The 72,089-nt window shown below is 35.7% G+C and overlaps 1 protein-coding gene and 1 long non-coding RNA gene across 13 annotated transcripts; both read left to right on the top strand.

Annotated features, from left to right (window-relative positions):
• The first annotated feature begins 24,561 nt into the window (after window positions 1–24,561).
• Window positions 24,562–25,981, top strand: LOC148780963 (uncharacterized). Its single transcript, XR_016060097.1, has 3 exons — window positions 24,562–24,884; window positions 24,971–25,046; window positions 25,136–25,981. It is a non-coding gene; the product is annotated as an uncharacterized LOC148780963 (long non-coding RNA).
• A 5,348-nt stretch (window positions 25,982–31,329) lies between these two features.
• Window positions 31,330–46,597, top strand: LOC18427373 (MLO-like protein 3). 12 transcript variants are annotated; one of them, XR_016061183.1, is made up of 15 exons: window positions 31,330–31,538; window positions 31,618–31,675; window positions 31,902–32,155; window positions 41,411–41,527; window positions 41,632–41,692; window positions 44,108–44,196; window positions 44,323–44,397; window positions 44,636–44,716; window positions 44,906–44,955; window positions 45,064–45,104; window positions 45,188–45,361; window positions 45,519–45,554; window positions 45,659–45,726; window positions 45,834–45,894; window positions 46,121–46,597. XR_016061183.1 is itself a non-coding variant. In XM_006836425.4 (15 exons), the coding sequence occupies exons 1-15, from the start codon at window positions 31,407–31,409 to the stop codon at window positions 46,460–46,462; spliced, it is 1,650 nt and encodes a 549-aa protein (XP_006836488.1). In that variant the 5' UTR covers window positions 31,330–31,406; the 3' UTR covers window positions 46,463–46,597. The 12 variants fall into 12 exon arrangements, 2 of the variants coding, with proteins under 2 accessions (XP_006836488.1, XP_020518732.1); XR_016061184.1 differs by having other exon boundaries at window positions 45,659–45,739; XR_016061181.1 differs by having other exon boundaries at window positions 44,636–44,727; window positions 45,659–45,739.
• Window positions 46,598–72,089: the final 25,492 nt, after the last annotated feature.

The raw sequence follows: 72,089 nt of genomic DNA, 5'->3' as shown, positions 1-72,089 counted from the left end.
TACTCTTTCAAGAATAGCATTAGATGAGTAAGGGACTGCCCCCATACTAAAAAACGTGACATATTCTGGAGTCATGTTCTCTAATGCCAGGCTTACCTTCACAGCTTCAGTGGAGTGGAGTTTTAATAACCCTCATAGCGACCTCTCTAAATCTGGTTATAAACAAGGAATGAGACTCACCTGACTTCTATTTGGTGGAAGTTAACTTACCAATGGTGACGGGTCTTGGTCTTCCTCCACTATAGTGGGAGGAAAATTGCCTGAACATTTTGTCAAGAGTTACTTGAGGGTCTTCCTTCATGAATCTTTGGTGCCACATGAAGGGTTTTTCTGACAAGCTATGCGAGAACATGACCTTAAGTTGGTTAGGACGGTCTTGCAGTGTGTGGACCATCAATAAGTAGGCGTTGATGTGTGCCTCAGGATCCTCTTTCCATAAAAATTTGTTTTTGAACTGTGGCATCACAAATCCCATTAGTAGATCTTCTAGGTATCCTAAAATTTCTTGTACATAAGCTTTAGGAGTTGAGAAATCTCATATTCTCATTTTCTCTAAAGTGTCTTGAAGGTGTCTCATATGAGTGAATTGAGCCGTCGTTATAGCTATAGGCTGGCTCGATTGTATGGTCTGTTGAACCTGACTTTGTGGTATTTGGCTCGTATAAACTGGTTGTTGGGCATATGTAGCGGGTTTCCCCAAGGACTGAGCCTGAGGTTGAACTTGAAGCGCCGATTGTTGGCTTGTAGATCACCCCAGCTGAGTTGGGTCAGAGCATACTCATTACTCGGAGGTTGCACAACTTGGCCACGCAAGGATGCCTGCGGGATAGGATCACTACTTAACTGGGATGGACGACTCAAGCTGCTATGATGACTAAACCTCTGACCTCGGGTGGCTAGGTCTACTTAACTCTGACCTTGGTTGGATGATCTATCCCTAGGGTTAGGGTATTCTCTTGCCTTAGCATTGGACTGAAAGAGTGAAGGAATGCCATAGCTACTGCCAGATGGAGTTTGCCCTCTAGGTACTCTTAGGCTCGAGTGATGATTAGAACTAGACCTCTGGCCTGTAGTGGATTGGATTGCCAGGCTAACAGCCTTAGGATTATCCTGGTTTGAGCCAAAATGTTGGACTTGACCTATGGCTTGAGCTTCTGACCTGACTTTCATGGATTGAGTGTGCTAGATGGTATATCCTCTATTGAGCAGGTCTTGAAACCATGCACTTTAGGATTGTCTTTATATTGAGTTAGGTCAAAACCCTGATCTCCACTAATGGTGGGTTGCTTGGGTAGACGTTCCCTAGTTGTATGTGAACCCATTCGTCTACTAACTGGTTGATTGCCAAGATGGAATGTTGGGCTGCTAATTGACTATCAGGGTTCACACGGATGAGATCGGCTGACTCAGAGATTTGGGTCGGGGCCTTATTCTTGTTGTGCTGACTGGATTTGAGGTTAGGATTGCCCCCGGCCTGACCCCTTGACTATTCAGGGTTTTACGAACCTTATCAACCTATTGGCTTGTGACTTCTAAAGGGCGGCCTTGAAGGTGGCTTAGACGGCTAGGTTTGGTTCTATGTTGGTTGAGAGTCGGCTCACTGACACGAGTGCCGTGGATGATTTGTGAGGGAGCATTGTGAAGGTGCCTCTCGGACTCACTAGGTTCTCTGGATCTAGACTGAGCTTGGGCCATAGGGTTGGACCTTACTCTGCTATGATCTTGGGTCATGATTCCTAAACTTGGTGAGATCTAGACTCAATGCCTCAGGGTAGACCTAGTCTAACTCTAGGGGCAAAAACCCTAACTAAGACTAGATTGGAACCTAGACTCAATGGATTTTGGTTCAGACTATGAACTAGGGTAAGCCTATTCTAGCTCTAGAGGCAACTCTATTGTTAGACCTATGCTAAAACCTAGACTAAGATCTAGACTAGATGGTGCACAAGTCGCAGCTCGGACCAAGGGTGGGTCTAGGTTTGGAGGGGTAAACAGCCCTAATGTATTTTTTTTTTTTATCTTTTAATTTTGATGAAACACAGTTAAACTAAGCATGGTAAAAGCAGGGAAAATATGATTCAGTCAAACTAACAAACTAAAATAAAATCAAAAGGGGAGAAACAGAACATATCTGTCTAAAGTAAAATAATCTTTTTATATTTTTAAAAATTTTATTTTAAGCAAAACATTTGGTCAACAGGGAGCCAAAAGTCCTTGGAATGGTCCTGTGAGGTCCCAGAATTTTTTTGGGACACTTGCAGTTGGGCGACATGGGTGGTGTTGCCCAGGCAGCACTATTGGTGTCACCCTTGTAGGGTGGGCGACACGGCTGGTGTCTCCCAAAAACATTATTACTATTATTATTATTATTATTATTATTATTATTATTATTATTATTATTATTATTATTATTATTATTATTATTATTATTATTATTAATTTTATCTTGTTAATACTGATGAAATAAGACTACTTTAACCTTGGAATAAGTAGGAAATAAAAATATTTATGATGAAATAAATTAAAATAAAGTAAAAACAAAAAGCCTATATTATATTAAAAAATTATTTTTTTGTATTTTTAAACTTTTATTTTGATCTGAATTTTTTTGTACAGTCACAAAAGAGACCCTAGAACAGATCCACAAAGTTTCAGAGGTTTCAAAGACCTTGAATTTGGGCGACACTGGTAGTGTCACCCAGAATAAGCAGCACCGAAACCCTGGATTCTGGTCATACGACTTTTTAGGATATTTTGTGATGGAAAACAGTGAAAAAAAATGAATAAAAATTGCATTTTGATGCTTGATCAAGCTTGAAATAACCCCACGGTGGGCGCCAAACTATTTACGATGAAAATCTGACAGATCTTCTGATGAAGATCTCTCGAATTTTAACACCTTAAACTAATAAAATAGATGTAAATAAAGTGGTAGAGAAAGTGAGACTGATCTACTCTCAAATTTGTAGTAGAGCTAGCATGATCCAAAGCATTAAAATATAATTTTAAGGCTAAGTTAACATATCAAAATAAATAAAAACATAAATAAAGCAATAAAAGAATAAAAAGAGAGAGGAAGAAACAATACCAAACTGGGCCGGATGGTCTGGGGTTCCCGAACCTTCGATGGCTCGACCTTATCAGAACCAGTCCTCTTTGCCTCTTTGATTTGGATGTTGATCAGTAGATCTCTGGTCTAGAAGGGTTGGATCTAGGGTTGTTGTGCCCAAAGTCTAGTATTAATCTAAGGTTGTTGTGCCCTAGGTCTAGGTTTTCTAAAGCTTGAGGGTTAGGGTCTTCAAGAGGCTAGGGTTTTTATTTTCTCTAGGGTTTTTAATCTAAAGATTTTTCTAAAAATGTCAGTCTTTCTGGAGTCTGGAGGAGAATTTCTTTAGTTTTCTAATCGTTTTATGATATCCAAAGCTTGAATATGAATTTTGAGATTTTCTCTAATTTTTTGGAATTTTTTGGGATTTTTCCTAATTTTTTAAGAATTTTCTAAGGGTTTTTCCTATCTTTTATATTTTTGGGTAATTTTTCTAATTTCTGGAATTTCTAAGTTTTTTGGTCTCTTTTTTCTCTTTCATTTTGGGTTAGGGAGAGGGGGTATTTATAAGATTCAGTTGGTGATTATTTCTAAATTTTTTGGAGTTTTTTTCGGAATTTTTTGGATTTATCTTGAAGTTTTACCCTTATTTAATTAAAAAAACACATTTATCTTGAAGTTTTTGGATGCATTGAATGCATTATCAGTCCATGTCTAAGCCTGTCGGGTCTATTACAGCCCGGCCCGTGGCCCGACAGTTGTGTCTCACAGGGACTAATTTGTCATTTATTATATCTTTTTATTTGTAGGTCCGATTCAGGGGATTCTTGGACCGTCGAAAAACTCTTGGGCTCTACTTCAAATTGATATAGGATTTGGATAGTTTTGGGGTAATTAAATTGGGTCTACTAGAATAATGTGGCCCTAAGGGTTAAAAAAACCATAAAATTTGTCAGATTTAAAATGGGGTGTCTACAAGCCTAGGTTCTAATCAAATTAGAGCCTACCTTCAAATAGCATCGAAAAATGTGGTTTCAATATTGAAAATTTTTGTGAGAGTCTTAAAATATGTTTTCATCTTTATTTATAAATTTTAAAGCTTAAAAAATAGTGTAGATCGACATATGAAAACTTGAAAATTGACGGTCAAAAAATGGGTTATAGCATACACTATTTTCAAAACTTGAAATCCATTTTTTTCTCATGTTCATGCATCTTGATGCCAAGATGATCGATTTGAGAATATTTGGGCATCAAAACAACTTCTTCTAGTGAAATTTTTTAGGTAGGCTCAAATTTGATTGTTTAGAGCCTCGGCTCTATATAAACTTTTCCATATATATATATATATATATATATATATATATATATATATATATGGAATGTATGCCCATGAGCGCACCGTTACAGTAAAAGCCCAATGGTCGAGATCTAATCTGGGCCGATCTGATGGTCACAGTTATCCGAGAGTGTTTTAATTTTAATTTTTTTTCTACAAAGAATCATTTGAAATTTGGAGAGTATGCACATCTTAGAAAGGTGCACCTAATAAACATATAAAAAAATAGTTCGAGAAAAAAAATTGATCAAATTACCCTCGAAACCTTTCGAGGGTATTTTGGTTAATTTGATATTTTTTGATATTTTTCATAGATTGGCCTTATTTTTATAAACACACATTCCAAATTTCAGATAATTCTGATTTGTAAAAAAAGAAAGAAAAATAAAACACTACCAGACATTCGTGATCATCAGATCAGCCCATATTCGATCTAGGCCGTTTGGCGTTTACGGTAGCGATACACAAATCGGCGTACTGTAGCATCTTCATATATATATATATATATATATATATATATATATATATATATATATATATATATATATATATATATATATATATATATATATTCTCCTGATGTCTTCGAATGAAGTGGTGCCGTCTTTTTATAGAGGAAGGAGGGCCTGGATGAATGCCAAGTGGATGGTCGGGATTATTTGGGAATCTTTATTGATGAAAGATGGCTTGATGAGATGTCTGAGACAGGTGGACTCAACTTTGTCGGTGTCTATGGAATCTTTTACATGTGGCATTTGTCTTTTAGCTTCAGTGGACACAGGTGGTATTCGTCGGTGGCTGTCACATCAATTTGCTTTAGGTCGCATCGATTCGCTTTAGTCATGTCTACCTTGCTTTAGTCACATCTGTCTTGCTTTCTGTCACATCTTCTTTTTGTCACATCTGCTTTTTGTCACATCACATCTTTTTTTTGTCACATCACATCTGTTTTTTATCACATCTGCTTTTTTGAAATACTATTGAAAAGGATGAAGGAGAATATTTGGTATGTACATCTGGAATTTGGTAAGTTAATACAGGATATGTTTTTGGGACATTCTATGTCCTGATTGGTCTGGTGTGCCAGGTGGCACTTCTATTTCGGGGGTACTGGGTGTGCCAGATGCGTCATGAATTTGGGCAGTTTCTGTCTTTTCTTCAAATATTTTCATTAATTGTTTTTCTAATTCCTCCTTGGTGGCTCTGGGATATAGCTTTTTCATTATGGTAATCTATTCTGCCAAACTATTTGTGTTGGAGTATGAATGTGAGCCATATGCTAAAGGGATTTGTTTGAGCTGTATATTGTCTGGTTCAATATTATGGTAGACAAAGACGTCCCACCATTTGATGGCAATTTGTTTGCCTAAACATGGCATATATTCAAAATTATTTGTATTATTTGGAGATATCACAAAATTCCATTTGACGATCCATGGTACCTGATACATAGCAATAAAATATAGGTGGTAATCTATATTGGGATAACTCCCATTGAATTCAATAAAACGGTTTTGAGAGAGTTGCAGAGATTCAAGTAGTATTTGGGTTAAAGAACCCCATGTTGCAAACCAATTACGAAACCAGTTTGGAAATGGAGTGTTTACAGGCATTTTAAACTGTAAGAACCAGGTGTGAGAATTATATGGGTTTTGGAGTGTCAGTATTTTACGCGGGGCATCAATGTAATCAGCATGTCTGTAATATTTATTTGGAAAATCCGAGGAATATAATCTCTTGGCTTTGGAAGGGTCTGATCCCCAATCTTCAAAGGATAATACCTTACTTATTTGCAATTTTGAATATGCTATTATTTTCAATTTTTTCTAATTATAATGTATCAAGGAAATGGATTTTGTTTCTAGCAGAATCATTTCATACCAAACTCTTGTTTTTGTACCAATTGATGGACAGAGGTTATTGCATAAGTAATATTTAGCAACATTATTTGGGTTGTCAGTCACATGTTTGGATTCAATGATTGCATTAGCAACAAAATAGGTTTCAAGATATTGTGATTTGCCTGGTAAAGTTGGTTTCTTTGGTGTAGATGTCTGAAAAACTGGAGCTAGAGGATAAGCTGGAGGTTGGCTTGAATAGGCTGGTTAGTTGATATTTGGGGAATAGAAAATAGGACTATTACTGGGTGATCAAGTAAGTTCCATTCTTATTGGTGACTGGATAATATTTGCTGGAATGATATCCAGTGAAGTTTCGATAGGGGTTTTTCCCCTTTGTTCAGAAGTAGAAGTATTATTATTCTTATTCATATATGCATAAAACAGAGTTAGTGAAAAAGATAAAGCTGGTGGATTAAAATGATCAGTGTTGCCCCCCTACAAATATTCACGAGTAAGAAAATCAGGGAGATAGTTAGTAGCACTTTTCAGGTGTTCAATGGAAAAATCAAAAGATGATAAGATCGCCTGCCATCGAGCAAAGATTTGCTTAGAGACAAGGTTTTGCAAATCCTTAGGGAGAATATCAGTGGCGGCTTTGCAATCTGTCCTAATAAGAAAATGAGTATTAAGAATATCATTCTGGAATTTAGTAACACAATGAACAATTGAAAGGATTTCTTCTTTCACAATCGAATAATTTTGTTGAGTAGAGTTACAGTCTTTCGAAGTATAACGTACTAATTGTTCATGAGAATGAATTCGTTGTTTTAGAATACCTCCTAAGCCTAATTCAGATGCATCACATTCGATGATTTTGAAAGCATTGGGATTAGCTAAGTTTAAACAAGGTAATTCTTTAGCTTTGGTTTTTATTTTCTTTACAGCCTGAGTATGTTCATCCGTCCACTCGGGAGGATTCTTTTTTAGCCTTTCATATGAAGGTTTAGCATCTATTGCTAGATTCTCATAAAAGTCTACTATGTAATTTAAACATCTTAAAAATCTTTGTAATTTTGTTTGTCTAAAATAATATCAGGAAATTTATCAGCAAATTGAATAGATTTTTCAATTGGAATAATTATACCATAATGAATATGATGACCTAAAAATCTTACTTTTGTTTGAAAAATATGTATCTTTTTAGTAGATACTACTAGGCTTGCATTTTTTATTGCATGGATAAATGTAGGAACATGTTTAAAATGTTGGTCTATAGTATCAGAAAATACTAAAACATCATCAATATAAACTAATCATAAATTTATAATATGGATTAAATACTTTATTTATTATTTTTTGGAATTTTGATGGAGCATTTTTAAGTCCAAATGGCATTACATTCCATTCGTATTGTCCAAATGGGACAATGAATGCAGTTTTATATTTATCCTCTTCTTTAATTTGTATTTGCCAATAACCAGATTTTAAATCAAGTTTAGAAAAGATTCTAGCAGTAACAAATCTATCTAACAAATTTTTTTATTAGGTATTGGATATCTAATCCATTGTAAAACTTTATTCAGAGGTTTATAGTTTATTACTAACCATGGTACTCCTCTTTCTTTTTCAGCATTTTTATTTACATAAAAAGCAGCACAGCTCCAAGGAGATGCACTTATTCATATTAGATTTTTTCTTTGTAATTCATCAATTTCCTTTTTACAGAATACTAATAAGGTTGTATTCATTTGTACAGGTCTAGCCTTGGTAGGAATATTTGTTTCGTCAAAATCTTTTTCATAAGGTAATCCTACTATATGTTTCTTTCTTTCCCAAAATGCATTGGAAAGATCACTACATATTTCGGTTTCAATCTGGGTCCGAATATTATTAATTTTTGTTATTATTTCGAGTTTTTCCGAATCTGTTTCTGCTTGTTTATATTTTATTTCTATTTTAAGGGAACATAAAAACTTTTCCTTATTATCAATTTTATCTTTGACTCTATTTATTTCTTTGAGTTTTGGTTTTTCTAAAAATTCAAACTTAATTGTTTGTCCTACTCTAGATGTTTCTATCCCTGTTTTATTAATTGTTATGGGATAAAGTAATGTTAGAAATGGGATTCCAAGTATGACTACCTGACTTAAATTTTTTATCATAATAAAAGGTGTTGGAAAACAGTGTCCATTATTGCATACCATGGCATTTGATAATTTGTATTTAATAAATAATCTACTACCATCAGCAGTATTAAGTATTTGAGTGGTTTTATCAAAATATTTGGATGGGACTAAACCTTCATTAATACAATTTAAGTCTGCACCAGAATCTACTAAAGCCAAGGTTTGAAAATTATATTCTTCTTGGATGACAATTTTTACTAATATAAACCATTTTTGTGAAATAATTTTATTTACTAGATTTAAAGATATATTTTCTTCAACTTCTTTTGTTCCTGAAGTTTCGGGTTCTATTTGACTTGGATCTGCTAGTTGGTCAAATTCAATTTCATCTGTATCAGTTATGGTTCCTGATATGTCAATTTGTAATTCCAATATTTTAATTCTGGTCTTTAGTTGTCCTACTTCTGTTTTTATGTCATTTACTTCTTTTTTCAATTCAGATATTGTGGGTTCTCTTTGGAGTATATCTTTTTTATTAATTCGTTTGAGTATTTCAGCAAAATTATAATCTTCTGGAGGTTTGAGTAATGGGACTGGTTTATTTTTTTCTTTTGTTAATGTAATAAATTGGGTAATAATTCTGGATCATTGATTTTTTCTATGAGGTCTAAAATTAATGTATCCTCTTTTGATAACATATTACAAGAACATTCTTCCATGTTTTGTTCAGATTCAAATTGTTCTGTGGAGAACGTAAAATATTCTTCATCTTCTATTTGTCCTACCAAAGAAGTATCAGTGAAAGTTTCAGAAGAGTTATCATCATATATTGGTATTATATCATATAGTTTATTTCTAATGGATTCTTCTAAGATTATTCTATCTATTTTCTTTTTTACTTTGCATTAGCTTTTATAATGGCCAACTTTTCCGCATTTATAACATACAGGTAATTTCCTTTTACCTTTATGATATTTGTATTTTGGAGAGAATCTCTTTATAAATTTTTCTTTTTTATATTTTTTATAAGATTTCTTATCCTTTCTTTCTGACTTATATCTTTTCTTTTTATGAAATTTATCCTTAGAGTTTTCTATATGATATCCGAATTTTTCACAGAAGTCTCCTAATTCTTTTTTACCAGTCGTCTTCTGTTTATCTAATTGTTTCTTTAATTTCATGTCTGTGCATAAGGCTAATCCCTATGCACATATTTCTGCAGATAATTCTCCTAATGTATAGACAGAATATGGTATTATTCTTCCATTCATATTTTTTAATCTAGTTTTTACTTTTTCAGCAAATAAATAAGGTAATCCAGCCACAAATTTTTCTTTCTAATGATCCTGTTGGCTATCCTCTCTGCTTAATAGTCTAGAAAAGAAAACATCTTTGTACCATTTATAATGAGATAGCGTTGGACATCTTAAATTAGATAATAAATCTTCAGATCGAGCTTCAAGTAAGGCTGTACTCCCCTCAAAATGAAGGGTGATGGTGTAAATGAGAGTATTGACAGCATCACTTTCGGAATATAGGACATCTTGATTAGTTTCATTTTTAACAGTCCATTGACGAGTATTATTCAGAATCTGTTGTTTGGTATTTTCAAGTAAGTGAAAATCCCACCAACCTCGAAGCCATCCTGTGAAGCCACAGACAATGGCTTTGGCAACTTCCTGATCATGGTTGCCTACCATTTTGCATGCAAAAGCATACATGGTCATATATTTCATGGTGTCTAATACTTTTTGTTCAGCCAATCCATCTATATTCCAATTTACTATTGATCTTCCGAAATAAGAAATATTTTGGGCTACTAAGTCTTCTTCGAATTGTATATCGACAGGGTCGTTTTATGATGATAAGGTCTAGCTGTTAATGGTTTCCATGATTTTCCATATACTATTCTTTGAATATTATTAGTATCTGGAGTATGACTATTTTCCGTAAAAGCTTCTTCCATATTTTCTATTGTGTCAGCACTTATAGGTGTTTCTTCTTGTAAGGTTAACGTAGATGTTTCAAAGATTTCTGTAGTAATTTTCTCTTTTCCTTTTTCTTGAATTTTTAGAGTTTTCTCTTGTATTTCTAATTTAGATAATTTTGATATTAATTGGTCCATTAGGGTCTGATTATCTTCTCCAAAATTAAATCTTTCTTTGTCAAGTGATGGAGGTGGTTTAAATAAGACATTTTTGGTTTCTTGTATGGGTATAGGTCTTAACATATTTCCAATTATGGATGCTTGTCTTCCTAAAGATTGCATATATAAATTTGTATAGTTATTTTGTTCTATTACATGTGGGATTAATCCAGCTTTATGTACTATTTCTCCTGTGGTCATTTTATATGGTGTAGCTTTTGTTTCTAATTTTAATTCTGGATTTGATCCTTTTATAACAATACTTTTTTCAAGAGGGTGAATACTTGTCATTGTATTTCCATCGGTTGTTCATTATGAAGTATATCGACTTTGTATTGTATTTACTTCAAAATTAGGAATATGTGTTTTCTTTTCTTTAAATATTTCTCTTAACCATACAAAAAATCCTTTATTATATCTTTCTCTTTTTCGCGCCTTATTATATTTTATATGGAATATTTCTACTAATCTGGGTTGAAAATGTTGTTTATACCAAGTTCTTATTGCCCTATTTTCTTCAGATAAATAATCTTGTTCAATAAATTGTTTATTAAGTCGTTCCACTTTTTGAAGAGTTAAGACTTGAAAATCCATTTTTGAGTCTGTTAAATCTGGTTCAGATTTTTGTACTGACCTATATTGTGGGATGACAATATTTTCTCTTGTCCTATATAAGCTTTCTAATTTTGGGTTTATAGAGGAGGTAAAACTTCTTGGTAATTCTATTATAGGTTTAGTAGATGGTTTTATTTCAGAATCATCTTTACTATTAGTTCCTCTACTATTGGTAAATCGAATTTCTATTTTACCATTAGGATTTTCTATAATATTTTCAGGAATATTATGTATTATTGGGGCTTGGTACTGATGGTTTTAATTATATATTGACCAAGATTCAGGTAAGGTAATTTCTAACCATTCTATGGTTTTTGGTATAATAATATTGGATTTCTCGATATTGGTTTGGAAGAATATTGTCTTTCCTCTTGTATCATGTTGTAAAACATTAGGACATAATGTGGTCATGACCTTATAATATATTCTATAAACGATGGCTATATTTTGGGATCCTGGGATCATATCAAAACCTTAGGTTTTTAGGTTTAAGGTTAATACTTTGAGAATATTTGGATCCTTTAGTGATATAGAATAATTAGGGAAGCAATTAAAATATATTGGACTACTACATAGACTAGATTCTACCATACCTAATAGGGAATCATTAAACTTATTATGTCTAGTGTAGTATTGAATTATTAAGTCCTAACCTTGTTAATGGTTTAATGGCTACCTGTATTAAACCTATTTGAAGATAATTGTAACTTTTATCATTATGGGACTGTATTATTTTATTAGTTAATAACTGAAAGTCTTCCTGGGTACTTGTTACAGACAAAGTTTGTTCTACGGTTTTTATAGCATAACCTACTTTGAAGTTGAACGATCATTTCTTATATATATCACTTATAGGGACTCTAGGTTTATTCCAGTTTTGTATTTGTTTTTCGATATTATCAATTACTATTTCTTCTTTATTTTTGATCCTTAGAGTATTACTAGTTTGGGTCATGCTTTATTTGATAGATTCCTAATGAAATTCTCCATTATTAGGTTGCGGATGAGTGCTCTTAGCTATCTCTTACGTGTTTTTGACCTCAGCGGCTCTCTTGGCCTTAACGGTCTCTCGACTGGATGCTTTATGGCCTCAACTCTCGGACCAACTTTCTCAAATGAAGGAATTTAATTAGGTTTCTATCTCCTAAAGTATTACTCTTATTAGTAGTATTCTTTTGGATACTCTTTAAAGAAGAAGATGGTTTGACTCTGATACCAATTCACCGCAAGATCTACCAATGATTTAACCTTTAACTATACGACCTAGAATTAAACTATCAACCTTAAATAACCGAAATAGAGACCTAACATTAAAATGATTATGAGAGATAGAGGAGTAATATCAATAGTAATCCAAGTATTATAAGTAGTCTGATATATCATCATACCAACTCACTCAAACACTTTAAACATTTATAATCATAATCTGTTACAAACAAATCAAGATTCAAACTGTTTACACAAATTTCAAACTTATAGGCCAACTGAAACTAACAAACTGTTACAAACAATCTTAAATAATTGTTACAGACTAAAGCAAACTAAAACAAACTGAATGAAAAGAGAGAGTACTTACAGTACACACAAACAATAACTGCAGAAATCTTTCCACTCAGTGATTTGCATATATATATATATATATAGAGAGAGAGAGAGAATATCTTTGTTATCTAGCATTTCTTAAGTTCCATGCTTGTTCTATTGACGAAACAAAAAGGATCTTATAATTGAAAAACCAGATGGACTTCCCTAACCTTGGAACTACTTACTATTGTTGCAATAGTTAAGTATTGTAACTTTGCTCCATTTGTTTTGAACTAGGAGGAAAAACTTTGGGGCCCGCTAATAATGTGTATACAAAAATAAAATGTATAATTTTTATAATTTTCAATTGTCTTTTATTGTCATTGTATATTTGTGTAGGGATAATGTGGTCTATACTAAATTTGCATTTGTATATAAACCCTTTTAGGGTTTCATTTCTTGTTAATGTGAATTGATCAAGATAGTTTTTCTCTCTAAATTCTTCTTGACCTCTACATCTTCTCTAAATCTAACATGGTATCAGAGCTTCAAAGATCCGATCATCTCTTCTCTATTGCTGCTCATAAAATGCTCTTTTTGTGAAGGTCAGTAATCAAATAAATTTTGATCTCTCAAATTTTTGTATGCAAATTTTCATTGCAAATTTACAACTTTTTCAATGCATCTGCATATTTGAAACCCTTCGTTGCATATCATTGCATAAACTCTTCGCTGCTAATTTGCAGCACTCGCATATGCAAACTTCGTTGCAAATTCGTTGCAAACTTCATTGTTCAATTCATCTCTCCCATTCTTGACACCTAGAGAGAGAAAGTTGTGCAAACTTCATTCTTCATTGCAAACTAGAAAGAGAAAGTTGTTTTATTCACAGGTCAGAGTATCTCTCCTATTCTTGACACCTTTTGATTCATTTTCCCTTATGTGTGCGCCTTTTCCTTGCATATCTCCACTGCAAAGATTTGCTTAGCAAATCTCTTTAATCGTTGATGCTTGCAAAATTTATTATGCAAAATCTCTTTGCAACCCTGGACAATTAATCTCTTTGTGCATACAATTTTTTATTTTCCTGTTGTGCTCTTCCACAACAACAGTCTTCCATTGAAATTATCAATTTCTCTCTCTAGAAAAGATCTGGTCAAAGCAAAAAAAATTTCTTATAGTATCTCAAATTTATTCCCTTTGCTTCCTCTAGTTGATCGCTTTTCCTTTGCTAACTTTTCTAAAGACAAACTGTCTCAAAAAAAAAAATTATCTATGGAGTGTAAAAATAATATAGATAGTGCTACTATTTCTATGCATCTTGATGGTGAAGAACTACTGTTTGTGGTCTTTCCAAATAAAACGTTTTCTCATGGGATGGAAGTTATGGGGTTATCTTGATGGTTCTGTTCTCCAGCTTAAGGATGAAAATGAGCGTAGTGATTGGCTTGCCATAAATAGCTTTATTGTGATATGGATTATGAACTCAGTTGAGCCCACAATTGGGCGTAACCTTACGTATCAATCTAGTGCCAAAGCAATGTGGGATTACTTACAGAAGATTTATTCTCAAGCAAATATTTTCTGTATGTATACCCTTAAACAGGACAGCATGAAGACACGACAAGGGGACTCACCATTTTAAGATTATTTTAATACTCTTTCAGGTATATGGAATGAGATGGCCTTGATGGAAACCAAGTCACCCACTAAAGCTGTTACTAAAGCACGAAATCGGTCTCATTTATTTCACTTCCTTATGGGGTTGCGATCAGAGTTTGAAAGCATGAGAGCATCAATCTTTCATCGTACTCCCACTCCATTATTAGATGATTGCCTCTCAGATCTCCTTGCTGAAAAAACTTGCTTAAGCTCTCTTGGAATTTGCAAATCCATATCATAAGGTGTCACTGATGTGGCCTTAGCCACATCCAAATTCTCTATCACCAATTATGTTCAAGATATTCTAAATATACCATTTTCCCTAACAAAGATATTCTTATTATGTGATATTTATAGATGATTTTGCTAAATATACTTGGATTTATTTTCTCAAACACAAGTCAAGTGTATTTAGTGCTTTTAAGGATTTCCATAATATGATAAAAAAATCAATTTGAGAAAAATATTAAAGTTTTTAGGTCTGATTTTGGGGGGAAGTACCTATGCAATGAATTTCAAGTATATCTTCGTACAAATGGCATTATTCATCAACGTTCATGTCCACATACCCGGGAATAGAATGGAGTTGCTGAAAAAAAACACCGCCATATTCTTGAAACCACTCGTTCTCTTCTTATTATCTCTCATTCCCCAGAGAATATTTGAGCTGAAACGATGTCTATTGTTGTCTATCCTGTTAATCTTCTTCCTACACAGATTTTGCAAAATGTGCCACCATTTCAAAAGCTTTTTCAAAAACCCCCTCATTACTCACATTTACGTATGTTCGAGTGCACATGTTTTGTGCTTTTACCATCTTCTACCCGTGATAAACTCTTACCTAAGTCTGTGAAATGCGTTTTCGTAGGTTATCTAACAAATCAAAAAGGATATTGTTGTTTTGATTCTTCTATTAATTGTGTTAGAATATCCCAACATGTTACTTGTTTCGAGCACATACCATTCCACTAGCACTGCCCACACCCTAATTCAACCACACATGGACCTGAGTTTTCTTTTTTTCCTAGTTTCGATATTCCTCCTTCTCATTATCATGAAAATCAGGGATTACCACATTCAGTAACTAACTCTGATGAGCCATCTTTATCAAGTGTTGATCATGCATCACCTCCAATTGTTGATCCTTCTACCGGTCATGTTTACCTTCGATGGTCACTTCAAAAGCCTGTTCCACCAAATCGTCTTAACTTACCAGTGGTTAGCCCATACCATACTTGATCTACTGCAACCATTACTAATCCATTGTTTCATAAGCGATCTTGTTATTCTCAGGCATCTAACCTCCAATGATGGCGTATAGCTATGAATGAGAAAATTGCAGCTTTAAAAGCAAATCACATTTGGGATTTGGTGTCACTGCCCCAGATAAGCATGTCATTAATAATAAATGGGTTTATAAAGTCAAGTTAAGAGCTGATGACACTTTTAATCAACACAAGGCCTGATTAGGTTCTCAGGGTTATACCCAAGAGCATGGCATCGATTATAATGAAACGTTTGCTCCACATTTATTGCACTCACATCCATTCGTGAGTAGCCCATATGGCAGATGGATATTAAAAATACATTCCGTAATGGTGACCTTCAAGAGGAAGTTTACATGCGTCAACCACCTGAGTTTGTTTCTCAAGATATGTCATTGGTTTGTCGACTTCGTAAACCAATTTACGGTCTCAAACAAGCTCCTCGTGCATGGTTTAAGTATTTACAGGATGTCATTCTTATAACTGGCTTCACTCAAAGTAAACATGATCACTCTATGTTTATTCATACCACAAAGCATGAAATTTGTTTTATTTTATTATACGTTGACGATATTTTTATCTTTGGTAATGATTTCAATTCCATCAAGAATGTGAAGGTACGATTGCAAGAAGAATTTCAAATGAAGGATCTTGGGAAAGTATCTTATTTTGTTGGTCTTGAGATCTCTCGCTCTAAACGTGGTATTTACATCTATCAACAGAAGTATGCACTTGATCTTGTTTCCAGTGCCCGATTGAATGATGCGAAGGTTGTTGATATACCCATGGAACTCAATGTTAAACTTTCTACACATGTTGGAGATCCTCTTCTTAAGCCTACGATGTATCGCAAACTTGTCGGCTCCCTCATCTATCTCACTATGACTCGCCCAAATATTGCATATGTTGTCCACGTTATAAATCAATTTTTTTCAGATCCTCTACGACCACATCTATCAGCAGTTTATCGAATTTTACGTTACGCTCGAGGTACTTCCATTCGTGGATTATTCTTTGACTCCACACCCTCTTTAGATCTAAGTGCATATGAAGATGCAGATTGGGTAGGTGATCTAGACACTTGCCATTCTACTACACGATATTGTGTGTTCCTTGGGTCATCATTAATATCATGGAAGAGCAAGAAACATGACATTGTTTACAAGTCAAGCATTGAAGCTGAGTATTGTGTCATGTCCTTTGTTGCTAGTGAGATTGTTTGGGTTCGTGCTCTTCTCAATGAGTTTGGTATCTTTATTTCAAATCCTACACCTTTATATGCAGATGACCAAAGTGCGATTAAGATTACATCTAATCCAGTATTTCATGTGCGGACCAAGCATATTAACGTAGATTGTCATTATGTTCGTGATCGCTATCTTGATGGTACATTATTTCTCCTTTATGTTTATTCTACTATGCAAACGACTGATATTTTCACCAAATTTGTTACTCGGATCTGTCATGATTTTCTAATGGATAAGCTAATGCTTTACTCATGTCTGCATCAGCTTGAAGGGAGATAATAATGTGTATACAAAAATAAAATGTATAATTTTCATAATTTTTTTATTGTCATTATATATTTCTATAGGGATAATGTGGTCTACACTAAATTTGTATTTGTATATAAACCCTTTTAGGGTTTCATTCCTTGTTAATGTGAATTGATCAAGATAGTTCCTCTTTCTAAATTGTTCTTAAACTCAACATCTTCTCTAAATCTAACACTAGCATCATATTATTTGATGTTATTCGAATACATTAAAAGGCAAGCTTAATTATACTCTTACCCTAATTCAGGGATCCAAAAGTAAAGATTGACAACAATTTAATGAAATTACGGAGAAACCGAATTCATAAAACTCAGAAGATTTGAATTTTGAATGATGGTAGTCTTCAGCAGAAGCTCGAACTCACCTTCTTCATTAAAATGGGTGAGCATGGGATCTTGAAGTCTGTGGATTCCAAACAAGTGCATAAAAAACTCGTTCAAATCAACTAAACTCGTACTTACATAATATGAGCATAATACCAAGAGAAAGTTTAAAATTTAAGCAAATGAAAAGAAAATTATCACTTTAATAAATTCTTTTATGAATTCAATTTAGGAAAAAGTTTATTATAAGCTTGCAATTTTATACTATTAAATTATGGCATGCTTAAACAATCCTCTAGAATAGTGTTCTGAAATAGGAGAATCATTTAATTGTTCATCTCAACCTCGGGATGTGCGGATATTAATTCAAAAGTAATTTTAAATCCTAAACATAATGCATCTGGTAATAAGTTATTTGGACAAATCTATTTTAAAGATTTTTAAGTGTTTTCAGATAAAGAGTGTAGACAATGTGACCATTTACTTTTGATACAAGGTAGTCACAATTACTTACAACCATCCGATGTGAATTTTGATAGTTTGATGTGTCACAAAGTTCGAGAAAATATCTTTTGAAATTTGAGCTTGAGCAATGGAATAATTGCAGCCACCTAATTTCACATTCAACGGTCAAGATTAATGTGACCACCTTGTACAAAAGATAAATGGTCTCTTTTTATACTTTTTTTTTTAGATAATGCTTGATTTGTACTATTTTTAAGATTTTTAAGCATTTTTAGATAATGCTTGATTGTACTATTTTTTATATTTTAAATTTCATTACTAGACAAAATAGATTTCCCGCCATGAAAAAGTCTTTGATACCATAACCACATGTCCAAGCAAATTTTAAAGGTGCACCTTCTATATAGTATAAAGAGGCCACTGTTTACAAATCTGACTCTTTAATCTATTAAAACTTTTAACATTTTTTTTTAGGAAAAGTCTTCCCAACGCCTATAGGCAAAAAATGAACAGTTCATCGTACGGTCACGATTTTTCGGTAGTGTTTCATTTTTCATTTTTTTCTATAAATTGGAATGATATGAAATTTGGAGTGTATGTACATCTAAGTGAATCGTACCTAATAAAAATATGAAAAAAATATTTCGTAAAATATAAATTGACTAAAATACCCCTAAATTTGTCAGAGGTATTTTGATCAATTTATATTTTGTGAATTATTTTGTTTATATTTTTATTAGATTCTCCTATTTTGATGAAAACACGCTCCAAATTTCAAATCATTCTGATTTCTAGAAAAATATGAAAAATGAAATACTAACAAACAATTGTGACCATACGATAAACTTTGGATGGTGATGGACATAAACGAATTTTCAGCTATAGGCATTGCGTAGAGTTTTTTCTTCATTTACCATTAAATATTTTGATTCCTAGTATTATATTCATGTAGAGAAAAAATACGATTTTATCCCTCGTGAGTACCACCTTTTCTCACCGAAAATGTATTTTTTTCTCTAGACTGGAGAGGAACCCATACCCAAACGTTGCATATGACAATCAAATAAGGATGCAGTTTCTGAGACCTAGGCTTTATAAAAATAAAGTAAAGCTCGCCTCGAATCTTCTTCCGAAAAGCATTTTCGGCATCATAAATTTCTACAGTAGCTTTAAAATCAATTTCCAAACATCCATTGTGAAATTTGAAGCTCGAAGAATAGTATAGATCTTACAGATCCGTGAACACTTATTTTTAGGGCGAAATAGACGGTATAGAAAATGTGTTATAATATACATTATTTTTAGGGAACGAAATCTTAATTTATTTTCACAACCATAATGGTTAAGGCCAAGATGATCAATTTAACAGTTTTATGACTCCAAAACTACAATTTTTGGTGAGTTTTGAGTTGAGACTGTACTTACTTTGATAGAGTTGTAGCATTATCGAAACATTTTCCATCAAATAATAAATATACAAAAGCAAATATTCATTTATTCGTATTTGTACCATATTTAAATATGTTAGTTATACTCTTATTCAAATGTATGGAAAATTTATGTGGAGATACACTAGTCCGATATTTACAACATACTAGTGCTTTTTATGTGCATTTTTTTCGGTTTTGTTGAAGTGTACAAAGTGGTCCGATGTTAGAAACATCGGACATGCTAATAATTCATCATTTTTATTAAGTACATGGCTCGATGTTGGAAATATCAAATGAAAATTTTCCGATATCTCGGATATCGGATGTACCCAACATGATGCTTTTCATTCTCTTTATATCCTAGGTGGTTTGCCCGACTAGAAAGGCCCCAGTGTACCACAAATACCTTTAAAAATTTTGGCAAATTTTCTTGAAGCTTAAGAGCTTATATAAACTCGCCATTTGGGAAAAGTAAGAAAGTGTTCATGGGATCAACGAAACCGCAAAGTTTTTTTATCAACTTTTGTGGTCATCAACTTTTGTGGTCCAGCAGACCATTTAGAACAATTGATATTAGTGGAAGTATTACTTGGGTTGTTGGGTAAGTCCGATATTAGAGACGTAAGACCTTCTATTTGCTATTTTTTTGAAAATTTTGGTTTGATATCTCCAACGTCAAACTATGTATGTTAACAAAATTTTGAGGTATTGGCCAGTCCAATATTTGAAACATTGAGCTGTGGAGGAAAATTGAAAAATAAACAAAAAAATAATAATAATAAATAGATGGACTTCTACTTAAAATTATTCACAAATTTGAACCAGTATGTAATTGCCATATTTAGTATGGACTTTTATGGTGGAGGACTGCCAATCTATATATTTTTAAAAAAATTGTTGCGTATTATTATGGACATGACTGCCATACGGCACTTTTATTGCACAAGCTTTAAAGAGGGCAAATACATGTATTGCTTTATCCTAATTTTATAAAGATTAGAAAATGACATGGAGATGGAGTAGGCTATGCGCGTCATTTGGGTATCGTCTTGCCTTGTGTGCAAGCAATATTGTTTGAATGAAAACGTAGTAGCGGGAATTAGGAATTTTTGTTGCAATGCCTTGGCAATTGCCTCATCTTGAAAATATGGCCAAGTGGTTGCAGAGCGTTGTCATGTTGAAAAAAGTCCTTTCCTATTTTCTTATTTTTTCCCACTTTTTTTTCAGGATGAATGTCATTTTTATCATCAGCTATTTGGAAATTTCAAAAGCTTATGTTTTCTCCCCTATCCCTTTTTTAGAGATTGCAGACCATTTATCTTTCCGGCATTCGTACAGGGAGGTTTCTTACATTCGTACAAGCGAAATTGCAGTTAACACATTATTAATTGTGGGTGGTCCATCAACCATATTTTCCGTGAGTCTAACATTGCGGCTGATATTCTTGTAAAATGAATTGCATCTCATTTATAAGCTATTATTTGACGTTTTCGTCCGTCCAATTTTGTTTCTATTTTTATTTCTATGGCTTTATTTTATAATCGGTCACAGGTGACCTCTTTCAAGGTTGTAAAGAAACGAGTTGTAACCTTCTCTTTTTTTAAGGTATTAATTAAAAATGGGTAGGGGCCTTCTTCCCCATTGACTTACCCCATCCCCCCCCAAAATATAGGAGGACAGTTGTGTTTGATCGGCAGCCAGCATAAAATTTTGCTACAACTTTTCATGAATCTTGAATGGTAAAGTATGATTGGTATAGATGACTCCAAATAATTGGGATAAAGCTTTGATGATGATAATAATGAAATTTGTACAAGACAATCAAAATTATTTTCCAAAATAAACAAATTTTCAAGGGAAAAACTTTTTTCCAAGCACAAGCATGCCCATGAGGTATTTTGTTTTCCGTTTTACTATAGACATCCACATGTGGGGGATTCTCAAAATCACCCGATCTAACCGCTAACCGGCTAGTGGCCGGTTCCGGTTTTGGGCGGTAAGGGTGATCAAACGATATTTTTAAAAAAACTTTTAAAAAATATATATAAATTCTCAAAAATAAGGAATTTGACTTGTAATACTCACTTTTATATTTTCCCATCTTTTTTAGAAAATTTTAAAAATGGCACTTGGAAAATATAAAATGGGTTAAAATCTATTTTTTTATTAATTTTCAACTTCATTTGAATGTGTTTTGTTTTAATCGTTCTTTATATGTTTTTCACACTTTAGTAGAAAATTTTGTTTTTTTCACTTTTTGACCACCCAGAACTTTTGACCACCCAGAACTTGTCCGGTTAGAGCACTTGAATCGGCCGGTTTACCCATTAGGCCGGTTAAACCGCTTCCAGGCCCATGTCTGGTTAACCGTTCCTGTTCAATTTTACAAACACTGGTATAGAGTATGGTTCACTCACAAGGCGCACCTTTTTTTTTTTTTTTTTTTGGAGCATTAACTTGGGGGCTTGTATACTATGCTTCCAAGGTAGCAAACTATTCATTTGCTCCCTTGGGTAAAAATTTACTTTAAATGGGTTCAGACTAGGTGGTAAAATAACAGGGTACCAAAAACAGAATTATCATCAAAATTAAGCTTTTGTGTTCCTTCTTGTGGGTATATGTTTCATAGTCAGCAAGTTGGGGAATATCAATATATCAACTCACCATAAAATTAGAAATAAATCATTTTTATTTTAAAAAGGCAGATAAAAAAATTGGGTAAAAAATACGGATCGAAAAAAATACTTTATGTAAAAATATCACAAATATGCCGAACTGGGCTAAAAAAATCGGAGTGAAAAAAATGGTTATTTTTAAAATAAAATTAAGTAGAAATTAAAAAATAAAATGTTAAGTTGATGATAAATATACCATATGAATTTTCTCGTTCAATGTTTTAACAAACATCACACATGCTTAGTACATAACACAAAATGAAGAAGAAGGGGCAATGTGAGATAAGCATCATTGATTTGGGTATATTCATTTTTCTCTCCCTATCCTAACTGTCCCTGTGGGAAGATTATAACCATAGTTAAGCAATGGGAAGATATACACCTTTTTTTTGTTAGCAATTCCATTATCAGATAGGTTTCTTTTCTTATTTAACGTCTTCAAAAACCACTAACGATTTAGAAAACGGGTAGAGGCTTGTTATCTCTACTAAATTATCCAAAAATAATAATAATAAATTAAAAGATATACACTTTTTTGGTTAGCAATAAAAGACGAGTAGCAAACGCAATAGATCAAGAAGAAACACAGAGAATAAAAGACAAGCATTACGCAAAGTGAGAGAGAGAAGCAAACACAAAATCTTCCATAAAGAAGAGAGCATGCACAGGTACTGAAAAACAAGATGGACACAAAATCTCAAAAAAAATGAAGAAGGTGGTGGACATGAACCCGAATCCAAGTTTTCTAATCATGAATTAGGTTTAGGGATTGCGCCATAATTTGGTTTTTTTTAAAGCTTTTGTTTTAGGGATTTAAGATTTCGTATAAATTATGATAATCTGGGTCTTTGAGCCCTAATTTGGATGGATATTTTTGTGAAAAGTTTCCAAGCCTAAATTTGGGGATTTTTATTCAATGATTTTTATAGTATTTTATTCTAATTTGATTGAACATAAACCCTAAGATAAATATTAAGAATACATAAACCTAGTACTTGGGGATAACAATGTTTTTTAGGCAAAAGTTAGTTTATTTATATTTTTTGAAATAATACACTTTTTAGAAATTATGGAGATAGCACTTACATAAAATAGAAAAAAAGTTCAATTCTCAGGAAAAAAAAAAAAAAATTCAAAAATACAAACTTTTTTTGGACCGTTTTTTTTATAAATATCAATAAGGCGCATTTTAAACATTTATGTGAAAAAAACAATGTTTTTTAGCAGTGTTTTAAAAAACGTCGAGTCGAACCGGACTCGCCCGGTTCGACTCGGAAATCGCGAAATGGGGATCGGATAGGCTAAGAAATCGGAAATCGTCCGGTTCTAGAGAGAACCTAACGATTCTGCACAGTGACTCGCCGAGTCACTGTGCATAATCGGCGAGTCTGTGAAGAACACGGGTTGCACAGTGTTTTTCACGGGATTCTTTGAAATTTATCATTTTTTTATCATTTTTCTTGTTTTTTTTGGCATGTGATCTAATTTGCAGGCTGTAAACAGCTTTATTCAGCTTTTTCAAGGATTAAATGGTTGAAAAATTTGGTGTTTTTGGATCATGAAAAATTTAGTGTTTAGGGTTTCCGCCTTTTCTGAAAGTTTCATGCCAAATAGGGCATGAATCTTTCAAAATTTGTAGGCATTTTGATCTTAAAGCTGTGAATCAAAACCTTTTATTACTAATTTGTGATAATCGTTGAGAAAAACAGAGTTTTTTGGAGATTGAAGGCTTCGGTTCACAAAATCAGGTAAGAAGTTTGGGTTTTTTTTTTTTTTTCCGCCATTTGATTTATTTCACGGCATATTTTGAACATAATGAGTTCAATAATTAGGGTTTTTAATCTTTATTGTGTCTAGTATGATTTAAAATTTTCAATTTTACGTAATTTGGTCAATTACAGCATGAAATTTGAGATGAACATTGAGATGTCTGCGGAACCAAAATTCCGCTGTTTTTTTTTTTTTTTTTCCGCCTTTTGATTTTGTTTTCATGATATATTAGAAATAATGTGTTAAAAATTTAGGGTTTTGATTCCTTAGATTGTTGTTTATCAGAAAATATACTCAATTGGATGTAATTTATTCACTTAGAGGTGGATTTTTGAGTTAAAATCGCTCATGTAAAACGGCTCTATGAAGAACAGAAATTTTTTTTTTTTTTTTTTTGTAACCCATGATAGAATTTTTTGTAATCCATGATCGAATTTTTTGTAATCCATGATCGAAATGTTTGTTTTTTTTTCTTGTAATCCATGATCGAATTTTATTTTTTATTTTTTATTTTTGTAACCCATGATAGAATTTTTTGTGATCCGTGATCGAATGTTTTGTAGTCCATGATCGAAATGTTTGTTTTTTTTTTTGTAATCCATGATCGAAATGTTTGTTTTTTATTTGTAATCCATGATCGAATTTTTTGTTTTTTGTTTTTTATGTAACCCATGATAGAGTTTTTTGTAATCCATGATTGAATTTTTTGTAATCCATGATCTAATTGTTTTTTTCTTTTTTTGTAATCCACGATCGAATTTTTTGTTTTTTTTTGTTTTTTTTTTTTGTAATCCATGATTGAATTTTATGTAATCCATGATCGAATTTTTTGTAATCCATGATAGAATTTTCTGTAATCCATGATCGACTTTTTTGTAATCCATGATCGAAATGTTTGTTTTTTTTTTATTGTAATCCATGATCAAATTTTTTGTTTTTTGTTTTTTTTTGTAACCCATGATTGAATTTTTTGTAATCTATGATCGAATTGTTTTTTTCTGTTCTTGTAATCCACGCCCCCACAAGATTATGAAAGGGGTCAGATACATTATTGCAAGGTTGGAGAGAAGCCATCAAAACCAAGTAGCAACAATACAAGAGGTATTATTTAATGTTTGAGTAAGAACTTCATTGAGTTGTTATATTTGTGAGGAATAATGCATTAAAACGTAATATATTTGTTTTAGCTTGCTATGTATAGGGATGCTATAGGATCCTTCGGAACTAGACTTGCCAGAAATTCTCGAACTATGATGGATCCAGGTTATCCCCTCGCTAATATTTTGTTCATTCATATATTTAATCTTATGAATTGTTCTTGCCCTTACAATGCTTTTTACATTTTAATCCAGCTAAATGGTGGGAGATATATGGTACTGATGCACCTCACCTAAAGAGGATAGCAATCAAGGTCCTCTCCCAGACATGTTCTGCTACTGGTTGTGAGCGCAACTGGAGTACATTCCAATGGTTGCACACTACTAGAAGGAATCGACTCGCTTCTGAGAAGCTTCATAAACTAGTCTACGTTCATTATAATTTAAACCTCAGAGAGCGACAAATAAGAAGGAAGCTTGAAGACTATGGGCCGATAGACTTAGACACAATATTTGTCACAGACACAGCAGACTAATGAGTAGTAGAAGAGGAGGAGCCAGTGTTGCACAAGAGAGCGTTCCTTGAGGCTATCGGTGATGAAGATATTGAAGAAAGTGATGAGCAGCATGAAAGAGGAAGCAGCCAGCCAATGTATCCACAATATGTCGGTGATATTGCACCTAATGAGGGAGAGTGAGAAGGGGGTCTAAGAGAAAATGAGAGAGATGATGATTCTGAGGCCACCCTATCCCAGCCATATTATTCACATATCGAGTCCCAACAGCAACAGTGTAGGGATGAGCACGACAGTGTAGGTGAGCATGAATGATGGACAAGCTTCGGGGATTTTGGATTGGGAACACAACAAAACACTAACACTCAAGGATTTGGGAATAGTCAGACGCCCGCTAATATCGATTATTCGTTTTTAGATCGAATCAATGAATTGTCAAACGAATTCAATCAATGGCACCAGCGTGACCAAGAAGAACAACAAAGTCGTCTATCATTTTATTTTTAGATCGTATGTTACTAATTTTATGCTTTATTGTAGTCCATGTATATTGATATACTTATTCCATGATAATTCTATGTTTATCCTTTTGTGTGATGTAAATTAAATGCTAAATGGCGGTTCATGCAGGAAAAGAACATATCAATATTCGCATATTCATTCAAAAACATAAAAATTCTTAATGGAGTACCCTCATTTCTTATTTAATTCCTAAAAAACAATATTTATAATAAATTTTAATAATTTTTTCGGATTTTTTTGAAGCTTTATTCTGACCGATTCACCCGATTCCCGATCCGGATCGCCGATTCACCGATCCGAATCGGCTTTTTGGAAACCCGATCTGGATCACCGATCCGTTTTTTAAACCATTGTATTTTAGGCAATCATTTCAAAAGGTCACAATTTTAAACGTTTTTTTAAAAAAATGCTTTAGTTTTAAAAAAATCGCGTTTTAAACGTGAACTTGCTAACTATGATCTATTTTCTTGCTAACTATGATCTATTTTCAACTTCGGTCGCATCACCCAAATTGTGTAGTATTGGATGTTGTGGAAAGCCTTTGCTGCACTTCCATCTTCACGACTTTTCTTACACAATTTCACCACTTTTCTTTCTGAACGTCATTTTCAAGCATAACAACTTCGTTATTTTCCTAAGCACATCACATCACATCACATAGGTGCATTTGCGTGTGGAAGAGCGAGGCATCATAATGGGTGGAGTGACTTGTCGCTCAAACTCACCACTCACCGGTCCAGGTCGAACTAACTGAGTCGGACTAGTTGGATCGGCCAACCCCGTTAAAACAAAAATGAAGAAAAAACAAAAAAAAAATACAAAACAATAAGAAACAAAGAAATTTATCAACTTGAGAAAAAAACTAATCAATAAGAGAATATCAAAATGCAACAAATCTTTTGAGCTTCTTATTCATGGGATTAGGGGGTTTAATCCAAAATTACCTTAGGAATATCCGAATGTTACAACAAGAAAATGAGATAAAAGTTCATAGAAATCAGATTGAAAACTGGAGAGAAATCTCAAGAATTGTGGATCGGATATCAAGAATGTCAAAAAAGGGAAACCCAAAATTTGATTTGGAAATTTCAAAATTTTGGTGTTTTTATTGGAAAAAATTCTTTAGGATTACCATAGATCAACAAAAACGAACAAATTGCGGCAAATACGAGAGCTTTAGATGAAGAAGTGAAAGAGAAATAATTGATTTTTCATATTTTGTTTCTAGATAAAACTCAGTTCAAGTTTTATGTTTAAAGCTCTACTTCTTTCAATTTAGACGATTCTGATTCAACTCGATAATTTTTAAAATTTGAATTGTTCAATCAAAGTTAAGATGAGATATCTTATCTTTCTAAGGGTAAAGGGGGCACTCGCACCCAACCCGGTCCAACGTGCACCGATGATCTTCCTAAGAGCTGCACCGCACAGCACGTTAGCTTGATGGACCACAACAACATGAGATGCAAGCCGTTGAACATTGCTTGTGGGTTTGGTTATTAAATATATCATGCTTTTAACGAAAATATTTATATAAGGTTGCAACCTTAAAATCTAGAACTACGGATGCCCTTCAAAAATTTATCAGAAAAAGTTATTTTAATGTTGAAAAAGCTTGTGATTGATCATCTCGATATCGAGATGTATGACTATGAAAAATAAAAAGATTTTGAGTCTAAAAAATAGTGCATCTTACAACATATTATCTACACCGTCCATTTTTAAGATTTTCATATGTTTATAGATCTACTTGATTTTAACCATTTTTAAAATTTTAAATTTTATAATTAGATATAAAAATATATTTTGAGGTAATCCTAAGAACATTTGACATCAAAATTATATATTATGATAAAATTTGAATGTCCACCATAGTTGGATTGTTTAAGGTTGCAACCTTATGGAAACCACACCCTTCTTTTATTAATAATATCAACGGGTATTCCACAAATCGAATCCGCGGGTTACTCACGAGCAAACCAGCCTAGCTGGGCAAGTCCCGGCCAGTCAAAAAAGTATTAAAAATATAAAAAATTTTAAAAATGTATTTAAAGTATGATTAAACAAAAAAATCTAAATAAAGTTGAAAAGTAATGAAAATAATCGATTTTAACAAAAGAATTGTATATAATGAAACTATTTACCTTTGATACAAGGTGGTCACAATTACGTACAACCGTCCGATGTGAAATTTGATAGCTTGGGTGTATCATAAAGTTTGGAAATTTTTTTTTTAAAGTTTGAGCTTGGTCAATGGAATAAATGCAGGCCTCTAATTTCACATCCAATTGTCAAGATTAATTGTGATCAACTTGTATCACAAGTAAAAGGTCTCATTGTATGTTTTTTTTTAAAAAAATTGATTTGTGCCTAGGGGTGTTTTTGAAATTTTCAAAAAATGATTGGAAAATATAAAAATAAGTATTCATCACTAAAACACTTTCTAATTTTTGCCAAAATGGAAAAAAAAACATTACAAAAAAATCCCTTATTTTTAAAATTTTTTATACATTTTTGTAATGTTTTTAAAAATATCCGACTTGACCTATCAGTACTAGCCAAAATCAGATTGGCCAGTGCCTGGTTTCGGTTTTGACCGGCCAGTTCTGAGTTATTCAAATTTGGTGAAATAAGGAAGGGACTCCCATATTTCGCAATTTTAGGCTTTAGGAGTGAATTATTGTGGATTTTATTACGGATAGTGCATCTACTTCTTTTAGAATGAATAATTTTTAATATTTTATACTAGATTTTATTTCGGATAGTCCATCTAATTCTTTTAGAATGAATAATTTTTAATATTTTATATTCACCATTCCTTATGATGATGGTGGTGGAAACTCTCTATCTACTCTTAAAATTCTATATTTAAAATCCATTGTTAAGAGGGATTTTTGCTAGGGAAAGCATTTGGATATGACCTCATTTAAACTTTTGACTTGTATGAATCTCCAGGGTCCGGGTCATCTTCTAGTTACGCGTAAATGACTGAATTTTCAGGCCCATTTATGAGGCCACGGGGCTTGAATTTTGAGCCCATTAGTTTGACAGCTGAACCTGTAACCCGTCTTAGTATTAAGGCTTTACAGGCCCTTATCATTGGCAAAATGGGCAGGCCGGGCATGGGCAGGCCGGGCGTAGGCTAGGTTTGGCCCCTTCATAGGGCTGTCCGGCGAGGCAAAAAATTATTGTTCTTGGGCCCGGGTCTAACTAGGCCTAAGACGCTTGCACGCCACCCCACCCCACCCCAAGGTTCGTGCGAAGGCCTGCAAAATGCATATCATGTTAATGTGTTGGACGGTGGCGATTGCACTTGCTATTGTGCGCAAACCATTTATCTCCGCCACTAAAAATTAATAGCCCACAATAGCCCAAAAATGAATTTTTACTGAGAACTATAATTTAAAGCATAAAAAATAGTGCAAATCCATAATATCTAAAAATATTTATCCTTTTTTGTGGGGAAACAATTATATAGAGCCGAGGCTCTAAACAATCAAATTTGAACCTACCTAAAAAAATTTCACTAGAAGAGGTTGTTTTGATGCCCAAATGTCCTTAAATTGATCATCTCAACATCAAGATACATGGACATGAGAAAAAAGTAGATTTCAAGTTTTGAAAATAGTGTATTTTGTAACGCATTTTTTGACCATCAATTTTCAAGACTTTCAAGTTTTCATAGATCTCTTGATCTACACTATTTTTGTAGCTTTAAACTTTATAAATAAAGATAAAAATATATTTTAAAGCTATCACAAAGATTTCCAGTATCAAAACTACATTTCTCGACACTATTTGAAGGTAGGCTCTAATTTGATTGTCTAGAACCTCAGCTCTATGCAAATGTCACCCGTTTTTTTAATGGACGATTATAAGAAGCAATATTTCAAATGTTTGACGTTTCTTTTTTTTTTTTTTCTTTTTTTTTTTTCATATTTATACATTTCGAAATTGAGATCAATTGGAGAGTCCTCAAGCGGCAGAACTACCTTTCCCGACATATTTTTTAGGTGTGCCAATGTTGATACCCCTATTACTATAGGACAATTGGGTATGTAAAGGCATTTTTCATAACTATATGAGAATAAGGGGTCGGAATGGAATGGGTCGCGTCTGGGTTGGAGTCGGGTTCAGGTCCAAGTTACACCTCGACTCTGTTTGGGTCCAAGTCAATTGGATGAAGACCCGACCCATTGGGTACGGCCAGATCAATAAGTAAAAATATATATGAAAATTTATTTAACATATTCTATGCTATATAATTAATATTTATTGGAAAAAAGTTTATATAAGGTGTTAACCTTATATTGTACGAGTAAGGTGAACCTAAAAAACTATTAGAGAAAGTTGTTCTTATGCTGGAAAATCTTCAAATCGATCATCTAATCCTCGAGATTCATAGACATAAAAAAAAGAAATTTCTAGTCCTAAAAATAATTCGTCTTCTAACACATTATCCGGACTGTTTTGAAACTAGCTTGAAGCAGAGATGTCTCAAAGGCCACATTTGGGTGCACTACTATGATCGTGATGGTGAATTGAATGCGAGTGACTCGGTGTGGGCATGGGTCGAGAAAAGCAGACCTCTGCTTCTTCATTATTATTAGGAAAATTTACCAAAAACCCCAAGACTAAATATTTTACGCAATTTATCCCAACTTAATTTTTTCTCTCACTTTTATTCTCAAAACAAACTTTCTATGCAAATACCCTGTCAGAACCTTACTACCGAACCACACTTTACACAATGCCGGAGTCTTACTTTCAAACAGCATTTACACATTGCCACAGCCCCTATTTTGGTGAAATAGAAAAGTACTTTCAAACCTAGTGCCAAGTCCCTATTTTGGTGAAATAGAGGAGAGGGAAGCCTTCCTAAAATAAAGAGTATGGGAGGGTATTTTAGGCGGTAAGTTGCATAGAAAGGGTACGCGGTCTTTTTTTTTTTTTTTTTGGGTAAATTTCCCTTTTTATTACATTAGAAGCGCCGGGTCTACGCCGCAGAACAAAGTCTCGATTTTGATCGAGGCTTGCGTCTCGGTCTCCCTCTTCTTCACGATGATACCTACGCCAGATGCGTTGGGATCGTTGTCTTTCTTTACCTCAGGGCTTCCCTCTCCCTCTACCGACATTCATTCAATATTGCACCCTTCTTTTATCCTATAATTGCCACTCCTACTCTATTACTTCCGCGACTTTGACCAAGACACAGTCATTTGTCATTTATTTAATGTACGCACACCCACAATATCTCTCTCTCATGTAGTCCCACCGCCCTCTCTCTCTCTCACAGGGTACAAGTTTTTGAAGCAGTGATTAAAAAAGCGGGAGTAATTAATTATTTGTTGGGAATCCAGTGGTGCAGTTTAGTCTCCACCATGCCTATTTGATTCAGTCAGTTGCTTCCCCAGTGCAGTTGGTATGCACATGATACGCCCCTCGCCCTCTGTACAATTTGGAAAATTCAGAGAGAGAGAGAGGGGCAAATGGCAGCAGCTTCATCATCATCTTCTTCACGAACACTGGAACAGACACCAACATGGGCTTTTGCCTCTGTGTTCTTTGCCTTCATCTCCATTTCCTTGATCATGGAGCATTGCATCCAGCACCTAGGCCATGTAAGCTAACTCACCAAGCGCCTCTTTCATTAATGAATCTCCCTTTTGCTGTTTCTTCATCTCCTTCTCCATTCTGCAGTGGCTAACGAGGCATCGTAAGAAGGCCCTAAATGAGGCTCTTGAGAAGCTCAAATCAGGTGATGCAAACACCCTTTTTTTTTTTTTTTGGTAATTCAGTAGAGGAAGACACGCAACTACTCATTTTTTTCAATCAGATTAGGAAATAGCTTTTTTTGAAGTTATTAGTGGCTGGAATGAAAACCACAATGTGGTAACTAAGATTTTGTTGGTGATGTACAACGATCATCATGTGCTCTTTCTATCCTTTTACTACTACTGATTTGGTTACTTGTGGTTGAACAGAGCTCATGCTCTTGGGCTTCATATCTCTCTTGTTAGGAGTGGCTCAGGGTACCCTTTCACGTATTTGTATACCCACCAGTATTTCAGATACCATGCTTCCCTGCAAGAAAACCAATAGCACCACCACCGCTCTCCCCCACGACGTCACTGGAAGGAGACTATTACTCTCATACCTCGGAGGAGGAGGAGACATGAGCAGCTCCCACAGGCGAGAATTGGCCGGAACAATGGCCTACGACCACTGCGAAGCAAGAGTACGCGCCTTTCTTTTCTTCCCTCCTCCTCCTCCTCAGAGACTGACTGACTGACTAACCGGATCGATTCCCTGTTATTTTATGGAGTCAGTCTCCTCTCTTCTCTTCTTAACAGTCGTAGCGGAGCTGTGATTTCCCTTTTCTATCAACAAAGATTTCATATAGTTGTTAAATTGAGGAATCATGGGCCTCACAATCTTTGATGGTTGCCAACATGTAGGGGCACCAATCCGGCGGGGCCTGGCCCCGGTTGGGATGGACCTGATAGGGTGCCAATGGGGTCTGGGTCCAAGTACCTTGGACCTGACCCAGGTCGAGATTTATGTAGGACCTAGTCAGGCTGGGTCGACCTGGACCCGGCCCAACACATGGATACCCCTACCAACTTGCTTGCTTCAATTGAAATAAGGGGAAAAACACATTAGGCTGGAGGCAGTATGATATTACCAAGAAGAAATATTTAATGTTTTATACATTTACAACTATTTCGAGTTATGATCATTATCATGTTTATTTTGGTAGGTATTTTGAAAATAAATCAAAAGACAGCTAAAATATTAAATAGTTACATCTTCCATAGGTATTAAGTCGGGCGTGCGGTCTTCCATAGGTATTATGTGGGGCGTGTGGTGTTTATGGGAGACGTGCTGCCTTCTCCTTAGTGACTAGCATTCGCCTTCAAGACTTGAACTACTACGAACAATTGTTCTAATGCTTTGTGTCAATGGTTCGGTATTAATTGGCATGACCACGGAGCTACTAATTTCAGCGCACTGAAAATCGTCTCAGCCAAGGTACTTGGATCTTGGTCTAGGCGAGTTAGACTTCGGAGTGCAGTTGAGTCTAGCATAATTTTAAAAAAATAAAAATATCCAACAAAAAAAGTATCTAGTTCATCAGCTCTTGTGTTCGAAACCTCACCTGGTTCATTTTTTTAACGGTAAAAGTTTATATAAGGTGAGGTCCTAAACAATCAAATTAAGGCGCACCTCAAAAATTCACTCAAAGATGTTGTTTTAATGCCCGAAAATCTCCAAATTGATTATCTCAACATCAAGATGAATGGACATAAAAAAAATTGATTTTAAGTATTGGAAATAGGTGCATCTTGTCATGCACTTTTTGGACCGTCAATTTTCAAGATTTTCAATTGCTCGTAGATCTGCTCGATCTATACTATTCATAAAGCTTTAAATTTTATAATTAGATATAAAAATAAAATTTCAGCCTATCACAAAAATTTTCAGTATTGAACATCTTTTGATACTATTTGAAGGCGCGCCTAACTTTGATGGTTTAGGGACTCAGCCTTATACAAACCATTGACTCCATCCCTTAAAAATAAGTCGGATTACTGGGTTTAAAATTTGTAAGAAGGTGCATGCGGGGAGTTCCACCCCCCACCATGATGTTAACGAGGCGGCATGCTACCCAAAAGGCAGCTCAAATGTTTTTAATTGAATTGGACATGTTAATATATATAATGTAAAAACACTTAGGTCTACATCAAAACTCGCCTTGCCCATAAGGCGAGGCGGAGTAAACTCGCCTGACTCTGAGTGGGCTCGGCCTATGTATTTTGATAATGCTTAAAAAGGCAGAGAAGACTGTCATATACATTTTATTAACAGAGAAGGAAGATAAATATACCAGAGTGACAGATGGTACATATCTACTTATAATTAGATATGAAAATAAATTTTCAGCCGATGATAAAGATTTTCAGTCTTGAAACAACATCTTTCAATATTATTTGAAGGCGCGCCTTACTTTGATGGTTTAGGGACTCAGCCATATACAAATCATTGACTCCACCCCTTAAAAAATAAGTCGGATTACTGGGTTTAAAATTTGTAAGGAGGTGCATGTGGGGAGTTCCACCCCCCACCATGTTAACGAGGCGGCATGCTACCCAAAAGGCAGCTCAAATGTTTTTAATTGAATTGGACATGTTTATATATATAATGTAAAAACACTTGGTTGTACATCAAAACTCGCCTTGCCCATAAGGCAAGGCGGAGTAAACTCGCCTGACTCTGAGCGGGCTCGGCCGATGTATTTTAATAATGTTTAAAAAGGCAAAAAAGACTGTCATATATATTTTAGTAACAGAGAAGGAAGATAAATATACCAGAGGTTTGCTATATGTAACAGACGACACATATATAGAAAATATAGATCAAATTTGTATATATATTAAAGAATACACTTTCATATCTTTTAACACCCCCCTTCAAGCTCAAGGTGCCTTGAAAGAGAGCAACCGGAGTTTGGATAATAAGTAGCAAACACGCATAGCACGATGAGTCTTGGTGAGAAGATCAGCTACTTGGTGTACTAAGGGAATAAAGGTAAGTGTAATGGTCTCCTGCAATACATCATAGCGAGTAAAATGATTATCAATTTCAATGTGCTTCGTCGCTTATGAAATATATCTTTCTGAGCTATTTGAATAGCACTTCTATTATCACAAAAAAATAGATCAGGGACCAGAGTGATGTAGATAAACCCCTCCCCCCCCCACCCCCCCCAAGAAATTCTAGCTAACAAAATTCTTAGAAACCTTAATTCTGAGTCCTAAGAACCACACTAAACCTAGTGAACCTAGATCATTTCTTTTTGACCCAAAGACACCCAAAGCCTAACCTAAATTGTAGTATAGCCGATGAGCTTTCCAACTGTTCAAGAACCATCAAAATTGGACCTAATGTTTGAAAGTTACGTACCGACAAAATTTGTTTGAACAAAAAATAAAATGGTCCCCAATGCAAGCTGTGGCGGGTCACACATTGGCTACACACGTGACTTGTGGCCTGTCGCACAACCCATATGCCACACAAGCCGCCATGTGTCGTGCAAAACCACGGGCACTAAGGCAGTGGCAAACTCTTCTAAAAGCTCTCGAAAGATCTGTTGAGGCGATTCTTGGATGAGCCTAAACTTTGACAGTTTTTCTCTTATCCTAGTTACTTTGGAACTCTAATTCCTTAAATTTCAACCATGTTCCCAGGCAAAAGTTATATAAATCCGTCTAAAAAATCTAGAAAAATACATCTTAAAAATCTAGGAAAACCTAGAAAAAGTCTAGAAAGTCTAGAAAATTAGGAAAATTATCAGAAATTCGTCTAAAAATCCTTAGAAAATAATAGAAAATCCTATATCCCCTAGAAAAAAAAAGAAAAACCCTTACAAAATTAGGAAAAATTCCTAGAAAACCTTAGAAAATTCTCTTAGGCTCTAAAAACCCTAGATCTAGGAAAAACTCTACGCTAAAGACCCTAATCCTGGATTCATTCAAAATTTCTCTATAAAATCCCCAAAATCAAAACCGTAGGAACAATATCTTCTAGATCGAAAATCTTAAAACCATTCTTCAAGAAAGCAAGAGAATGCACCAAATATGTAAATCAACCCGCGGTCTTGATACGACCCCAACTCCATGTTTCTCAACTATGTGATATTTCTTTATTCTCTGCTTATTTTTATTTGTTTCTTTATTTTCTATTTATAATTGGATTTCTTAGTTTAATTTAGAATTCATAGATTTTTAAGATCTAGTAGGTGAGATTTACAGCTGGCATTGCTAGTAGATAAAAAAAAGAAGGTTAGATGTATCATTGTACTGATTTTGGATCTATAATTTGAGTGGTCCCTCTTCCTTATCCATTTATCAAATTTTAACTAGTTTTGTATGAATTTGAGGTGATATCAAATACTAGTAAATTATAGTGAACCTAGACCCCTTAGAACTATCCAAAGATACTCAAAACCTAGCTCAAGTTGAAGTAGAGTCCAAGAGCTTTCCAACAGCCTAATCCAAGCCCAAAACTCTGCGTTTCGGGTCCCCGAAGGCAAGTTTCTTAATTCTTTCTAGTTTAGTTATTGTTTTATGATTTTCAACTTTATTTCATTACTTAGATATTTTAGTTTAAAATTTGAACTTTTTAAAGACCTAGTAGCAGTGAATTTACAAGTGCCATTGTTAATAGACTAAAAAAAGATCAAATTTGTTTGATCTGCATCAGTTCTAGATCTATAATTTGAGTGACCCCGCATTCTCTATCGATTCATAAAATTTTTAATAAGTTTTGCATGACTCAGAGTTTATCTCACTCAGAGATCGGCCTAAATTCATGCATAAACAAGTGAAAAACACCTATGTCATGGAGTAACCATCGTAACCCGATAATCTTGGAGGTAGTATGATCAATGCACAATATTTGGCTTCGGCATTAGACCGAACAACTACTTATTGTTCTTACTTTTCTCAGAGATAAGGGAGTCACCAAGAAAAATAATGAATCTAGTGGTGGAACGACAATTCCTAACATTACCCACAAATCAGCATTAGAAGAGGCTTGCAATTCTGGCTGAAAAGTGGAGGAGAGAAGAAGACCCTGAAATGGAGTTCCACGAAGATATCGTAAGATCTGAAGTATTACCACATAATGAACAAAACATGGTGCAAACAAACTCTGACTGAAAGTATAAATGGCATGACTAATATCTAAGCGTGTAACAGTTAAATAGTTAAGGCTGCCAACTAGTTGCCGATGCCGTATAGGATCAAATAGAAGTTCGTCATTAGTGGTCCGTTGTTTACCATTAAGCTCTAGTGGAGTACCCACAGTTTCAGTGTTAGTTAAACCTACCTTACAAAGAATTTCAGATGCATACTTGATTTGATATAAAACATAACCACATGGAGAGGAGTCCATCTCTATTCCCAAAAAATAACGGAGCTGGTCAATGATTATTCGATTCAAAATAGTTACTAAGATGAAGTTGGATGTCACGAATCCCATTAGGATCGTTGCCTATGATAATCATATTACCAACATACGATAATAGCATAACAAGACCCTTGGATGAGCATCTAATAAACATGGCTAAATCCTTTGAACAAAACTGTGGCGAGTAATGATAGAAGTGAATTTCTCAAACCAAGCATGAGGTGCTTGTTTGAGACCATATAGGGCTCGTCGAAGCTTTTAGACTTGATGAGACTGATGAGGTAGTCTACAAGGAGATTTCATATAGACTTATTCATGCAACTCTCTATGAGGAAGTCTTTTTTAACATCCGTTTGGTATATGGACCAACCACGAATAAAAGTAACAACAGTTAAAGTATGAACTGAGGTCATACAAGCCACAAGCGCAAAGGTTTCTTCATAGTTAATCCCATATTATCGAGTAAATCCTTTCGTGATGAGCTTTATATCAATCAATGGTCCCATTAGAGCAGGTTTTAATTTTATAGACCTATCTGCATCCAACTACAGATTTGCCAAGAAGAAGATCAACAAGATCCCAAGTATAAATATTTTATAAGGCAATAAGCTCATCTTTAATACCTTGTTTCCATTTTGGATCCGAAACAACTTCTTGATAAGATTGAGGCTCATGAAAAGTAAGGGAAGATGTTAAGAAGCATTAAAAATCTTGAAGATATTTGGGTAAGGAACGTGAAAGCTCATTGTAACGTTGCGCATGGTGATGGGAGGGATTAATTTCAGGAGAGGCATAATCAAGACGAACCATCATTAGTGTAGAAATAAGAGACTGAGAAGAGTTGGTTTGAATATCCTGAGAGATAACAACTGATTCAATGTTTGGACTAGCAATAGTCTCTGAAGGTTCATTGAATGGATCAAGGAATTAAAGTGATTTAGTTGGTGAGAGAAACTGAGGAAGAGAAAAAAATTGGAATGTGTTCCTAAAAGGTTACAAGAAAGCTTTCGAGATATAGGATCATAACATCGAAAACCTTTTTGTTGTAAATTGTACAAAAAAAGAAAAACTTTTTGACAACTTTTTTTTTTTTTTACTTTTTAGAAGAAAAGCAAAACATGTTGAACCAAAGATACGAAGATGAGCATAGTTCGGAGGAGAAGCGTACGACTACTCATAGGGAGATATGCCACCTAAAATAGAGGAAGGAATCCTATTGATGATGTATGACGGGGTGCAAACAGCCTCTGACCAAAATTCTTTTGAAACAGAGGGAGGACAAGAAGGGTTATTGTTGTTTCTATAATGTGGCGATGTTTTCGCTCTCTAACACCATTATGCTAGAGTGCGTCAAGATAAAATAACTGACCAAACAGTTCCATGGGACCTCAAGAGAGTTTTAAAAGATTTAAACAAATATTGCCCAGCAAAGTTAAAACAAAATATTTTAATACTTTTAAAAATTGAATTTTGACCGTAGTGGAAAATTCATCATAAACTTGACAAAAGTTAGATCTATTGTGCAACAACTAAATCCAAGTATATCAAGAAAAATCATCAATTACACCACCCAATGCAGGGCCTCACACATCGGAATGTATAAGTTCAAAAGGTGAAGTGGTAAATGTCGCAATATTAGAGAAATGCAGAGCAATATGTTTTGCCAGTTTACAACTAACATAATTACGAGAACTATTAGTATAAATTGGCTCTAACTTTCCTTAGGATATCAAAAACATATGATGAGATAAAGAAATATGGTCTAGCCTGCTATGCCAAAGAGAGAAAAATACGGTAGGAAGATCTATCAAGGAAGTTCTACTAATAAGTGAAGCACCAAGTTGTTGAGGAATATGTAGGTATCCAAGACAAACTAACGACCAACTTTATGGCATGTCCTAACTCACTTCCCTATCAAGTGATCCTGCAAAGACAACTAGATGAGGAAAACAACATGTCATAACCTTGATCACATAACTGAGCAACAAAAATTAGATTCATGGAAAGATTAGGAACCGAGAGTACGTCAAAAATTGAAAGATTAAGGGTTTTAACAGTGCTAACATGACTTACAGACACCATTAAGCTATTAGTGCAAATAGGAGAATGGTTGTTAATAAAAATAGGAGAGCTTAAGAGATGTGCAAATATCATATAGTTTGATGCACCATAATCAATAATACCATTGAGAAAAATGTGTGTTAGAATTACCTGAAGCATGATATAGTGCAAAAGCAACAACAAATGAGTTATTTGTACTAGAGAGAGCTTGTTTGATCATTTCTTACACATCTTCTATACTAAGGTATATGGCGGATGTGGGGATCTAAGCTGAATGATTGCTGAGGAATTGTAGAAGTTGCTGTTATTGTGAAACCTTGTGAATGAGCATACTTCTTGAGTTTAACAGGGCAATTGTATTTTTGTACCCAAGTCCTTTGCGATAATTTTATTACACTTTAGACATATCATTGAAGGGTTTATATTGGCAATAGAGGTTTTTCCTATTGAATTTAGGGCGGCAGCGTGAAGAGGAGTAGGTTTTTCTGTAGTAAGGTATGTGGCAAATGTGGGGATCTGAGCTGAATGAGTTGCTGAGGAGTTGTAGAAGCTATTGCTGTTGTAAAACCTTGTGAATGAGCCTTCTTTTTTAAGCAATTGCATTAGACTGGAGACATATTATTAAAGAGTTTCTATTAGCAATAGATGTTTTTCCTATTGAATTTGGGACAACAACATGAAGAGAAGTAGCGAGATCAGAGTCACTCATATCAGTCAAGATGTCAACAATACCTTTCGGAGTTTCTTCCACCATGAGTTCAGCCAATGCTGCATTAATAGTTAGAAGAGGAGTCCGATAAAGAATAGAGGCTTGTACTAATTCGAAATCATCTTGTAAAGCCATCAGAAACTGTACAAGGCGAGATTCATCAAGATACTTATAATAACTCTCAGCATCGGCAATCCATATAGGTTCCACAACTGCCAATTGATCCCAAATAATGGTCATTTTAGAGTGAAATAATGAAACTGATTGTCCCTTCTTTCAACGCAAGTGTTCTATGCCCATTTCAAGTTCATAATTTTGAGCAAATTGGTTTGGACATGCCTTTTGGAATCCCATACTTCCGCTGCCATTTCAAATTTCCTTAGTTGCATACTTATGGAGGGAAAACAAAATTGGCAATCCAAGTGACAATTTTATGATTATTGACGTCCCACTCTTCTAGTTTAGATCGAAATTCATCTTTTCGAAGATTTTTTGAAGGTTTAGGACATACCTCATTAGGTTCCAACGAGCAAAGCCAATTAATGTAGCTTAGTAAAGCAGGCAATGGTAGCAATGTCAAAACATTCTTCGACATTGGCTTTGACAATACATGGCTACCATTGGCCTTGCTCCTTGGTAACCTTGTTTTAGGTGTTCCGCAACCTATTGACTTACATCCATAAACTAAAAAACTAAGTTCATTCCCTTTCCTCAAGTAAGCAGCTAACAATGTGCACGATCCTTAAACTATTTAGGGTGTGGTTTGCACAAGGTTACAACCTTAAAAAATCCAACTAACGCGTACCTCTAAATTTTATCATAAATGTAATTTCGAAATAAAGCATTCTTAAGATAGTTTGAGAATCTATTTTCATCTCTAATAAAAACTCTAAAAATGATTCAAATCAAGTAGATCTATAAATATATGAAAATCTTGAAAGTAGACGGTCAAGATAATGTGTTACAAGATACACTATTTTGTGGACTTGAAATCTTTTTTTCTTTTCATATTCTTACATCTTGATGTCGAGATGACCAATTAGAGGGTTTTCCAACATCCAAACAACTTTTATGATGGATTTTTGAGGTACAGCTTTAACTCAAAATTTTAAGGTTGCAACCTTATATAAACTTTTTCCAACTATTTATATATTTTAGTTTTAGTTTCAATCTCCAAAATTGCCGGTCTATGCCTCATATATGTGCATATGCAATCAATTACTAATAGTTTATACAATAATATTTTTTAATCCGCTCAAGCCTCAGTCTCAGCCCTGGCCCAAGCCGAGTAACTCAATTGTGTTTGAGTGTACTCATCTAAGTAACGTAAAGGGCCAAAAAATTCCTATAAATTTTAAAAAATGCTAAAGAAGCTAAAAATAAAGACAAAAAAAACTTCAAATGGTGAAGCAAAACTAAAAAGTAACACAAGGAATCCAAATAAGCAAAAAAATAAAAATAAAAATAAAAATATGGATTTATACAAAATTGATTTTACAATTACATTTAGGAAAATTTATATAAAAAAAAAGGAAATACAAAAATGTGGAATTTGAGAATAAAATCCTCCCAAAACAGCATGAAACATATCCAAATTGTATGTATTACCTTAATGCATCGATCCTAAAAGTTTACATATTTTTTATGTTTTTTATTTTTTAATATACCCAAGTTTTTCCTTGTACAAATTCCAAGAGCAGAATTCTTTGATTGAATCAATGAGCCATTTCTTAAACAAATGTTGAACTGCAGGGAATGGTGTCTTTGGTGAGTCAAGATGGTATACATCATCTTCACATATTTATCTTTGTCTTGGCCGTGATTCATGTAATTTACAGCCTTGTAACAATGGGACTTGGAAGATTAAAGGTAAGGGTGTTTTTCAAATGGGCGTAGTTCATTATTTTTTAAGTTTGGTTAATTGCTTTCATATATTGTTCAGCCTTCATAATTCTTGCTTTGGAAAACCCCAGATGCGACGGTGGAAAGCATGGGAGAAGGAAACTCAGTCAACATGGTATCAAGCATCAAATGGTGAGCAACAACTTCTTTTTATTTCAATTAAAAATAGGGTTCAACACCGTGCCCATAGTAAGAAAGGAGAATCTTAAAATAGTATCTTTCATTTACTTGTAGTCACTGTTTTGAGACTAGGCCGGGACTACTCGGACTCAGCCAAGTAACTCAGGGATGCGAGTTTGCCCTGAGTACACTATACACGCGTTATTAATATGCAGTAGACGTGAATCGTACTAAGGCAGTGAGCTACAGGGTTGATCGTTTCCCAATTACCTATCTTAGACTGCCTATCTTGGATAGGAGGTTTCCTGTTTCAGTTTGAGATAAGGTTATCCAAAGGGTTCAACAAAAATTGGATCTTTGGAAACCAAAATATTTATCTCTTGGAATAAATGCCACTGTACTTCAATCCTGCTTTGCTAGTCTAATTATTATCAGATGTCTATTATGTAGATGCCTCAGTCAGTTTTTAAAATTGTAGAGAGGATGATGAGGAATTTTCTGTAGGGTACATTTGGAGAAGAGCGGAAACTCTACCTGTTGAGATGGGATAGAGTATGTACCCCCAAGAGTCAGGGAGGCCTGGGGATTAGGAAAATCAAGTTGGTTAATCAAGATCTTCTTTGTAAGTAGTGGTGGAGAAGTTTTCTTTTCAAAGATCAGCTGCGGTTCAAGATCCTTGCAGCCATATACGGTCTTGATAGGCAAGGTGTCTGAATAGGGAATGGTCGGGGAAATGATGTTTCTATCTTTTGGAAGCCTATTTTCCTTAGCAAGCCGCTCATTGCTAGGAATTTTAGATGGATCATTGGCAAAGGTAATCAAATTTTCTTTTGGCAACATAAATGGATTGGAAATTGTCCAGTAAAGGTAATGTTTCTGGATATCTTTGAAAAGGTGATCAATCAGAATGTGTAGATCTCATAACTCTTTGAAGGTGGTGGTAATTCTGTCACTTGGAATATAAGCTTCCCTTATAATAGGCTTCGAGATGAGTTGATTCAGCAGCTTGGTTCTTTGTTGAATATGTTAAATGATGCTTATATCCCTGTGTGTTCGGAAGATAATATAATTTGGGAGGTAGAAAGTGATGGTATCTTCGCGATTAAATCTTGTTATAAACTTCTTTTCCATGATCGTTGGCGATGGATTTTGTCTCAAGTTTCTCAGATCTGGAAATGGTTCATTCCTCGTAAAGTACAATCCTTCATTTGGCTAGCTGCTCAAGATAAAATTCTAACCATAGATAACCTGGTTAAAAGGGAAAAAATATTGTCAAATGTTTGTTTAATGTGCAATGAAGATGCAGAAACTGGGGAACACCTATTCTTACATTGCCCTTTTGCAAGTGGGATATGGTGGTGGTTCTTCTCACTCTTGGGTATCAGTTTACCTTTACCTCGAGCAGTGCTGGGTATCATCACTCATTTCTCTTTAGCTGAGTTGGAAGACTGGTATGGCCACTTGGAAGATCACAAGAGGTTTGATAATGTGGGAGATATGCAAGGAATGAAACCAAAGAACTTTTGAAGTTGAATGCTTGTCCTTATTAAAAATAAACATTTAGTGTGGTGTTGGCTGGCTGTTACAAAAGAGGGACAGTGGGTTTCTGAGGTAGATGTCATGATTAACTTGCAAAATCTTATGAATTTAGGTTCTCCTAGAGTACATCCAGGGAGTGTATAGACCCCTCCACCACAAGTCTTTTTGAAGCTGAATTTTTATGGCAGTTCTTATGGAAACCTAGTAGTGGCAGGTGAAAGAGTCGTTGTGTGAGACTGGAATGACCAGATTATCTTCACATATGCAGGGCCCATTGGAATAGCTATTGCAAATGTTGCTGAGATGCTCGCCATCTTCCATGGATTGAGGATATTTTGTAATAAAAATTTAGGAAACTGTATTGTGATTGGAGACTCGTTGAATGCTATTCAATGGTGCAACAAAACTCAAAGGGTGCCTTGGGAATTGAAATCTATTTGGCTTCAGATTTTTGATCTCTCGGTTGGATTGTCTGTTTCGTTTCAACAAGTCTTTAGGGAAGCTAATTATTTAGCAGACTATCTGGTTAAAGGGTGTATTTCTTTGTCTGCTATTTCCATTTCTGATGATGTAATTCCTTTCGGGTAACTCTTATTATATATACGATTTGATAACATTTGTCAAAAAACATTATATGGAAAGCATATCCTGTTAGATAGTATCATGAGAAGATAAGGTGACTTGAGATTTAAACATGGATGATGTCATGTGGCCCTTGGGTCCTAACCACAAAGCACAAACAATAATCCAAGTAAGTTAGCATCTTTTCTCAAGTAGGTTAGATCGACCAAGGACCTTGTGTGGTCTTTGATGCCATGGGCAAAGTAAGGAAGTAGTTTATGATTATTGTTTTTCTTATCATTTCATGATGTTAGTTGTGATTTGCAGATCCTGAACGTTTTCGATACTTCAGACAAACAACATTTGCAAGACGACACATAATTTCATGGACTGAAACCACCATTCACCTTTGGATTGTAAGCATCATCCATCATTACATTTGCTTATGATAGATTGGAATCCATCAATGATTTGCTTTGCTATTTTCTTAAAACATTGGTATTTTTTTCATGAAGTTACAAAATGTATCTGTGAATTTCCAGAAATGTTTCTTTAGGCAATTTTATAGCTCAGTTGCGAAGGTCGACTATCTTACCCTGCGCCATGGCTTTATTTCAGTAAGTCAATTCCTAGATATTGATTTATCTTCTCCTCTTTATGGTTTTTGCATTGGTTGAGTTAGCACTAAAGATTGCATAAAAAATGAACATAGTTATACAACTACATTTTAAAGACTCTCTCTCTCGTCCGTAAAACAATACTATAGTCAGAGCTCAATGGCATCATGCCCTTGGGAATGCAGAGTTCAAATTGATCAATCATCTGATATCAAACCTATTCCAAACAATCTTTCAGGCCCACTTGCCCAACACAAATGGTGTATTTAATTTTCAAAAGTACATAAAAAGATCCCTCGATGATGATTTCAAAGTAGTGGTGGGTATCAGGTGACATTTCTATGACCTCCTAACTTTTCTCTTCATCATTTTAACTTGTTGAAATTTATAAAATGATGGAAATTTCAGTCTGGATTTTAAGTTAAATATTTATTGGCATTTTTCTTTAGTTGCAGTTACATGTTGATTGGGCCTCTAAGTATATAAGTATGTGTTTTCTATTTTTCAGTCCAACCATGTGGTTTTTGGTTGTGATCTTCATGCTTCTCAACGTACATGGTAATGTGCCTCTCTTAATCTCACAAATGATGCTAGTCTGATAGCATTCACCCAAAAACAAAAAAGATCTGAGTCTTAGAGCAATCTATTTTAATTGTTGAATTGCAGGATGGAACTTATACTTTTGGTTGTCTATTGTCCCACTTATTGTAAGCATCTAGCTCAAAGTGGATCTTCTTATTCATGCACTTTGTTCTTAGAATGTAAACATATGATGCATGTTACTGTGCAGTTGGTTTTGTACGTGGGAACTAATCTGGAGGTGGTTGTTGTAAGAATGGCCCTTCAACTCCAAGAAGAAAGTGTGTTTATTAAAGGGACCCCACTTGTGCAACCTAACGATAATCTCTTCCCTTTTGGACGACCTCAATTGGTTTTGCATCTCATTCATTTCACTCTCTTTCAGGTACATACGATTTAATATAGTTTGATGCTTTCCAACATGACTCCTCTTCCTCAAATCATCATCATCATTCGAGTCTTATCCCAATTATTTGGGTCGGCTACACGACTCCTCTTCCTCAAATATGACTAACTAATTCCTACTTTTCTGAATCTTTCAGAATGCATTTGAGATGGCTTTTTTCATTTGGACATGTGTAAGTATGATACTACTTTTTCTAGCTACAATTCCTCTATAATTTATTGTCCTATACAAGTCAAACTAAGAGGTAGTTTATGTTCTTAATCCAATTTTTGACAGTACGAGTATGGAGTGCGATCATGCTACCATGAGAGGCTAGCAATTATCATCATAAGAGTTGTTATAACGTGAGTCCTAGTGGTAGGCATGGGATCATTCCTGAATGGTTGGTTCATGCTCTTTATTATCCTCATGGACAAGAAATTATTCATAGCTGAACTTTCATTTGTTGCAGGGTAATTGTGCAATTTATGTGCAGCTACATCACTCTCCCCCTTTATGCTCTTGTAACACAGGTGGGTATAATGAATGGTAATGCCTAGTAGAACTCCAGTGAAAAAAGAACATAAGGTTCCATTGGTTTTTTCATTTTGAAACTGAGTAGTGAGTACCTAATTAGAAAGGTCCACTTTGAGAAGTAAGACATGATAAATAAGAATAAATCCACCAGTAAAACGCACACAAGGCGCCTCTTGTATTTTTGACATCACTGAGAAGAGTATTCATTTTTTTTTTTTTCAGATGGGATCGCAGTATAAGAAATCCATATTCGAAGCGCAAACAGCAAACGCTCTTATCCGATGGCACAAGGGTGTTAGGCAGAAGAAGCAGCAACCATCGTCACCTCAAAATCCATCAGTTACACCCCCAATTGTTGGCTCCTCCCCTGATAAATTATCTCTGGTTCTCGAATCAAAGGCCTTGAATAATTTTGAAAAACCATCACCTATATCTGTGACTATGCCTCTGGGGCCAATGCAAGACGAACACAATTCAAATAACACACCCTCCTCATCAGAAATTACCGACTTGCATCCAGAAGTTCCAATCCAAACTTTAGGTGTTGATAAGCTCAAAAGATGAGTCGAATCATCTTATAAGAGTGTTAATTCACTCACCATATTAATCACCTTGACATTGTAGACACAACACAAATCCATTTTGTTCCATCGAGCTTGTTATAAATGTTGGCAACATATCACTTCAAGATTACCATCACCCCACTTCACATGTTTTTATTATGCAAGTGTGTGGCTCAAGGTCATATTAATTGGTTCATGTACAAGGGACATTCCTAAGGTGGTTAAATGCAATATTAAGAATAGACTCAAACACTAGGTGGTCAGGGTAGCGGGCCGCAAGAATGTGACATCTTGAGCTCCATTCTTACGACCGGTAGGAGACTATTCTATGTTGAACTACCAAAAAAAAGAAAATACAAGTACAAGATACAAGCATCCAGTCAAAACCCCATATAACTTGTGGCTCCAGTAAAGAAATGTACCTTGAATTGTTAAATAGTGCTTGTGAAAAAACGAAAGGGGAATTTCACATTAGAATGTATCTTTATATATGAAAGACGATTTTATGTTGCATTGGTATTTAATTACTTTGTAGCGTTGTCATTCTCTTTGCTTTGCAACCAAAGAGGCTGAAATCTTTCTCGACAATAATAAAAAATGTTGAACTCTTCAACTTCAGCATAAGGGATGAAAAGAAACAAGCAACAAACTTCCAAGGAGATTTGGTTTCTTTTATAGAAGCATGTTCTGCTCCTTGGTATAAGCCAATGCCAATAACCTAATTATTTTTAATTTCTTTAATTTTTATTTAGATCATCAAACCCATGTTGGTTAATCCCTTAAGCTTCTGCATAGTGGAATACTATCATTTTTGGTTGGCTTGAGCGCTTGTCCCAAAAAGACCAATCAAGCTGACCTGGCCTCTATATTTTTTATGAATTACATGTTTATAAACTTTTAGCCTATGCCAAATAGTTCGAAAAAAGGCTTTGATGATTTTGATGATGATGATGACTTGTTTATAAACACTCCCAACCCTAAAAAATCAATAATATTTGACTAACTTTGAGTGGAAGAACAATAGAAGTGTCCACTGTTGACATTGGTGAGGTGCTTGGAAATTGTCCAAAGCCCAAGTAGTAGCACATGATACTTTCTGTTTTGTGTCGATTTGACCACCAACTTGATTAGAGTGAAGGGGATCAATTGAGTATGGATTGGAGGTCTTCTAAATAATTGAAAAGAAATGTATACAAATTTATAAGAACTTAATGGATGCGACTGGTCCATTTTTTGGTGGTAAGTAAAAAGTAAGTCAGTGTGGATTTGGGCTCCTATTCTTTGATGAGAATGGAGTCAGAGACTTCATGATAGGGCTCGTTGTTACTACCATTAAGATCCTAGCCCATTCTCAAAACGTAGATAGAAATATTGCTATTTGGATACACTGCATAGGTGTTAAATACGATTCTTGTTAGAATCAAAAGAAATGAAAAGATCTAAGTAATTCACTGCGGTTTGAAAGGAAGCAAATAATGGGTTTTTGAAAAAAAAAAAAAATGACAAAAAAAAATGAATTCAACTGCGAAGAGAGAAAAGAAAGTGTACCATATTGTGGTCGTTGTGTCAAAAATGGTTGTGGTAAAAAGTGGTGGAAGTGGTGCAGTGTTATGATGATGGTGGTTGTGGAAGTTAGGCCTTGGTGGTGATGATGGCAGTGGGGTGGTAGCAGTGGTATAATGGTGATGGTGGTGGCATTAAAGCAACAATGATGGTGGTAGAGTGGGTGGTGGGATAATAATGGCTAGGCGGTGGTGGGGGAGTAATAATAGTAGTGGTTGTTTTAGTGGTGTATGAGAGGGGATATTGTTTGCAGGTACAAGACGGCTACAAATTCTTTTATTCATAAATCCCAAATGCTCATTAATTTATTGCATAGCTTCTTTTATGCTCCTTCTCAAGATGACTGCTTTGTGTGGGAGCCCACACTATCAGGGAATTTTTCAGTAAGTCTATCTATTGTTTGCTATATGAGGAGGTTTGCAGATCGACTGATGAAAAATTAGCTAAAATCTGGAATTTGACGATACTGGTGAAAGTTCAATTATTTTTGTGAGTAGCTTTTCAAAAGAAGTTGCCTAATGTGGATAATCTTCAAAAGAGAGGTATCATTATTGTTAACGTGTATCAATTATGCTTGAAGGATAATAAAAGTGTGGATCACCTCCTATTGTAATGCCCATTTACTCAAAGTTTATGGGATTGGTGTAGAAAGCTATTGAATCTAAATATACTAAGTTTAGATCTAATCCTATTACAATTGATGAATCTTGGACTGCCGAAGATTGGCACTGTGCTATGGAGATCTCTAGGGGCTAGTACCATATGGAATGCGTTGAGAGAGAGAAATAGAAGAACTTTTGAAAGGACACAATACGAGATCAAAACAATAAAGTCCAACATATTAGCATCTAAAGCTGATTGGGTTTCAACTAACAAGGATTGTAAGTGCTGAGCTTAACAATGGCAGACATTTTCGAAATGTTTGCTAAATGCCTCCTCATGAAAATTGCCTAAAGCTTAATTTCGATAGAAGTTCGAATGGAAACCCAGGCCCTGCAGGATTTGGTAGAACTACAAATATACTTACTCAAGGCCATATGGACACACTACATTCAATGAAGCTAAGAAAAGAGCTCTCTGGGAAGGTCTAAAGCTAATAAAGAACCCTGAGGGCCATAAAATGGTTGAGGGAGGTTCAAACAATATCATTATTCGGGCAAAAGGCGAAATGAAGCTACCTTGGAGACTATGCAGCACTTTTTATGATTATTATTTTTATTTAAATAGTGGCTCTTTTGAGCTATCTAATTGTTTTAGGGAAGCTAATATGGAAGCGGATATTTTAGCAAGGGGTGGTGTTCACCAACAATCATTGGTGGTTACATCCTTTCTTTCTTGGACTCCTTGTACTCATTCTTGGTAGAATTAAATTTATGGTAATCGTTTCAAAAAAAAATAGTGGTAAGAGAAAGAGAGAGAGAGAGTCAAACTGAATATTTGTTAAGACAACTTGGAGTGGTTTTGTAAAATAATTTAGTTGGGAAGTCTTGGGAACCAATTCAAACTTGTGAATTCCATATATCTTAAAGGGTCAAATTTCTAATAAGTTTTTTTCAAATATACCCAAACTGTCATTTAGCAAGAAAATCTAATGGTACCTAAGTTCATCAAATTCCTTCGGCAAAAAACCACCACCGCCAAATGGCATGATATATGATTGAATCCTCGTACTTAATACCCTGCATCTAAACTGTCCACTAAATGGATTGTCCAGAGTTGAAATTTGAGTGATTTCTGTTGCCTTTCATTTTATTTTTAAATTGATCTCAAAGGGGCAAAGATAATTTGAAGAGGTTTTTTTTTTTTTTTTTTGAGTAATTGATTTGAAGAGTTTCCAATTCAAAAACTCATTTTTTTTTAAATGGAACTGATTTAAATGCATATTTTATTTTAATTTTTTTAAAAAAAAATCCTTCCACTAAACTTTATTCAATGCTCTATCCTCTTTATTAATTTGATAACTTCGAATTTTGGTTTTGGCATAAGAACATTGAAAGTGAGATTAAATTAAAAATCTTGATTTGACAAATATTCCGTCAAAATTTTTCACCAACTAATTCTCTTAGAAAATTGTATTAAAAAACACAAGAAATATATTCCTAGAAAAAATATTCTCTCAAAGCAACTACATATCTCGAACTAATAGATAGAATTAAAGACTAACATAATGAAATATTTTCTCGAGATCAAGAGAACCATATAAAGAGTAGGAGAGAAATTTAGTTACAACCAAATATTTAGGCAGCAAGAAACTCGGGATGAGGTTCGAATATTTGGATTTGCTTATAGATATTGTTTGGTAGAATATTCATTTTCTTGCTTTTTTTTATGTATGCCAATTAATCCATCGGACAATTTGTACAAATATAGCTATTGTATCTATTGAAAATTTAGATAACAATTTGTCACATATTTACCCTAAAAGATTCTAGGTAAAGACTTAAAACTACCTTTCCATGACTTTAGTGTATCCATACAATAGCTGCAACTCATAATTTTATCTTATGTCATCTTTATATTTCTGATTGTTTGAGACAAATTTGAAATATTTACAATTCTTTAACTAACTCTATTTTTGCGATCCGTATTTTTTGATAGTGGATACAAAGACTAGAACAAAATTTTGAGCCGAAAAAAAGGCAAAATAGACACCTTTAACAAGCCACTTGCTAAAAACCAAGTTAAGTGAATAAGTTACAATCCTATAAATAAAAATTAGAACCATTGTTAGCCTTGTATAACCACCGTAAATAAACTCAAATACCAACCCCTTATGGGGCAATTACATATAAAGCAAGATTAGTTTATGAATTACACTTTAATAGCACAAATTACATAAACTGTGTCCTAAAGCTTAAATACATCATATAACTAATCTAAACAATATTATAAGGAATAAAATCAACTAAACAGGGAATTAGAATTTCAAATTAAAATAAGGAAGCCATGTTTCGAATCCTTTGTGCCGGGGCCACGCAATCAGGCCCTATAAGTACTTAATTTTGTCCATTCGGATTGTATAAAAGTGGTTCAATCTCACAAGAGTATCTAATCCAAATAAGAAAAAATTATACACCTTAAAATCACTTCTTAAGATCTCAACATACTGGCATTATCATCCAAAACAGAATGCAAAATGTTTGAATCGAATCAAATAAAGAATAAGAGAGTTATGGCCAAATTACACACGGTGGTCCCTCGGACCACCAAAATAGTATTGTATGGAAAGATTATGAACCTCCATAGAAAAAAATGTGATGAAAAAGTTCTAAAAACTGAGTGACACTCTGAGACTAAATTATTTGATGGATTTGAAGCAAAGTAATCAATGGATACTATGCATGATCATGAATTCTCATGCATATAGGTTATAACTCATGAAGGACTATACTATGAAAAATCATGATGAAAAAGATGATCAAATGGGGATTCTAAGATCAATGAAACTTTTCTAAATTCAAAACTCTAGCAACTATAGATGCCAAGAATATGATCCTATGAGAAAAGAAGATTCAATGGAGTTTACCTAGATAAATGCACAATATTGACTTAAGCATAAGAAAGGATGACCACCATCAAGATCACTATTAATGGAACTCTAAAAGCTCTCTCTTTTCAATTTTCTCTCACAAAACATTAGAAGGAGGGGATCAACAACTTTTTAAAACGGTTCAAGATTTGAGATAGTTAGGGTTTGAGATTTCATGATGTGCTTTTATAACATGGGTGTAACCTTGGACTCAATCACCACCCTTGATGTATTAATTCACAGGCACATGAGAGGCTAATGTACCTAGCCACCTATCCCCATTCAGACACTAGGATGAGGGGATGAGATTTCACACCATTATCATGCACCCTAACCCTAAGTTATGCTGCTTTACCATTTTGTCATTGGCCCATGTTTTTCTTCCAATTGTATTCAATATGGCCTTACAGAAATACCTTTAATTTTTTTAATAATGTATTAGAGTAAATAACCACAAAAGCTAAAGGGCAAAGAAGCAATTGGCAAATCTCACACATGTGAAGATATTCTACTTTATCAAAGCCAATCACTTTGTAGATCTAAAATTTCAAATCAATCAATTTAAAGATAATGTCCTTTTCACATATGTGTGTGAAGATATTTTTCAACTCAAATTTGAAAATACATTTGCTCTTTAATATCTAATAAATAAATTAATTAAACTTCACACATTCCATGCATGACCCATATGTGAGTTAATTAAGACATGTGATAAAAAAATGGGTCTTAATTTATAACATTATATAACAAAATATAACAATATATGATAAGAAACCATAACACAACCCCTTATAAAACAAGCAATCATATGCCAATCTAGTCCCCTGCGTAGAGATCAATGTCCAGTTGGGCGGTGATCCTAGAGTGAGGCGTGGGGTGCTACATGGCATCCCTATGGCCACTCGGGCGTCACATGGTATTACTAGGTCAAGACTAAAGTGAAATTTGAGTCAAACAATTTGAAAACCCTTATTTTTTAGCAACTAAAATTCTGAAAAATTCTCTAAAATTCAAAATAAATATTGAAAGTATTTTTGAGCAATTATTAGGTTTTTCTCATCATTATAAAATCGGACAAAAGGTATAATAAGATCTCAGGCTAATAATTATAGATATCAGAGTACTTCATTGAGCTAGTCCCGAATGATATTCTGCCGATTCTCAGATTGGCCCAATAAACATATGTTCCACAGTCTAATGCAGAGACACATAATTGGCCATATCAAAGTCGTTGACCCAGAACTTTCGATTATTCAACTCTCAATGGATTAAAAGTGTACCCTATGGGACATGATCTAACTCAATTACTGGGGTCATCTCAAAGCACATGTGCCTGGCTCTTCCGAACTCGGATAATGCATTTGGAAGAGTGGCTTGCCGTACAAAATGAAAATACACATGTCATGCAATGGTCTCGTGTCACGATACGGACTTATGTCTCATAAGTCTTGACCATTCTATACAGGGCGAATACTCAATAAGTACTTGGGTTTTATTTTTCTCTTTTGGATTCTCCAAGCCCTGGCCGATTGCAGCTAAACATGAGGCTAACCTATAAAATCCTAACTAGGAGGTGACCCTCACATCTCCTTGAGAAATTGCTCTCTCAACACGTGAACTCTCGATGTCTCATGCGTACTCGAGGTAAAAGAATCTGGGCTTCATTTTACAAGACGTCAAGATTTCAATCTCTCAATCGCTCCCACTGAATGAGAGACTACTAGAATTTACGCCTTGATAGGCCATATTTCCAACATTGTCCCACTTGGCCTTTTGAGGCCTGCATGCGTCTCTCTCTCTCTCTCTCTCATTATTGTTCACAATAATCAAAACATGCATACTCATCCATGGATTTATCATTCACAAGCAATAGACAAAGTAATAACAACTATGTCAACCTCCTTAAACCCATCCCTACACATACCTCACAAAATCTTTTGCCCCCAAGCCTTTGATTAATGGATCTGCATGTATAGCCTCAGATGGAATGTAACCAACTTCTACTTCACCTGCTGATATCTCTTCTCTTACTCTATGACATTGAGCTTCAATGTGCCTTGACTTGCTGTGGAACCTTGGTTCTACTGCCACTGCTACTGCAACTTGATTGTCACACATGATTCTAATAGTTCCATATTTTAGAGGGTTAAAGTTAAGATGATTCAGGAAACTAAAGTTGTGGAACTTAAATCCATATACTCGGCTTCCATGGTAGATAGGACTACAGTGTCTTGTTTCTTGGTGCGCCAAGAAATGACACCACCCCCATAAAGAAATAGATAACCTGAAGTAGATCTCGAGTCATCCGGGTCTCTTTGATAGTCAGAGTCTGTGTATCCAAATACTTTAAGCTCACTCACATTGTCATCAGTTAATCTATAATCACATGTTCCTTTCAAATACCTCATGATTCTTTTCACGGCATTTCAATGTTCTAATCCAGGATCACTTTGGAATCGACAAATCAAGCTTTGAGCAAAAGCTAGATCGAGTCTAGTTCTCATGGTTAAATACATTAGTGATCATACGGCACTCCGATACGGATCATTTCCATCTCATTTTTCTCAAGATCATTGTTTGGTTTCATATTGACATTTAAGTTTCATCTCCTTTCCATAGGTGTATCTATAGGCTTAGATTCACTCATACCAAATCTCTCAAGAACCTTCTTACAATATGTAGATTGAGATAATTGAATAGTGCGGGATGCTCTATCTCTTATAATATGAATCCCTAATACATACGAAGCGTCTCCCACATCTTTCATATCAAAATTGCTTGATAGAATTGCCTTTGTGTCCCTTATATAGTCTAGGCTGCTACTAGCTATAAGAATGTCATCCACATATAAAGTTATGAAAGTAATGTCAATCTCACTGGTCTTATGGTATACACAATGGTCATCCTCATTTGGTTTGAATCCATATCTAATCAGGGTTTAGTGGAACTTGATGAACCATCTTCTTGAAGCTTGTTTGAGACCATAAAGTGATTTGTTAAGTTTGCACACGAAATTTTTCTTTCCTTTCACAACAAAACCTCGAGTTGGTTCATGTATATATCCTCTTCTAGGTTATCATTTAAGAAGGCGGTTTTCACATCCATTTGATGCAATTCTAGGTCAAGGTAGGCTGTTATGGATATGATCATTCTAATTGAAGGCATTTTAGCAACAGGTGAATAGATGTCAAAATAATATACCTCTTCCTTTTGAGTAAAATCTTTTGCTACAAGTCTTGCCTTGTATTTTTCAATACGCCCTTCGGAGTTAAGTTTCTTTTTTAATATCCACTTACATCCAATGGATCTAAGGTTAGGTGGTAATCAGACTAACTCCTATACATGGTTCTCTATGATTGAATTTATCTCATCTTGCATGGCTTCCTTCCATATAACGTATGATCCGGACAAGACGTAGCATGTAGGTAAGAATAAGGTTCATCATTGGATTCTTCACTAATTCTCTCATAGTCCTCCCTAAGGTAAGTGAAAAAGGTAGGTGGTCTCCTTATTCTCTCACTTCGCCTAAGTGTAATGGTTTCAATTTCTTTGTTAGGCTGAAACTCATGGAAGTCTACTTTCTTTTGGGTTGATTCTCTCTCAAGGAATTCATCTTTAAAGAAATGGGCGTCAAGGCTTTCAATTACATTACGATTCAAGAAGTTATAAAACCTAAATCCCTTCCCATGACTTGGGTATCCTATGAAAATACATTTTATGGTTTTAGGATCAAGTTTGGACCTATTTTGGGATGATATGAGAACATGGTCTGAACATCCACAAACCTGAAGGTGCTTTATTGAGGGAAGTCTGCCCATGAAGAGTTGGGAATGAGTTGATTGAATTGCTTTGGTGGGAGTTCAATTAAGGACATATGTGGCGATTAGAATCGCCTCCCCCTAAAACTCTAATCCAAAATTAGTGGTACTCATCATACTTCGCACCATCTTAACTAGGGTCCTATTCTTTCTCTCGGCAACCCCATTTTATTAGGTAAGGCATGGTGGTTTGGTAGACAATTCCATATTGGACACAAAGATCTTGGAAGGCTTGGGAGGAGTATTCCCCACCCCTATCTGATCTATGGTTTTTTATGGTTCGACCTAGTTGGTTTTCAACTTCCGCTTTATATTATTGGAATTTGGTTATGGCCTCACTTTTGTTTCTCATGAGATAGGTGTGACCAAAACGGGAATGGTCATCAATGAATGTTATGAAGTACCTCATGTGCCCCATGGTAGGCACACTCATAGGTCCACACATATCCGAGTGGATTAGTTCTATAAGACTAGCCTTTCGACCTTTTAGTGAGACTTCTTTATCATCTTTCCTTTAAGGCAAGCCTCGCATCTATTATGATAATCGATATTCATTTCATCAAGCAATCCTTCTTCATAATATGCATTCTAGATGGATTAATGTGACTTAACCTTAAGTGCCATAAACTAAAATTTTGCAAATCATCACCTAAGTAAGAAAACTCCTTATTCATTTAAATTTCATAAAGCCCTCGGACCAAGTGGGCTACAAACACAAGGTCTTCATTAATAGAGTCATCATGCACATAGACATTTCCTCCTTGAGCAATAGCACAAACCCAGCTTTACTCATCTTGGAAACCGAGATGAGATTCTTCTTCATCCTTAAGCATGAGAGTCTCACCATTAGTGAGCTCCAACACATAGTCCCCTTTTTCTAAGACCCTTTTCCATTTAATTCCCACCCATATAAAGATTATGGGTACCAGGTTTGACATCATAAAACCTTTTAAAGCCCTTCATAGAATTTGTCACATGGATAATAGCCCCCGAGTCAAGAACTCACACATCCACCTCTTCATTGGCAATCAAAGTCTCATAGACCACGCAAACTCTCTATTTCCTTAGTCCTCCACCGGTATTAGCTTGAGGCTTACCGGTATTGGGCTTAAGAGCAAAATGAAGGTTTTGTGGAGGTGGAGGATACTTACAAAACTTTTGGGTATGCCCGTATTTTTTACATCTAAAGCATTGCTTCTTCGAATAATCTTGGCTTGAGGGCTAAACGGTCTCCCACCTACCATCATGGGTATGGGTGTGGTTTAGGCCTAAAAGGTATAGGGCTAACATATTTTGGTGGGTAGGCACAGGTTTTAGGAGGGTAATGGCTAAATGGATATGGGGAGTAGGATTTTCCCTTTTGCTTCCCCTTCCCTTTCCATTTGCCTTTTTTCTTTCTTTTCTTGTTCTTGGCATTATCACTCCAACTCACTCCCACATTACATGTATTCACTATAGAGGAGTTAGGAAGAGAATAAGAGATATTAGTAATGAGTAAGGGTGTAGAAGAAGATGAGGGTTGGTGAGATTTTACCATATGGACCATGGAAGATGGTCCATCTATTGCCATCCTTCTTTGCTCTTCCCCGTCCATGAAAAATGCAATCTCCTCCACTGTTATAGGCATATCTTTGGCCATCAAATTGACCACAAACGTCTCCCATGAAGGTGAGATCAAAAAGCACAAACATCGTCTTTTGTGTCACCTCATCATATGAGTGACCGACTCTCTCACTCTCTCTTATACAACTCTTGAACTCTCTTAGATGATCATCCACTTTGATGTGATCATCCATTTTGTAACACATGAGATTCCTCATTCTAATGATCCTTAGAGCTTCATTCGATGTGTCGGATTTCTTTTTCATGCTCTCCATAATATATTTGACACATACGGAATTCTCATACCCCTTAACAAAGGAATCACTCATGGTTGCAAAAATAATATTTATTGCACTTCGATTTTTGTTATGTCATATCTCATATGCATCCTTAACAACTTGAGGAGCATTGATTGTGAGCGGATTAGGTGGTCTAGAAGTCAATAATGGAAATAAACCATCTTCATGAAACACATAACCAATTTTCCTTCTCCATTCGGAGAAGTTGGTTCCATTGAACCTCTCCTTCTTAAGCAATTCGATGAGTATCGAACGGGCTGGCATGGGTTCCTATTTGGCACTCTATAATCCCTCCAAAGACCCTAAAAGAGGCTGTAAATGAGCCTAGCTCTGATACCAATTGATAGTGGATACAAAGACTAGAGTAAATTTCCAAACCGAAAAACAAGGCAACATGGACACCTTCAACAAGCCACTTGCTAAAAACCAAGCTAAGTGAATAAGTTACAATCCTTTAAAGAAAAATAACAACCATTTCTAGCCTTGTATAACTACTGTAAATAAATTCAAATACCAACCCCTTATGGAGCAATTACATATAAAACAAGACTTGCTTATGAAGTACACTTTCATAACACAAGTTACATAAACTATGTCTCAAAGCTTAAATATATCATGCAACTAATTTAAACAAAATTCTAAGGAATAAAATCAACTAAAAAGGGAATTAGAATGCCAAATTAAAATAGGGAAACCATGTTTCGAACCCCTTGTGCCAGGACCATGCAATCGAGCCATATAAGGACTTAATTTTGTCCCTTCAGATTGTACAAAAATGGTTCAATCTCACAAGAGTGTCTAATTCAAATGGGAAGAAATTAAAAATCTTAAAATCACTTTCTAAGATCTCAACACACTAGCATTATCATCCAAAACACAATGCAAAAGGTTTGAATCCAATCGTATCGGATAAAGAACAAGAGAGTTGTGGCCAAACTACACACGGTGGTCCCTTGGACCACCAAAACAGTATTGTATGGAAAGATTATGAACCACTATAGGAAAAACATGATGAAAAAGTTTTTGAAATTGAGTGACACTCTGAGACTAAATTATTTGATGGATTTGAAGCAAAGTAATCAATAGATACCATGCATGATCATGGATTCTCATGCATATAGGCTATAACTCATTAAGGACTACACTATGAATAAGCATGATAAAAAAGATGATCAAATGGGGATTCTAAGATCAATGAAACTTTTCTAAATTCAAAGCTCCAGCATCTATAGATGCCAAGAATATGATCCTATGAGAAAAGAAGATTCAATGAAGTTTACCTTGATGAATGCACAATATTGACTTAAGCATAAAAAATGAGGACCACCATCAAGATCACCATTAATGGAACTCTAAAAGCTCTCGCTCTTCAATTTTTTCTCACAAAACATTAGAAAGAGGGAAGCAACAATTTTCCAAAATGGTTCAAGAGTTAAGATAGTTAAGGTTTGAAATCTCATGATGTGTTTTTATAATATGGGTGTAACGTTGGACTCAATCAACACGCTTGATTCATTAATCCAAAAGCACATGAGAGGCTAATGTACCTAGCCACTCATCCCCATCTAACCACTAGGATGAGGGGATGGGATTTCACACCATTATCACTCACCCTAACCCTAAGTTATGCCACTTTACTATTTTGTCCTTGGCCCATGTTTTTATGCCAATTGTATCCAATATGGCCTTACAAAAGTACCCTTAATTGTTTTTAATAATGTATTAGAGTAGATAACCACAAAGGCTAAAGGGCAAAGAAGTAATTGGTAAAGCTCACACATGTGGAGATATTCTACTTTATTAAAACCAAACACTTTGTCGATCTAAAATTTCAAATCAATCAATTTAAAGATAATGTCCCCTGCTCACATGTGTGTGACAATATTTTTCAACTCAAATTTGAAAATGCATTTTCTCTTTAATATCTAATAAATAAATTAATTAATCTTCACACATTCCATGCATGACCCTCTGTGAGTTAATTAAGACATGTGATAAAAAAGGGGGCATTAATTTATAGCATTATATAACAATATATAACAAAACACCATAACACAACCCCTTATAAAACAAGTAACCAAATGCCAATCTAGTCCTCCGCATAGGGATCAGTGTCCAGCTGGGCGGTTATCCTAGAGTGAGGCGTGGGGTGCCATGTGGCAGCCTTATGGCCACTTTGACGCCACATAGCACTACAAGGTCAGGACTAAAGTGGAATTTGAGTCAAACAATTTGAAAACCCTCATTGTTTTAGTAATAAAATACTGAAAAATTCTTTAAAATTCACAATAAATAGTTAAATTATATTTGAGAAATCCTTAGGTTTTTCTCATCATTATAAAATCGGGCAAAAGGTATAGTGAGGTCTTAGGCTAATAACTATAGGTATCAAAGTACTTCATTGGGCTTGTCCAAAATGATGTTCTGCCGAGTCTCAGATCGACCCAATAGACCTATGTTCCACAGTCTGAAGCAGGGTCACATAATTGGCCATATCAAAGCCGTTGAGCCAGAACTTCTTATTATTCTGCTCTCAATGGATTGCAGGTGTACCCCTATGTGATATGATCTAATTCAATTACAAGGGTCATCTCAAAACAAATGTGCACTAGCTCTTCCAAACTCGGATAATACATTTGAAAGAGTGGCTTCCCGTATGAAATGAAAATACATATATCATGCAATGATCTTGTGTCAGGATACAGATTTATGTCCCATAAGTCTTGACCATTCCATACAGGGTGAATACTCAATAAGTACTCGGGGTTTTATTTTTCTCGTTTGGATTCTCCAAGCCTTGGCTGATTGCAGCTAAACATAAGGCTAACCTAGAAAATCTTGACTAGGAGGTGAGCCTTACACATCTTTGAGAAATTGCTTTCTCAACACGTGAACTCTCGATGCCTCATGCGTACTCGGGGTAAAAAAATCTAGGCTCCATTTCGCAAGACACCAAAATTTCAATATCTTAATATCTCCCACTGAATGAGAAACTACTGGAATTTAAGCCTTAATAGGTTATTTCCAACATTTTTTACCTCTTTTTTTCCTCCCAAACCTGCTAATTATGGACGACACCAAACTCACAAAGAAACAGTTGAAATATGTGAGGTGTGCAACCTCCCAAAGTCACCTGGTAATCAATAAATTACGTCGTAAGAAAGCATGGAGTCGCCCATCTTACATGTCACTACTTTGATTTTGAGCCCCACTTAATAATGATGATTCGGAAAAATAACCAACAGAAACGTCAAATGTGCTCTTAAAAGGTATCTAATTATTCCATTTGACACTAGGAGAGTTGTTCTCTAAGTTTTGTTTTTACATAGGTACCTCACAGTGGCACCTACTTAATTGTCGTTGAGAAACTCTAAACAAGTAAGAATATTTTCATTTTAGCCCCACTTGAACGATATTTTTAATTATTTTAAAAAAAGCGCGTGTCACTGACCTTAAACTATGAATGGTATTTTTCTCATTTCGCAATTTCATATTGCTAACTCCTAAAAACCAAAAGTAGTTTTTTATTTTGGCGCAATTCACTTAATTGGGATAGACAAAATACCCTTAGTCTATCAGTCTCAATGTTTAACATGGGTAATTTGATCATTTTTTTTATATTTTATTGAAAAGGTGCATGAGTGCAAAGAAAGTTAAAAAAAGACATTATATATTACATAGGATAACGTGACACCTTTAATTATTATATGAAATAGTTTGACGCTTAGCGCTGGATACTTGAAAATCTATTACAGAAAAACATATTACAATAAAATATAGAGAAATATGAGATTTATCACGTTTGGGTACACTTCAATTGTATGAAAATGAAAATAAATTATACAAAATTTACTATTTAAACTACAAATTAGTGATATTTAAAGGTTGCGACTAAAATAAAACACTCAATGTTTATGATCAATATTAATTCACACTATTAAGTTATTATTCTTTGAGGCATGATAAGCATGGTATTGTCATGCTATCTATATATATGCATTTCAATATTAAATAGGAATGTCTACAAAGAGACCATTTATCTTTTGTGAATGGAGGTCATAATCATTTTCAAATATTATATGTCAAATTGGATGGCTTGAGGTGACTCATGAAGTGAATTTTTTAAATTTTTTTTTTATATTTATATAATGTCACTAGTACAACCACCCATTTTGGAATGGTGTGATGATGACTTTAATTCCACATTTCAACGAAATTTTTTGATAAAAAAAAATAAAATAATAGTTTATAGGTAAGTGCTAGTTAAATGTTGGTAATGCATTTCTCATATTTCTTCAAGACATAGCCAAACAGTAGCAATGTATTTTCTAGGTTGCTTCTAAATACTACCTAAATAGTAACAATCCATTTACAAGTAATGTATTACGCCAGTAATATATTTCACAGACAATATATTTCCAGGTATCCAAACGACCTTAAGGGGCCATTTGGACTTATGGAAGAAGATTACCTGGAAATGTATTTTTTCTAAACTCACAGACAATATATTTTTTTTAAATGTATTTTTTGATAAAAGTATTTCCCTTAAAATCATTTTTTGTTGTTTGGATGGTACATGGACGCATAACATTTTCATGGTTTTTTGTGTTTTATTTTTTTTCATAAAATGCTTTTGATTGTATTATTCATTATAATGTCTTTTTTTTTCATTAAATTTGATATAGTTTTTCTCTAAACATTTTGAGATAATTTCTCTCTAAAATTTTTTTAAGTAACTTATTCTGCTAAAATTTGATATAGCTTCTCAATCTAAAATTTTACGATATTTTCTCTCTAACTAAAACATAAAATTTGATATAATTTCTCTCTCTAAATTTTTTGAGATAGTTTCTTTTCCTAAAAATTTCAGGTATTTTCTATCTCTGAAATTTGATATAAATTCACTCTTTTAAAATTCTTAGAGATCACTCTTTAAAATTTTTGCGATAGTTTATTGTTAAAAATGTTTAGGTAGTGTTTCTCTTTAAAATTTGATATACTTTCTCTCTAAAATTTTAAGATACTCTCTCTCTCTCTCTCAAACTTAAAAGTTGATATATCTCGGCCTCTTTTAAAGTTTAGAGAGTTTCTCTTTAAAAAAATTTAAGTACTTTCTCTCTTTAAAACTTAAAAATTGAGATAACTTCTCTATAAATGTTGACAGTTATCAAATATTGAGGATATATATTGATTGAAAATTATCAAATATTGAGGATATATATTGATTGAAAATTATCAAATATTGAGGATATATATTGACTTTATTGAGTTTCCTCTGTTGTGGAATTACAAGTATAACTGGTAAGCCAGAGCAATCCCTACGAATGAGATATTAGTTTACCCTTCGTGGACCTAGGCACCATTGTCAAACCACGAATGAGATACTAGTTGACCCTCCGTGGACATAGGCACCATTGTCAAACCACATATATGACTTGTTGATTCCTCTTCTCTCTCCCTCGACTATATTTCTTTTAATGCAAATTCTACATGGTATCAGAGCATAAATCTTGAGACCTATATAGAAAATCAGTACAATCATTATATTTTGATTTTTCAAGGATTGATCTTCTATAGGCTCAAAAGACGCTCAACGGATTCTTCTTTTGTAAAAAAAAAATTGCAATCTATTTGTTGACATCTATTTGTTGCAATTGAAATCTTGACTCGAGTTGCTATCTCTTTTTGCAAGCTAGTTATTGCTTGTTGCTGCAATCAGTATGCGCATCGGCAATTTCTACAAAGAGAAATTTATAATTCTCATTGAGATCTTTGACTATTTCTGATTGAGGCATCTTATATTCTTTAATTACTATTTACTTATCAGGTCAGTTTTCTGGTTCCCTTTATTTTTTCGTAATGGCAGATTCAGAACGTAATTCTAGCATGAAACTTACTACTGTTCTTTTGAATGAATTTAACTATCTTGCATGGGCAAGAGCGGTTTCTCATTCTCTTTCTGGGAAATTTTAGACTTGGCACATCAATGGGAAGAAAAATGCTCCCAACAAAGATGATCCCTTGTTTGAAGAATGGCATTCCAATGATGCTCTTGTGATGTCATGGATCTTGAACTCCATGAAACCTAAGCTTTCATAAATTTTACTTTTGCTGAGAATGCTCAAGATTTATGGAACTCCATTGAGGAAATTTGTGGCCAACAAAACAACATTGCTCAAATTTTTCAATTAAAACAAGAAAATTCTCAAACAAAACAACGAGATAAAACAATGACTGAATATCTTGGCACTCTCAAGAGTATGTGGGATGAGTTGACAATACCGTCACGTACAACTATTGACTTGGAAATCTTGTAAAAACGTGTTGAGCAAGACAAAATATTTCATTTTTTGACTGGGTTAAATAATGAATATAAATCCATCAGGAGCCAAATCTTAATGTCTACATAATTGCCCTCCTTTAGCAATGTTTGTGCTACTATTCAATGAGAAGAAACTAAGAAGAAAATCATGAGTCTTGACTTCAAAACCCTTGAAGAAAGTATTGAGAAATCTGCATTGGTTACTACCAATAAAAAATATGAAACTCGAAAATATCAAAATAATGGTGGAGGTAGAGGCTTTAATAATTATCGCGGTGGTGGAAGGGGTCACCGTAATAGAGGGTGTTCAAGATGTGACCATTGCAACAACATAAGACATGTGAGGGATAGGTATTGGGTGCTGTACCCACAGTTACGTCTACTGCTCAGACCCACCAATGACAAAACATCCAACATGTCTACTGCTTAGGCCGCAACCACTCAAAACCATCGCTGCAACTGTGATCATTCTCATCAACTAAGTGACATGAGTGGTTCTTCCTCAACACATGATTGTATTTCCTCCTCCCAAGACAAAGGTAATCCTTGTAGCTTCATGACTTCCTATAACACCTTTCCTTGGATAATAGACTCAGGGGCCACATATCATATGACTGGTAACCTAAAGTGCTTATCCAACCTTGAAAAAAATGGTAATATAAATTCTGTGTCCATTGCTAATGGTTCTTTGATTCTTGTCCATGGTGTTGGTAAGACCAAGTTCTTCTTTAAACCTCATAACTCTAAAGTTCTATTTATGTCATCTTTTCCCTCTAACTTGATGTCTGTTAGTAGAATTACCCAAAGCATCAATTATAATGTTCTTTTTTCTTCCAACTCTGTGACTTATCAGGACTGGGCTACGAGGAGCAAGATTGGTGAAGGAAAACTATCTCATGTGCTATATTTATTTAATCAAGAGAATAAGGCTTTAGTTACCAGTCAAAATAATTTTGATGTCAATAAATTGTGGCAATGGAGATTTGGACACCCTTCAGATCAAGTTTTGAAAATCTTAATGCCTTCTTTATCCTCAAACGCTCATTCTTGTGAAATCTGTAAATTCTCAAAACCGGCAAGACTTCTTTTTCAGTCTTTTGTGCATGTTTCGAACCATTTTATTTGATAGATTCTATTGTGTGGGGACCGGCTCTAGTTGACTCCTATGCTGGCTCTAAATATTTTGTTACTTTTATTGATGATTGGTCTCGTGTTACTTGGGTATATTTATTACAATAAAAAATAGAGGTCTTTTTTGTGTTTAAAGAATTTTTCAATCTGATTTCTAATCAATATAATGCCAAGATTAGAATTTTGCGAACTAATAATGGCATAGAGTATGTGAATAAAATTTTTTTCTGAGCATTTACGTAATCTTGGTATGATACATCAAACATCATGTATTGGGACACCGCATCAGAATGGAGTGGTTGAAATAAAAAATAAACACCTTCTGGAATTTACGAGGTCTTTGATGTTTCAGATGCATGTTTCAAAAATTTATTGGTCTAAAGCTGTTTTAACTGCTTGCAATCTGATTAACAGACTGCCGAATAAAATTCTTCAGGATAAATCTCCCTTTGATGTTTTGGAAATAGAAAAATTAATTTGTCCCAGTTTCGTATTTGGATGCGTGTTCTATATTCATGTGGCTTGGCACAATCAGGATAAAAGTTGATAAACATTTCAGGCGATGTATCCTTCTTGGATACTCATCTACTTAAAAGGGATACAAATATTATGATCCCACAACCAGAAAAATGTATATTTCTAGAGATGTTTAATTTGTTGAAATAGAGTCATATTTTCATGACATTGGAGAGTAGTTTGGAAAATAGAATTCAGTGGGAGTATTCAAGAGGTCGTTTTCCCTTGCCTAATATTAGTACCAGTGATGTGTCCACCACACCCAAAACAACTAATGTTGATCAAGCCGAAGCTGAAGATACCCTCTAAAACTGACCAAATTTGTTTAGACAAAGAAGAATCTGACGTGGCCCCACCTGATCCCTCTTGCACAGATCTTCTCATACATCTTAACCTTCCTCTAGACTTCAAGATTTTTACACTTACCAAGCAATTTATTATCCTGATCAAAATCATAATTCATATGAAAATATCTCTCCTGACTATTTTGTTTTTTTTAGTTCTATTTCTAATATTTATGAGCCAACCAATTTTCAAAATGTTATTTCTCAACTTGTATGGAGGAAGACCATGAAATATGAACTTCGAACACTTGGCAAGAGCCATACTTAAGACATTATCAAGCTACCTAAAGGGAATAAAACAGTTGGATGTAGATGAGTTTATAAAATCAAATATACTAGTGATGGGTCTGTTGAAAGACATAAGGCCAAGTTGGTGGCCAAAAGATTTACCCAAACTTATGGAGTCGACTATAAAAATATTTTTACACCAATTGCCAAAATGAATAATGTTCGTGTCCTTTTGTCTATTGTAGTTAATTGTGGGTGGTTTTTGCATCAAATGGATGTAAAAAATGCCTTCTTATATGGTGACATTGAAGAAAAAGTCTATATGAGTCGTCCTCCAAGCCATTCTAAATAAAGGAAAAAGGTCTTCTATGCAAATTAAAGAAGGCTTTGTATGAATTTAAACAATCACCTCGCACATGGTATGCCAAACTCAGCACAGCCTTGATGAGTGTCGGGTTTTTTAGAAGTTCAGTTGATTCTTCAATGTTCACAAAAAATGGAACTTCAGGTACAATAGCTGTACTCATTTATGTTGACGATATTATCATTACAAGAAATGGTAAAGAAAGCATTATGAAACTTAAAAATTATATTCACAAGAAATTTGATATAAATGATCTTGGTTAACTAAAGTATTTTCTCGACATTGAAGTAGCAAATTAAAAAAAAAGACTCCTCATTTGTCAAAGGAAATATGTATTAGATCTGTTGAAAAAAAATGTGAAACTAAGAGTCAAACCCATTGACACTCTTGTAGATATTAATTGCAAACTTAATTTAACAAATGGAAAATCTCTTGAAGATGAGGGCCGCTTTTAGAAACTTGTGGACAAATTGATTTATTTGATTGAAACGACCAGATAATGTATGTGGATAGTGTTGTATGTCATCTTTGACGTACTTGTCTCCCTCGCACGAATAAGGAGAGAGTCAATGACAACGCGGTCTTGCTGGTACTCAAGACAAGGACATGCTAAAGTTGTACTGCAAAATAAGTCTCGTACTAGACAACCTGGGAAGAACTCTATCTTGCCAAGAAAATACCTTACAACTGAACCCCTGTGCTAGCAGCTTCAAAACAGTACCTGACTACCGCCGTTACATTCAGAGCATTAAAGACCCCAAAAGGGTCCTACGCCCAAATTGCCTCAAATTGGATAGGTTTTACACTATCGCGGTGCGGCTTCACTGAACCAATCCTCAATCATGGAGGCTGCGACTTCATACATTGGGATGGACTTCAAAGGTCCGCAGAACCTTCGTTCGAAATCAGAAAAAGCTCAAATTTGGACATACTCTAAATCGTGGCATCCTTGTCATTTTGACATAAGGCATGCACCATGGTGCGACCCAGAGTCAAACTTTTTCTAGAAAGAAGGTGAGCACGAAACCATAGTAACTAGTGTTTTAAGAAGAAGACGTCTCGAACCTCATGAAGCATAGCTTGAATCCGCGTATCGGATCATCGCGAAACCAAGTTCAATGCGACCATCTTACGAAGAACTACAAATTAGTATAGCTGTTGCATTCAATCGAAAGTTGGATAAGCACAAATCCCAAGGTTACAGAAGAGAGAAAGGCCGCTCAGTTGCTGGAATCCCTGTTTCCAGTGACCTCCCCAAATAGGAAATGCCGTAAATGAAGGCCAAAACAGACCAAACTTGGTGCAAAACATTTGTGACAGCTTCCTCTTTCACTTACAAATAAAGCAAAGACTCAGGGCGTCACAGGTCGAAGAGCATCGACGACCAAAGTTCACAAATCTAGCCGGACTTCCACCCCATGGGAAAAAGGCCGCCTTAACACGATTAGAGGACATCAAAATTCCCAAAATCGAAAGGACATTGAAGATATGCTAGCAAATCATTTGAACCATCGTTGCAAGTTTCCGAAAAAGCTTCCAAGGTCTGGCAATGGCGGGAGGCCCCGCAGCGAGGGATGGTTTAGTAAGTAGTACAAAAGATTTTAGGGGCGTTTTGATCATTCTACCTAACTTCAGGATTTTATTCTAAATTCTTTTAATTAGAATTAAGCTTAGTTTTTTAGCTTCGTCCTTAGTTTGTGTGTTCCCTATATAAACAAGCTTAGGTCACTTGTAAAAGGGCGAATTATTCATCACTCAAATAGAGGCGTCACACTTGTTTTCGCTTGTCTTTTGCTTCTAAACCCTTAATCCCATTGAGAGGAGAGAGAAAACTTTCACATAGAGAAAATACCCCTAAGTGCACTGTCCCATTCTCTCTAGGCCTACTCTCTCTCTTCTCCTCTAAGCGTTACCTGCCTAGTGCGATAAAGCCATCTGCGACAAATGTGAGGTCACGAGCGAGCCCAAGAGTTCCAACCCTCGGGCCACCAATCTAACTTCCTCCTGTACAGTCGAGTTGAGCTGAGAGACACACTCCCTCTCTCCCTTAGTCACTGGGGACAAGTCAGCCTGAGCTGGTAGCCAAGAGGGGTTCAACTCTTTGGCCACCTTGAGTGCGCAAACGCACACCGTCTCTGCACTCCATCCTTTTGCCATTCAAGTCCCTTCGAGAGGGTCGTCAAGGAGAGGGATAATTGAATCCCCATCGCAATTTTAAGCACGACAGAGAGAGAGAGAGAATAGACCTTTTGGAAAGCCTAAAGAGAGCCCTTATCCAAACCGTGCTGGCAGATAGCCGGAGGGCTTCGTAATTATTCTAAGAGGGCGAACCTCCCAGGTGTGTCCTCCAAACCCAAGAGCGGCGAGGCAAGCATACGAACATACCCCCGCCGTAAAAATATCTCTCGTTGTTGGTTCCTATACGCACTCATGAGATCTCGCGTACGTGCACCTGCTAAACATGGGACGCATGTGGACTCTCCGTAGTTGTTTGAGAGAGGATCTTCTCCCCATGCACTCACCGCCCCAATGCACGAGGACCGAAGGAGATCAGGCCCCGACCAAATGGTGACTCCACTGGGGACACGCCACCTTGTAGTTGGCTCCTATTGTTTTTTGGTAGAACCGTCTCTCCTTTCTCTCTCTAAAATTGCAATGGGATCTCGTTGTCCCTCCTTTGTCAAGATTGGGGATTTCTTCATCCTCATATTTGAGACCTCATTCGCATTGAGCAGGTCACCTGATCCTGCCTCTCCCTTTTTCTACTCAAGCGGCCTAACTGGCCCTACCATCCTAGTCCAACCTAGGAAAACTCGAGGCACGGGTATTCAAACCCCTGGCCCCTCCTCCTCCGATAACAAGGGGAAATTAGTTAATGTCAATTGCATGGGTGGAACAACAGTTGCTCCTCGCATAAGCACCCTGTCACTGGCGGGCACCCCGCCAGTCGCATGCTTCAACGTGGCCCCTACGCCACTATTCCTCTTATCTTGGTGAGTCCCAGTAAGACCACCGCCTCTACGGGTAACTGAAGGGTAACCCCTCCTGTGTTGCACAAAGGCGTCGTTAGAGCTAGCACGCCATTGCACACACCACGTCCTAGCATTTCTCACACCAGTCCGCGCGGCCCTGCAACTGCCGTGTACACATGTACTTATGTCATTACTGACGGTCTAACCGTCACTGTGACGGGATGGGGCAAGCGACAGCCCATCCCAGTCTCCCCTGGGATTTTGGGTCTTTTCAGTTTTGGACTCGCCACAGGTCGCCTTAAGACCACCCCTATCATGCATACTAATCCCCGTAGCTCAAGGCAGCCCAAAGGCTATAACCATGCGAGCACACAACTTCTGAGATAATCAAAGGTCATGCAAACAAATGCACATACATGCTGGAGGCCCTAAGGCCTCTCAAACTTGGTGGGCGAGTATTGCAAATACTCCCCCCGTCACTTCACAAAGGGTTGGACTTAGAGCCACCCTAAACACTGCTGTGGATCATGCACACATGTGCAGATCTGAAGATGTTATCCGCAAGAAGGGGAAATGAGTGTCCACCGCACCCCCCCTGACTGCCTCAAAACCGCTCGCTACATGGTACTCGAACGCCTTCGAGCAGCATCCTGGCCACTCCTCCCTCCTTACACGGGTGTGCTAGCCCTCGGGCAGGGCTCGAGACAGAAGGAGCACCCCCTTCTCTAGACAAATCTAAGCCCTCAGCGGCAATTAGAAGCTCCCTTCTCCCATGCACCATACGCTGCCCAACTTCGCCCCCGCCTCAGTGGAGTGAGCCAGTCAGGAAGGAAACTAGAGTCGCTTTCGGTACTAGGGAAAGATTTACCCGAGCTTGCAGTTCAAACAAGCAAGGGGCATGGAGGTGCCGCTTCAGGAACGAAAAGTAGAGTCTTTTACCTCAGGAGACCTACCAGAGTGGAACTGCTTGTCCCCGTTACAAGGCGTGGAGGAGCCTGAGACAAATGACACTATGCATTGCAATGTCGTCGAAGTACAGGAAGGTGAACCCACTTCATCCGATCCGCGGCCCTAAGGCTGTCATGAGCTAGTAGACAAGATATGGCCCCAAGGCCGTCTTACGCCTCTTCGAGTCAAGCAATGGCCCGAAGGCCTTCAAGCGCCCTCCTCTACATCAGCCCAGCCCCAAGGCCGTCTAGAACCAGTACTCATGTGTACTGCGAGGCAATCCCAAGCTGAAATGGGACAAGCTCAGCCCTTGCTCCCTGGGGTGCCAGATCGAGGAGTGAAGTGGACCAGGATCACTCCCCCTTCCGAACTACCCGACTTTGACAGCAAGTCAAGGTAGTAGTGGTAAGCCACGACGGGGAAGAACCTGAAAACCCGATGGCCCACTTTGAGAACATATTGAACAATATACTCGACAAGCTCAAAGGTGGAGAGATCTCGCCCTATGCCAGAGCAACCCCATGGGCAAGATCGAGGCCATCCAAACATGTATAAGGAACATGAAAATGAAATCTCCTTACATGTTGAAGCCTCTAACCCCACCACCTTCTCCGACATGATCATGAAGCAGCTAAGATCAAAAGCTTGCTAAGGCATCATGGAGGAAATTGAGCCCAAACTTCGTGGGGGGGTGGTCAAGCTCGTAGCAACCGGCCTAACCCAAGTGTTGGCCAACAAAGGAATCTGATCAGCGCAATGGTCACGACCACCTCTCAACGGCTAATGTTGCTCCTTTGCCGACATTAGGCACCTCTCGTGGGCTACCGCCCAAAAATCAAGGGGAACCGCAGCAGCAGGCACCCCAGAGGCAGAATTACAATAGGAGGCCTCCACCACAAAGCTACTATCGAACTGAAGAGTTCGAGCGGAGACTAAATCAGCAATACAGCTTCAACAAGGCATGGGTGCCAACTCTCTTGAAGATGCTGATCGAACATGACATGATGGTCCTTCCCCCCATCAAACAGTCAAAACAGGCGAAGATGGTCAATCATGCCAACTACTGTGCCTATCACCGAATGTTAGGCCACCCGGTACAGGACTGCCTCCAGCTGAAGAAGCACATTGAGGCCTTAATCCAAAAAGCACATATGAACTTAGAAGACCTGAAGAAGGCTTTCGAGGCCTTAGAGGCTTCACACATGGTCACGATCTAAGAGGAGCCGACTGACAATGCGACTAAACTATCCCCTAGCTGGTTTCCCACCCTCTTCGACATAATGGTACAATACCAGATGATAGTGCCTTGCACACCCAAGAAATGAAGGCAGACTGCCGTGAGAGATCAAGACTCTTGGTGTCTCTATCATCAATTGAGGGGCCATGACTGATAACACCACTAAGGATTTCGATCCATCTTGGAAATGTATCTACGAATCGAAAGGATAGTCTTAACTGATGGACAATCTCCATCACTAGGAGAGGCCCATGAAGAAGAGACCCAACCACAATAGAGGTCCGAACAGGCTCTAAGTCTTGTCACCAGCACTTCAGAAACGTCCACTCCCTGCTTCCAAGAAAGGGCTCCCACACCATGGGAAGTATTCATGGCCGTGGCAGAATGAAAGGTCTCCAAAGGGAGGCTACTCGTCAAATGAATGTGATACCTGCCCCTCGAGCTCAAGAGCCTTGTCCACATAAAGAAAAAGAGAGAGATCAGAGGGATCTAGCGACGCAAGGTCGCAATTTCAAATTTCCAAAGTACGCTGTCGAGACAGGATCTCTTTCCCCTCTTCCTTCCTTGCACGACTTCATCCCAAGGCAAGTCCTTTTTGCTAAGGAAGGCCAATGCATCACTGCAAGGATCACCCAGTGTGTAACCTATGAGGGTGAGAAACCCTAAAAGCACACCGTACTAAAGTCTTGAAGGAAAAACTTTAAACGCTCCTCCCCATGGTCACGGCAGTATGACCTTAAAACTACCTCCCGAAA

This window comes from Amborella trichopoda, chromosome 8 (genome assembly GCF_054954075.1).
Source record: "Amborella trichopoda isolate Santa Cruz 75 chromosome 8, AtrichopodaSantaCruz75HAP2 v2.0, whole genome shotgun sequence".
NCBI classification, from domain to species: domain Eukaryota; kingdom Viridiplantae; phylum Streptophyta; class Magnoliopsida; order Amborellales; family Amborellaceae; genus Amborella; species Amborella trichopoda.
The sequence above is the reverse complement of the archived record's forward strand: the minus strand, read 5'-3'. Positions and strand labels throughout refer to the sequence as shown.

Bases quoted from the DNA above. Each gene is read 5' to 3' on its own strand.
- LOC18427373 (XM_006836425.4), top strand. From the start codon at position 31,407: ATGGCAGCAGCTTCATCATCATCTTCTTCACGAACACTGGAACAGACA. The intron at 32,156-41,410 runs GTACGCGCCTTT...GTTGAACTGCAG, and splicing joins ACGACCACTGCGAAGCAAGA to GGAATGGTGTCTTTGGTGAG. The intron at 44,197-44,322 runs GTAAGCATCATC...GTGAATTTCCAG, and splicing joins CCACCATTCACCTTTGGATT to AAATGTTTCTTTAGGCAATT.